We start from the raw sequence: 70,649 nt of genomic DNA, 5'->3' as shown, positions 1-70,649 counted from the left end.
CAGATTAATTCTGTTTCACTAAATTTAACGAACGTCAGGGTAATTTTGGAAATACCGCCGAAATATGGCGATAACTGTTTGCCTGCCTGTATGGACGTTTGGTAAATTGCCGAAGTAAAAATTTCAGTAATTTTAACACTATCACTGATATTCCACACTGACTTGCGCCGGTACTGTACATGTCCGACGCAATTGTTTTCGTTATCTTCCAGCTGGAACGTGACCTTATCTTGGAAAATTGTTTTCAGCTTTTCAACGCCTGTCCAAAATACTAATATTTTCGAAGATCACATTAAATGGGCGTAACTCCAATCAGTTGACGTCGATTGGGGAGAAAAGTCCGAGTGAAAAAAAGATGTCATAAGTGACAAGAAACTATCTCAGTGATAAGACAACTGTCACCAGAGACAAACAGGAAGGGCAATAAGGAACACGCACTAAAGACAATATTCTCTCGTACCCGAGGGCAGCAGTGATGTGATGGTTCTTCAGAAAGCCCAAGTGGTATCTCGCTGAAAAAGCATTACTTCAGTGAAAGAAGAAATCAACATTCACGTGTTTCAGATTGGTTTATTTTTACTTCCTTGGTGATAATTCCAGTAACTGTCAAAGGCAATACATGTATACATAAATACTTCAATACATGTATGTATAAACAACAAAATGCACTTCTATAGGAACCGGTCATAATTTATGGCTAGGTGGTATGACGATACTTTCTATGGAGAAGCATGCACACACCTTGCATTGGTAAGCATAATAGCATAATTTTTAAATATTATTGTGCACTAAATTGTTGACCCCGACAACCACTACCCCCCACCCCCGACCCCCAAACCCACTAACAAAATTGGTGTCAACCCCTAAATATTACCATCAGATATACCCACTAGCCAGACATTATGAAGTGTCCCACACACTGATTTTACTTGCATTAATGTTAACAGAATCATTAGAAAACAATGTTCCATAATTTAGTGATCTACACAGCAATCCACCTGTCACCCCTCTGAATACCTGGCTTGTTGCCTCAGTTGGCCCATGCCATTGTATCCCTTTTGTGTAGATTGATACTCATACTGTTGACCACTGGATTGTAAGGTAAAGACTATCTTAAACAGCTGGAATATTGCTGAGTGCTATCTTAAACAAAATCTACTGATCCACAACAAAAGCAAAAGCAATAGATATGGTGTGAACCAGGTCAGTAGACCTGACCACCCGATCCCATTACTTGCCTTTTATGACAAGCATCATGCCCTAGGTAGCTGAAGACCATTCTTCACTATTATCGATCATGAGAAAAACATGCCACAAAATGCTGCAATCAATGCTGACTGGTTAGCCCTGGCCAAATCCCCTTTCCAACCACTCTGCTAGTACAGAAAGGTGGAAGACACCTTCACCATCCTTGATCTCGACCTGCCATCCTCCTTGACCATCTCAACAAGCAGCACCTGCACATCCAGTTCAGAATGGAAATAGAAGACCAACAGAAACTACCTTTCCTAGATGTATCCTTGCACAACTCCCCCAACAAGATTACCTTCTCCGTCTACAGAAAACCCACCCACACCAACCAGTATATTCACTATCTCTCTAACCATCACCCCCAGATCAAACGTGCAATTCTCTCCACCCTGACCAGACGAGCCAAATCTATCTGTGATTCTGACCATCTCCAAACTGAAATAGACCATCTAAGAACTACGTTCGTCAACCCCAATGGCTATCCAAAACAACTTGTAGACAGAACCATACCATCAACCCTGCAACAGCAAGAACAACGCCAACCAAAACCTGAACCATCCCCAGTCAGAATTAACATTCCCTACCAAGGTCAGATTAGTCACCACATCAGCTTAGGAAAACTGCCGGTATAGATTTGACCTTCAAGTCTGACAAAACACTCAAGATCATTCTGAAGGCCAAAGGCAGATGTACACCAACCAAGACCACTCACAAGCCCAGGGGCTGCATCAACAAGCTTATGTGTGACTGTGGCAGTAGCTATGTAGGAGAGACATCTCGCCCCATAGACATCAGGCTGAAAGAGCACAGAACCTCAGTAGAAAAATCAGATCTAAAGTCAGCCCTTTCTGAACACATTGTCAACAATCTGTCACTCTCCATTGACTGGTAAGCTACTACAATCATAGCGTCGAACGTCCATGATTGGCGACGATGCAAACTCTCAGAAGCCATCAACATCAAGAGATTAGCCCCACAGATGGACAGAGACCAAAGGGTTTACCTACCAAATGCCTGGGAAATCAATTAGACACGAAGCTTCACCAATCATCTGCCATATCCACCGTTACAGCATCATCCCACCCTTAGTATCTTAGCTTTTGTAAATTGTTAGTCTATCATCCCCCCACCATTGCACACCTATCAATACATTGGCTTCTCCTGATTAATCCATTGTAACAACACCATACCAGCTTTTCTATATTTTAATCCTCTTTTTCATCTGCTATGTTTCAATTGCATATACATGCTTAAATCACCTCTCTGGCTTCATGTACATTACTAGTATATATATCCTGTTTAACAGTTAACATCCACCTGATGAAGGGGCAAGGAATAGCCCAGGAACATTGTGAAAACAATAAAGAAGAAGTTGACATCCATAACATTTGTGGTATATTAGAATACCGACTTCTAAATGCCTCTCAAGAACCTTATCTGATCCTCATGGAATAAAAAAAATAAATAAATGTGATGTTATTAAAAGAAATGAGATGGATTTCAGTTTCCTTTCTTTCTTTATAAAGAGATTTAGGGGAATATCTGGACAACTAAGTCCTGCAACTTTGGATGACCTTGAAGCTGAATTCTTGGACTGAAGAGATTGATACAGAAGTCGTGGATCAGAGAAGGCTGATACAGTAATGGGTTTTGACTGGAAAATTACTTGATCCTGTAACTAGCCGCAAGAAGGTTGGGTTGCTTGCTAAGGTGACATTGGGTATACTTATATTTTTCCATTCAAATACAGACTATGAAAGGATTTTTATCCCCTGCAACAACAAACTTGCAGGGGATATAGAAATGAGTTCCGTCCATCTGTCCATCCACAATACTTTGTCCGAAGCATATCTCCTAAATTATTAGTGACAACTTAACCAAACTTGGTGTAAAGCATGATCCTTAGATGTACCTTCTGGGGTTAGACCCGGACATGAAATGTATTTTTTCCATTTCCATGGAAACATGGCTTAGGCTGTGATTATGAGGGCAGTCATCTTGTCCAGAGCAGATGTCCTAGACTATTCATGCTAGTTTCATCAAACTTTGTACATATGTGAAGCATGAAACATGACACAGGCTTTGACTATGACTGATGATGAGGATGTCATCTATCTAAAGCAGATCTTCCAAACTATACATGCTAGCTTCATCAAAGTTATAAGTATGTCAAGACAATTTATCTTACCGAACACATGAATGTCGCTTTCCGATTGGCTAAGCGCTACTCTATATTTTCAATGTACCCCGCTTACAGGCAATGAACTATTTTCAATGTACACCGCAGGGAATTCCAAACTCTTCTGGTGCTTCATGGTATTACTTCTTTGTCTCGATTAACATTGAATCACGCATCAAGCATGAAAATTACCGATGTTTCACGATTGAAAATCGATGAAAGCGAGATCACTAAATCTGTTTACCTTGTGTCGTCTGCAAAATGGCGATTTGCCGCATTCAATAGAAGTGCTTCAAACAGTTCAAAATTAAAATTCAGGTGTTCAGTAAGATAAATACCTTGTTCACTGGTTCCTTGGGGTCCATGGGCTCACGTTCCCTCAAGCAAGGTTTATGCTTATGTTCATAAACACACCTCGAGGGTACATGAGCCCACGGTCCCCTCGCGACCAGTGAACAACTTATAATACACCTGGCAGTCATCTATATCACTAGAAGACATGGTGACTCCCACAAAAGAAACTAAAATAACCAGTGCTGTATCTCCATGGAAGAAAACAACCCCCAGGACTCAACAGGGAACGGGTGATTTAAGAACATTCTATGCCCAGTAAGTGCTTGGAGCAAACACTGGAACTGACAATCATCCTCAAAGGTTGAAGGCTGCTTCAATGATTATCAGCCAAGGGTACATTGCCATTAAAGCATTTAAACAGACGTTTGCAGGAATTGCAGAGCAGTCTGCTGTCTGTTGCACAATGTCTTGCAGCAAAGGATCAGCAAATACCATTCCTTAAGGAAGTGAGGTTGAAACTACAAAAAGACATTGATAATGTACAGATTGGGGAACTGCAGGATGAAATAGATGACAATATGTTTTTTCAGGAATCATCTGTTGTGAAAGACATAGATTAAAAATCTGGAAATAAAGCATCTGTTGACTGGAATCCTTCTCATGAGACTTTGGCTCCTTAACTTGTACTGCAAGATGGTAGACATTTAACTGTACCACTGTATTTCATTTCATCATTATTAGGCAGTAAGGATAACATTATCTGCAATAGAAATCTGCTTTTGAGTCTTCATAATGCTTGTGTATGTGAATCACCATTTCAGAAAAAGATATAAACAAGCATTTGTCTAAAAGTCGACCTGCTGCAAGCAGCTATTTGCCCTGCAGGAGCAACTACATGAAGATGTGTTTCCTGAAGAATATAGTGTTGTGAAACGCTGCAAGCAGCTATTTTTCCCTGCAGGAGCAACTACATGATGATGTGTTTCCTGAAGAATATAGTGTTGTGAAACACTGCAAGCAGCTATTTTTCCCTGCAGGAGCAACTACATGATGATGTGTTTCCTGAAGAATATAGTGTTGTGAAACGCTGCAAGCAGCTATTTTTCCCTGTAGGAGCAACTACATGATGATGTGTTTCCTGAAGAATATAGTGTTGTGAAACGCTGCAAGCAGCTATTTTTCCCTGCAGGAGCAACTACATGATGATGTGTTTCCTGAAGAATATAGTGTTGTGAAACGCTGCAAGCAGCTATTTTTCCCTGCAGCATCATCATTCCCTACATGATGATGTGTTTCCTGAAGAATATTCTGTTGTGAAACGCTGCAAGCAGCTATTTTTCCCTGCAGCATCATCATTCCCTACATGATGATGTGTTTCCTGAAGAATATTCTGTTGTGAAAGACATGGTTGTGTCTTTTCTTTATGTGAATAATATCCCCAAATGATGTATAAAACGAGAAGAGAAAACATGCTTCTGGCCTGACCACTTGAGAGGCCTAGCACCAACAACGCAATTGAAAAGGGACATGCGCCTGATCTGAATGGGCAGAATACACAAGCACTTCCTTTCTGAGAGTGTGTGTTGAGTCGAAAAGTCAATTTTCATTTCTGTCTATTCATTAAATATGTTAAATAAACAGCTCACCCAAAGTAATGTGCGGCATTGTAGTCCAAACTAGAAACTCAAACTCCTTTTTTGGTGCCTCATTCACATAACGCGAGGGCAGAGGGAAGAGGGCATTTGGTGGGGTGAAGGGGGAGTTCCTATCCTTGGAAGTGGTGTGTGTTTGAGCAAACGTTCATGCATTTATGTGAAATTGAGTTGATTCTTGCTGAATGTTCATGGACTTCGACCAAAACATACACCACGCGGATAATTTGTGATGCTCATAAATACCACTGTGTCACTTCGTGCAATTAGATAGCTTGAGTGCACGTGGCCTGCTTAGGTAGAACTCGTTGAAACTGCAGTGTCAAGCTGTAGTATCCTGCCTGCTTGTATCGCTACTTGTTAAATCAAGTGTATTGGGTAGTAATTTATTATTTTTGCGGCTGGTTAGCTGGATGTAATTAGTTACCTTCCGTTTTTACTTGCTTTTCTACAGTGCAGTTGAAACTGGGTGTGTGCGAGTTATCAGTACCCATAATCAGCTACTGTTTACTGTTCAACTGTAGTTAGTTATATTGCTAGTGTCTTATTATGTATGCAGTTGGTTAGCTGGAAGTAATTAGTTACGCTTGCGTTGCAGTTGCCTTTCTTTAGGTTAGTTGAAACTGGGTGTGTACCATCTATTATTGCCATAGTACTCAATGATATAGTCAATTTTCATTTCTGTCTATTCATTAAATATGTTAAATAAACAGCTAGTTTCACATAGTCAATACTTTGTACAGAAAAATACACACACACACGCCTCCCCACCCAAAGTAATGTGCGGCATTGTAGTCCAAACTAGAAACTCAAACTCCTTTTTTGGTGCCTCATTCACATAACGCGAGGGCAGAGGGAAGAGGGCGTTTGGTGGGGTGAAGGGGGAGTTCCTATCATTGGAAGTGGTGTGTGTTTGAGCGAACGTTCATGCATTTATGTGAAATTGAGTTGATTCTTGCTGAATGTTCATGGACTTCGACCAAAACACACACCACTTTGCGGATAATTTGTGATGCTCATAAATACCACTGTGTCACTTCGTGCAATTAGATAGCTTGAGTGCACGTGGCCTGCTTAGGTAGAACTCGTTGAAACTGCAGTGTCAAGCTGTAGTATCCTGCCTGCTTGTATCGCTACTTGTTAAATCAAGTGTATTGGGTAGTAATTTATTATTTTTGCGGCTGGTTAGCTGGATGTAATTAGTTACCTTCCGTTTTTACTTGCTTTTCTACAGTGCAGTTGAAACTGGGTGTGTGCGAGTTATCAGTACCCATAATCAGCTACTGTTTACTGTTCTATAGTTAGTGCTAGTGTCTTATTATGTATGCAGTTGGTTAGCTGGAAGTAATTAGTTACGCTTGCGTTGCAGTTGCCTTTCTTTAGGTTAGTTGAAACTGGGTGTGTACCATCTATTATTGCCATAGTACTCAATGATATAGTACCTAGTGTTTTAGTACTTTCCAGCTCGTTAGCTGGGAGTATATAGTTAGGTTCATGTTGTAGTGTTTCTCTTGCTTAGTATCATTTAGTACTTTGATGAATTGACCATAGAACTATTTGTTGTTTTACTTGTCTTTGTGTTTATTTACGTTCATTTGTCACACAGGTACTGATCGATTGCAAGGTTGCTGTTCATTCAATTACAACTTAGTGACGATTTGTTGTGAGTGTTGGATTGAAATCTGATTTCGGATCCAAACTGGAAGCATGTTATTAGGTTAGTTGTTATCTCAGTTATTTGTCTTTATTACTTAATTGTATTACCTGGGGTGTCATAACATATTGGTCGGTTACATACTGACTATCAGTTTGTTGTACTCACTATACTAGTGACTATATGGGTTAGGGGAAGTTATTTTGGTGGGTACCTTGTTCGTATCACGTAGTATTTAATTGAAATATGATCATAATAGCCATTCAAATGATAATGTATCAACATCAGGTTTATGAAAGTTGTATACGTTTGGCATTGTCCATGAATGCTAATGTTAATACGGTTAGTAGCATTCATGGACAATGAATTAGTTGTTAGGTTAGTTGTTATCTCAGTTATTTGTCTTTATTACTTAATTGTATTACCTGGGGTGTCATAACATATTGGTTGGTTAGATACTGACTATCAGTTTGTTGTACTCACAATACTAGTGACTATATGGGTTAGGGGAAGTTATTTTGGTGGGTACCTTGTTCGTATGACGTAGTATTTAATTGAAACATGATTTTTAAGCCATTCAAATCATAATGTATCAGCACATGACTAGCTTGGCGAATGCAAACAACTTTGTGAATTGTTCTTCGTCAAACTTGTTGATATGACAGTCATTAACATTCAACTCACTGATTTAACATATTTAGTTTTAATTGTCATTTAGTTTTTATTCTTGATTTGTGTAACTAACACGTAAGCATTAAGAATGCCACAAAAGAAATACTGGAAGGAAGTCTCAGGCTAAGACAGTGAAAGATCAAATGCATCCTACTACAGATGACATAGTAATAGATGATCCAAGAGACATGAACATGTCTGTCGATGGCGACTGCAATGTTATAGCCATGGACCTCGTAGATAGCGACAGTGATGGACAGAATCCAATGTTCTATCAGATAAAGCTGAGAGGTCGTTTTCATCAGGGGGGTGAGTGCTTTATGCCAAACTCGGGGCGTCAGTGCACTTGCTGTGCACTCATGTTTCTGTACAATGCCCAGATTAAACCATTAGATAACTGAACAGTGGATGATCTAAACAAAGTCCTTGTTGATGGAGATGAGTTGTATGGGCACATTCAAACATCTTCCACCATATCTGCAACACATTGGTAGATCAATGAACTGCCAGAATATATCTCTGCTTCGGATGATAGCACTTTCAGACAAATCAGGCATGAACCAAACACTGGGTTGTTATGGCCCACAGAAGACATGAGCAATTTTGGAGGTTTTGTTGGTCTTGAAGTTGCTTTAGAAAAAAGGTTAATTGACCATAGCTCATGTTTTGTGATGTTGTATTTGCCCTTGTACAACGTGGAGGCTCATGCTTTGTTTTGGATTCACATTCTAGGAATGAGGAGGGTACATTGGCATGTGATGGCACGAGTGCCCTCATTTCGTACAGCTCTGTTCATCAGGTTTATGAAAGTTGTATACGTTTGGCATTGTCCATGAATGCTAATGTTAATACGGTTAGTAGCATTCATGGACAATGAATTATTAGGTTAGTTGTTATCTCAGTTATTTGTCTTTATTACTTAATTGTATTACCTGGGGTGTCATAACATATTGGTCAGTTAGATACTGACTATCAGTTTGTTGTACTCACTATACTAGTGACTATATGGGTTAGGGGAAGTTATTTTGGTGGGTACCTTGTTTGTATCACGTAGTATTTAATTGAAATATGATCATAATAGCCATTCAAATCATAATGTATCAGCACATGACTAGCTTGGCGAATGCAAACAACTTTGTGAATTGTTCTTCGTCAAACATGTTGATATGACAGTCATTAACATTCAACTCACTGATTTAACATATTTAGCTTTAATTGTCATTTAGTTTTCATTGTTGATTTGTGTAATTAACACGTAATCATTAAGAATGCCACGAAAGTAATACTGGAAGAAGTCTCAGCAACACATCGGTTGATCAATGAACTGCCGGAATATATCTCCGCTTCAGATGATAGCACTTTTAGATTAATCAGGCATGAACCAAACACTGGGTTGTTATGGCCTGCAGAAGACATGAGCAATTTTGGAGGTTTTGTTGGTCTTGAAGTTGCTTTAGAAAAAAGGTTAATTGACCATAGCTCATGTTTTCAGAACTTTTGTGATGCTGTATTTGCCCTTGTACAATGTGGAGGATCATACTTTTTGATTCACATTCAAGGAATGAGGAGGGTACATTGGCATGTGATGGCACAAGTGTCCTCATTTCGTACAGCTCTGTTCATCAGGTTTATGAAAATTGTATACGTTTGGCATTGTCCATGAATGCTAATGTTAATGGAATGTTTGAAGTGACACTTGTGTCCATTCATCGTGACTATGAGATGGAAACTGCAATTCCAACAATGATTGAAAACCTGTCAAACCTTCAAGATGCAAATAAAAGTGAATCTGCTGAAATGATCTTCTCAGACGGCAAAAACTGTGAAACATCAGACAGAGAAAGCATTGTTGATAAAAATGTGATAGGTGTGAAACAAACACAAAGGAAACAGTATGTTAAAAAAATTTCAGAAGCATAGTTCTAGAAGACAAAAGAGAAGGGAAGCCCAAATGTCCAAGTAACGGAGAAGTGAAATAGCCAAGGCAAAATACAAATCAAAATGAGTAATATCGCTCCAAATTAAGAAGGAAAAGTGTGGACAAGTATGCCCAGGATGAGAAATTCAGAGAGAGAGAGTGTAAAAGACTACAATGTCAAAATGTACACTACCAACGAGAATTTTCAGGAAACTATGAAAAAGGCATCAGCTGAAAAATATCAGAAAAGCGTTCATTTTAGAGAAGCTAAGAAATATACCAGCACTGTGAAGTATGTTCCAAATACCCAGTTCAGAGAAGCAGTGAAAAGTGCAAGTACTGCAAAATATCAATATGACATTTAAAGCATGATGAAGGGTACAAATTTTTGAAACCAATTGAGGGACACCTCCCTGTTGGTAGTCAGTTCAAAAAGACCTTTTTGCGATGATCAGGGAATTGGGAATATCTACTTGGTTTTGTTCATTTTCATCTGCTTAGCACAGGGGGAATGAGATCATTGATTGTATCCTGCGTGAAACATCTGTTACCTTGATTGGAATTCCAAATGTTCATTACTCAGGGGAAATACAGTAACAGCTGCCAGAATGTTTGATCAAAGGTTCCATGCTTTCCTCAGAGATGTAATGTCTCCAGCGGCTCCAGTCGGAAAAGTCAGTGACTACTTCTATAGTGTGAAGTTCCAGCAAAGAGGTTCACCACACACTCATTGCCTTTTCTGGATAGAAAATGCACCTAAAATCGTAATGACTCTGATGAAACTGTCGTAAACTTTGTTAACAGATACGTTTCATGTGAACTACCCGAGGATGATGAAGAACTTCACAGAATAGTTGAGAGTGTACTCACAGCAAATGACATACAAAGACCTGTCGAAAAGGTGGTAAAACCTATTGTTTCAATCTTTCTAGACCTTGATCATGCAAAATGTTCATTTCTCACTCTGAATCAAACAATGAAACGAAAACTGTTGACAGTTTGCCTTAGGATGACAAAGGCAATCCAGATATGTGTTTCCTTGATGAAATATTGAAGCCAAAAATGTCGTCAAAATCAGCAGACAGGATATTGAACTGAATTTGGAAGGTAATAAATGAGGACAATCAACATGATTCAGCTGAGTCACTGTTTCAGGCAACAGGTGTTACACAAGATTTAGAAACTGCATGTGCTGAACTTGGTAAAAGAACTAGCATTTTATTGCAGAGGTGACCGAGTGATGTATGGATTAATCAGTATAATCCTGCTCTATAGAAATGTTGGAATACCAACATGGACATTCAGTATGTCATTGATGTATATTCATGTGGAGTCTATATCATATCCTCCATCAGCAAAGCCGAACGGGAAATGCCCAGACAAAGAAAGAAGCATGCAAAGATGATAACATTAATGCAAAGCAAGCACTTAAAATGCTTGGCCACACTGATCTCCCTCAAAGAGAAGTAAGTGCACAAAAAACTGCGTACAGAGTATGCAACATGCATTTAAAAGAGAGCTCTCAACTGGTGCAGTTTATACCTGTGGGCATGAACACAGCTCGTCTAAGCTTGCCACTTGAGACACTCAAGCAAAAATGTTCTTCTGGAGAATTTGAAGAAGACATGTGGGCAACAAGTATAACTGATCCTTATAATCACAGACCATCGGGCGAACATATCGAAAAGCTGTGTTTAGCTGAATTTTGCTCTGAGTACAGGACAGTTTCACAATCAGAAATGTCTCGTGTCAGCAGTGACAAACGCAGAACTCCTGTACTCACTCTGCAAAAAAATCTTGGGTTCATGCAAAAGAGAACTAACAGCAAACCAGCAGTTATCTGTTATTCAAGATTCTCCAAAACAAAAGATTCAGGGAAATATCATCACTCTCTGTTGCAACTATTTCTGCCACACAGAGTAAATGCACAACTGAAACCACCTGCTTTTGATTCATATGAAAGTTTCTATGATGAGGGATGTGTGAAAATCAGTACTACCTTGCAGTTGGTGAAGACTGTTGTTGATGAAAACAATAAACTGTTTGAAAAGGACGCAGATGAAATAGACAGAGCTGAAGAAATTCTTGGGAGAGTTGGTTCTCTAGAAGACGCATGGTCCCAAATTTGTCCTGAAACTGAGAGGAAAGGCAAGAGTGTGAAGACCTGCGCCAAAACATTCATGACCAAGGAGATTATGACAGCACTATCCCAGACTTGCTGGGCAATGACAACAGATCTCATGAAAGTACAACTGTTTCTTTGTCACTATCCAGAACTGATGCTCAAAAGATTCTACAGTTGCACAATGCAGAGCAAAAGAGCAGAGTGCCATCTTCTAAGTGATACATCAATGGGCTCTTGAAAAAAGAAATGGTTTGGAACAGGAACCAAAACCTTTCTATCTGTGTGTTCATGGCCCTGGTGGTACAGGCAAGTCTCTATTCATCAAAGCAATAAACTATGAATGCAACAGACTTCTGGCTAAATGCAGAGATAATCCAGATAATATTTCTGTGTTACTTACTGCACCAACGGGGGTAGCCACTTTCAACATTGATGCTCAGACTATCCACAGTGCATTCTCAATTGGTATTGATGCACACTTGCCATATATTCCTCTCAGTGAAGACGAGATCAACACCATTCGTCACAAGTATCAGAGCATTCAATAGTTGATCATTGATGAAATATGAATGGTGGACCACAAATTATTGTCATACATACATGGCCGACTCAAACAAACATGGCAGACTCAAATGACGTACCATTTGGCAATGTTTCCATACTTGCCTTTGGTGACTTCTACCAGCTTCCACCTGTTAAAGGTTGGCCACTCTTTACTGAAAACAGACTTGACAATTGGAATGACATTTTTGTTAAAGCTGAGCTAACACAAATTTTGTGCCAACGAAATCTCAGGTTTGCAGAAATGTTGAACAGACTTTGAGTTCATGATCATCAAAGCCCATTACAGCCAGGGGACATTGAAACGCTTAAGGGTCGAGAAACTGGAGAAGAAATGGGTTGTATACACAACTTTCCAATAAATAACCAAGTTGACGAGTTCAATGAAGAAATCTTGAATGCCAAGTGCCCGAACGTTATTACCATTGAGGGTGAAGATGTTTTGAAACAACCTCAGACAAATGTTAAGCTAAGAAGGAAAATGTATGGCTCATTTGCCATGCCCCAAAAGATCAAAATGGGTATTGGTGCAAGAGTAATGCTGACGAGAAATGTTGATACAGCTGATGGGCTAGTAAATGGTGTGTTTGGTACTGTTTGCCATCTGCTAATGAGAGAAAATGAAGAAAAAATAATCACAATTTTCATTAAATTTGATAATTGTAAGGTTGGTGCAGAGCTGAGGAAAAAAAACGCATTTTCCAATGGATGTTTCAGTCAACAGTACACCAGTTGAGATGCAGGAAGAGACAGCAAGAAATGGTGCTGGCATTCGACGGAAATTTTCGATAAAACTTGCATGGGCATGTACTGTGTACAAAACACAGGGTCTGATGTTTGATCAGATTTCAGTATCGTTCGATGGAATCAGAACCCCAGGATGGGCATATGTTGCTCTCAGTGGTGTCACCTCATTAGAAGGTTTGATCGTGCAAAACTTTCTGCAATTCAAACAAAACATTCTGCAATGATCAAGTCATGAATGCATTGACAAACAAGAAAAGGTCTGATGCAGAGGTTTGACTGACCAACCAAGTTCTGATTTCACAGTTACGTTACTCAACATACAAGGGGTGGACGCCACATTTGCATTGTTTGAAAAATGAAAAAAGATTCATGAAAGGTGATGTTATGTGCCTTACAGAATACATGGATACCATCTACAAATATGCCCAAAGATGTTTTCCATCTTACACATTTTTTCACCAAAAAAGGGAGTGCTTATATGTTGCTAGAATTTACTGCCGCTTCTTTCAGTTATCTCTGAAAAAAAAAGCGATAATCCGAGGGTCCCTTCCTTTCTGTGGCGTAATTGTGACGAAAGTATTGACATTTACGTAACCATAATGTGAAGCAAAAATGTTCTCCATTTAATTATCTACAGTACCTTCAAACATCAAATCCATTGAGTTTACGCAGAACTGTGACATGTTTAAAAACCTTGAAAACTGCATTTTTACAAAATTGACTAACTTCCGAAGGTGATAACCATTCAAGATATCAACATGTCGAGAGCAATCTAAGTAGCCCATGGTGTGACCTTTAGAACGATGTATTAAACACTAGGGTACTATTTGCTGTTCAGGAGGAGGCCATCTTGAAACACAGGCACAGTCAAAACTTGCGAAAATGTGAAAAATCCCAAAGCTTATGTTTATGTTGTTATTGTGACGCAAGTATTGATAACCATAATGTGAAGCAAAAATTTAATTATCTACAGTTTGGTGCCTTATACAATGAAATCCCAAGTGTTCTCGCAGAGTTATGACACTTTTATGAACACTATGTCTTGAAAAATTTGACCTACTTCCAAGGGCGATAACTGTAAAACTTGTTAATAATAATATCAGTGTGTCATATTGATAAATATTTGATGCAGCATACAAATCTGTGCAGCTTTATTCATAAAAAAGTGCTCTGTGGCCATGCTTTTCTTCTCTCATCACATGATTAACATCATATTGGTGATTGAAGCAACAGTTTTTTTTGGCAAAAGGTAACTTTACTTTGAGAAAGGATTGCATTTGTTAAGATTGTATGTCAGTATTTATGTTCTGCTTTTTAAACCACTGACACTTATCTTTGATAAACTCATACTAAATGATCATACATCATAACAATATTTGTTTCCTTTGTTTGAATATTGTTCTTTCCCTGTAAAAAAATAAAGAACAACAAACAAGCATTTAATTTTGTTTTTTTTTTCATCCACCAAATTTGGTCATTTTTTGAGAATGACCCATACATGTGGCAAATATAGAGAGTTACTGTATACTTATGAGAGATTATTGTTTCACATTCAGAACTCCATGATAAATGTTTCCTTGTGTTGGAAATAAATGGTGTTGGAAGACCCCCCACAATACACTTGTTATTTGACATGTGAACCAATAATCATTTACTTTTTATATTTATGCAGAGGCCACACGAAACCGGGTGATCAAGAACGCTACGGATAAAGAGACAGAACCTAGGATCCAGCTGTGGTTTAGATATGCAGTGGACAGGCATGGAAGGAAGCAGACGTGATTGCTATGGAAAGCTCTGCAACATTGGGATAACTGACAAGAGAACATAGATTAATCTTGTGAAAATAATATTTAATAGTATATAAACTTTATTTCTTACATATGTGCACATATTTTAACTGTTCATTACATGTACCATCATCAACTAAAACAAAGCATGAACAACTAAAAATGCATCTACTGAGGTGAAAAGGCAGTGACATACTGACCATTATTTCATGGACTTAGGGTAATTACTGGTTACAGTTTAGATATTTGTTTTATTTAAAATGTGATGGTCGGTTGGAGTGTTTGTATTTACACATGTTAATATCTGACTTTTTAAAACCATATTTACATCATTTTGTTTATCTCAATAGCAAAATATATTAATTTAGTTTGGTAAATTCAAGTTTTCTCATGGTCCAGTATTCCAGTTCTTTCCAGACATGGTTAACCACTGTACATTGTTGTAAAAGATTAATAGCTCATTCGTTCGATGTCAGTTTTGCATAAGTGACATGCTAATCATATGAGATTCTACACCTGACTATTGTTCACTTCCTAATAATATCAAGCCATGTCCGCTTGTACATTTTTGGCGAGCAGTTTACAGTAATTCTTCTCATATATCATACTCACTGTCCTCTGATTTTGTTATGGCTGTTTTTCTGTGTCTAGATGGTAAAATCATGACTGTCAATTTTTTTTCCATTTTGCAAATCATTATTCATTGATCTGATAACATCATACCATCACCCTTTTCACAAAAATCTGGGCTAATGTACTAGGGGAGGCATTTCTGTCCTAGAGGTTCCTTATGATTATAATAGTTGAGGAATACATCAAGTTCTCTTTAAAAGAGTTGTGTAGTGAGAGGCCTGTGCTCAGTCATACTTTTACTTCAGGAGCCTTTATGATTTTCTGAGACCATTTTCAACAGTGGAGAATGATTCTTTTGTTGAACTGTACGAGTACTAGAACCAAAATACAAAGTGCCAGGGAGGACATGTTTTATTGGAAAGGTTGTTCCTGTATTGTACAAGGTAGGCAAGATGGAAGTGGAGAAAGGTCTGAGAAAAGCATTGCTATAAGCAAGAGACGGGAGGACAACAAGGGCCAGAAAGAGCGACATAACAGTCCCATGTCACTACATTTCATATAATTGTAAGTTAGTCATAAATGCATTTATTCTATATTTGAGGTGATGTGACATAAGAGAATAAGGCCAGACCATTTTTATTTCTTGTTTTTATTTCTTTTTTCAGGAACAAGGAAAAAAACAAAACTTAATTTTCCCTGCTCAAAAAATAAAATTCTAATGTTTTTATTGGCTAAAAATGAAAACTCACAAGAAAATACTTTTAGGTTGTTTCTTGACTTCCATATTCACTTCATAAACTGCCAAAAGTAAAACGCCTTGTGTAGTTACAAGGGAATATGACTTTGATTGGAAATTTTTCCCCAACCTGCCTTCAGGTTTTCAGAGGACAAAAATCGGTATAGCAAGAAATAAGATTTTGTCTTGCATACTGAAGAATACAAAAACAGAAATATTTGGAGATAGTGGTTATACTACTGTTTAATTTTTTAAAGTTAAGTTGGTTGATGTAAATCGTCATGATCATAAAGCATCTTTACTACTTAACAATTGTTTTCCATGGAGTCAGTGGACGATAAGCTGATTGCTGATTCCTTAAGAATATTTTTTATTTGATGTGTTTTTGTGACGGAGTACATCGGTTATATTACTAGTGACGTATTCACAGTTTATACCCGACAGACTTGCTGCCAGTTGCTGGTAAAGACCACATCTTTATTTTTACTTTGAAACTGGTGACATTTGGAAGTGGTATTTCCACACTTACCAAGTTTACCCTGAAAAGAATGATACATTTTATTTCATGTGGTGTATTATGACACCCCTACAAGGTTCATGCCAAAAGGTTGTCATTTCAGCAAGGACAATAGGTGGCTTTAGTGACAGAAGTCATATCTATCATACTCCATCACTAGCCAAAATATACGAAGGGTCACTGAAGACTTGCACAGGCATTGTAAGAAGAAATGACACGATTGCACAAGATGTGAATACCTTAAGCAGCAAGCCAAAGATTTCCTGGATCTAATCAAAATGCAGTGGCCTCATGAAGTCAGCACTAACAGGACACTGAATGAAAGAAGCAGAAACAAGGTCAAGTTTGTACCTTTAGTCAAAGACACAATGCTATCAGCAGACTGAGGTCCATAACAAGAAGAAATAGTAACAAGGCAGCAGTTACTTTACACCAATAAGATGACGTCATTGATGGAAGATCTTCAACAAAGCTTCACTGACATGGGTGATTTTATACAAGTTTAACACACAAGGAAATGCAAAGGAGGGTCTCTACACACTTGAAATGGTGAAGATCATAAGTAAGCAAGGAGGGACCGTTCCAATGACCTTGACACCAGAAGTAACAAGTTGGATCAATCTCTTGTTAGCCAAGTGAAACATAGCTACTGTCCACCATCAAAAAAAAAAAGTGTTTTTGCATATATGGTTCCCTTTGCCATATTTGAGGGTCTGGCATTCTGCAAGAAATCAGAGGACAATGTGATGTAGAGGAGGAAAGACTAAGTATGTTCTATCAACAAAAGACAGGAAACAAATTGGGACGTTATCATAGATTCTAAGTCTCCTAGACCATGAACTGGTTTTGCGATAGAGTACATACTGAGATGAACAATCATTACAAAACAAAATATGTTACACTATAGTTGACAATACATGAATAATAACATATGATTGATAATTTAACTCACTATCAGGGACAACGCAGCTCATTTACTAGTAAATCAAACTGGCACATGACCATTGGTAGAGGCATGGTATACTGTGAAGCCTCGTTAGTCTGGACGCAGAAAATCCGGATGTCTTGCCTCCCGGACATTTCAGCTTGTTACCAATTAATGCCTATATAATTTGCCTTGATAATCTGGAAATTCGGTATCTGGAACCAAACAGCAAATAGCTGTAACCAATCAGAAAAATAAACAATAAGTTGCTTCACAGTCCAGACACTGTAAATCATGTTCACAAACCATAACAGCGCCTCCCGGCCATGTTTACGTAACTGGCCTCAGTCATTGGGAACAATAAACACTCGGTAACACTCGGTGACGCTGAGTTGACATGATGAACTCTTGTCAGCTTTTGAGAAATGTCAATTAAGAGTTGTTATTTTACTTAGATATTAAAAGTTCCGGACTGAAGCAGCTCCTGGTAAATCAGGGAGACCATGATGTTTTGGACAAGATTTTAACCCAGAAGTCTAAGTGAGATACCAAAATAACTCAAAGGCGTGGATGACCAGTGAGCTCTTTTGTGATTGGCTAAAGTATTTTGACAGGCAGGTGCGGTCACATGGACTTTAAGTGATTTTGCTATTAGACAATGCTGCAAGTCATAAATGTGCTTCGCTCACCTTGCAAAATGTGACCATACATTTCTTGACACCAAATCTCAATAATTCGCACATTCAAGGCATACTACAAGAGATCGCTTGTCAGACATTACATCTGGAAAGTCTGGTGACAGTCGGAGATGAGATGTCACTTGGGAAAATCATTGATGTCATGCATTCAATGAAGAGGGTAAATTGAACACAAACAACCTCTTCCATACTTGGAAAATCTGGTGATATACATGCCCATGTACATGTATTTTCAGAATGAGACAATGAGATCTCACTCGGAAACTTTATTGATGTGATGTGATGAATGTGATGAGAAAGCTTAAACAAAGATAAAAAACCATGAAAGACTGTGCAATGTCTTTGCTTTATATATTGTTACGCTTGCTATTGATCATTTTATAAGCTTTACATACATTAAATGCTTATTTGTTTTATCCAGAGTCATTTCTCTTTTGTAATAGTAAAGGGAAGCAACTCTTGCTGAAACATGGGTCTTGATTCAGTAGTCCAGATGATCTGCGATCCAGACGACTTTGCTGAAAAACACAACCATCCAGATTAACGAGGCTTCACTGTAGATGTCTGTAGGTTTGTCTGCAATGAATCATTTATATCCTTTTCTATTTGACAGGTTCTTCAAAACTCGTGAAACAACCCTGGTCGAAAAGCAAGAAAGCTGCCATTCTCAAACATTTCGAAAGTAACATCATTTTGAAGAATCTTCCCATAAAACGGGAGATTGACCAGTGCCTATCACAAGAACCATGGCTCAGTGAGCATACATGGTGAAAGCTCAAAGACTTTGTTAAGAAGTCAGTTCATTAACACATATACATGTGATCACATGGGAAGAGTTGACACAAAAATGTACACTGACATATGTGAAGAGTTAGCTCTTAAGAGCTTCAATTATGGTTGGGAATGTTCAACTTCCTGGCAAAGTTTATTCGAAACACTTCTACCATCATCCATTAAACCAACTGTTGTGGAAAAAGGAATGGCAATGAATGATTGACTGTGAGATGGGTTTCAGGAAAGCTACGAACGCAATTACCTCTGAAAGAATGTTCATCCAATATGACCCATAACTGCCTATTTGACAGCTCTATTTGGGATTACACTTTGTCAGTAAAGTACAGATTCTAGTACTGTTTTGATGCGAGTCCCATCCAGGATTCTAACCCACACCCTCAGAATCAGACACCTCATTGCCACTGAGAAAGCGTAATCCCAAATATATTTGTTACTTCTGGCCACTTTCTGAATGGCATTGTGTATTCACCGGTATCAGTGAGGTGAATAGGAAAAGAAGAGATGGGTTCAAAACAGAGATGGGTGCAGCATACCAAACACAGAGGAAACTGACAACAACCATAAACCTATTTCGGTGATGATCTAGCAAAGAAAATTATGGACATCTCCAACAGTACCGTAAGCAACTAGGGCTCAAGATGACTCCTAAGTTCACAAAGAAGAAATGCCATGCTGAGTACTTCAATATGTAGCAGCAATAATCAGGTTCATAATGCACAATTGTATGTATCAGGTGGTAACTGTGGCACAGGTGCAGAGGAGCCAACCATTCTGACATTTTTGTAATCAAAACAAACTTTGACAACAGATTACAGTATTACTATTATGTGGATAATTATTACGGAAACTAGTCAATAAACCAAACATATTTTGGTACACAAACTTCTCGCTGTATGCAGCTCATTTGCATGACAATTTTCCAGCAGTGCCCCACAAAACATCGGTGCATAAAAAGAGGAGAGCCAAACTTCTGCATCACATTCTCAGAGTGTATCTGGTAATGTTAAAAAAAATATAAAAAATCAACTAAAATTTTGAATAAGGCGTTATGCCTCCACATTGAAGTTTGCACAGGTTGTGAATCTTTTCATCCAAGTGTCCTTATGCATGAACTCTGTTAGAGGATTGCTCGCAAAGTATATTTACCTGCTTCTCAGACCTGAAACTATCTTACAAAGTCGAGTCATGTTGTATTTGATAATTCTATTTTTACGAATTTTGACCAAAGTGGGACCATGAGTGGATATATAGACTTTTCTGTTGTTTTGTAAGTATGTGTCGACATTAATTGTGCTTTCTTTGCATTGGAGATAAGGTTGGACCAAGAAAACAAGACATGTCCCTAGAAGCACCAAGTACATCTCTTTTCAGAAGTCCACTTTCATCAAGATGCTCAACACCAGACAGTGTTCGATTGGAAGTATTTGATTTAGACTCGGTAAGCAGCAGAAGGGAAGGGTCAACCTGCGAGTTGGATCGTGTAAGTACTTGCCTAATTATGAGCTTTGACAGTGATGACAATCCGGTTTTCTCCCACGCGCACACAGCAACCTGCCCATTTGTCAGATTATCTTGTCGATATGAATTATGAACTTGATGATATAATGACTTGTTCCAAAGTATGGCACTTGTGACCTTAATTGACGTTCACCCTCACCTGTCTGAATCTTACAAGTATCAACTATTACTGGACAAACTTAGGAAAAACACAAGACAGCTTGCCAAGGCCTTTACATTTCACCCTAATCCTTATACAAGAGCTATGCATGAGTTGCAACGCACATATGGTAGTGCAGGTGATCTGATTCAGAAATGAGATAAGTGCCTTGCTTAACAGTCCACCAATGAAGTTTACAATGCCTTTGAGAATTTTGCCTTACGTATACAGTCATTAGTTGGGATGTTGAAATCTATGCAGGGTGTAGCAGAACTGTATTGTGCATCACATGTGTCAACTTTGATTACCAAGCTTCCCCATGGTATGTGTGATAACTTTACAGAGAGCTGTATCAAACAGGGACTGTATGATTCTGGTTCTGTTGCATCATACAGTTTGACCCATCTTGACCAGTCCTTGCAGCTGAAATCAAGGATCCAGAGACTATCTCATCAAGCAGTGCCTAAAAGCAACTCCAGTAAGTTTGATAAGCGGATATCTCGACGTACAGTTATCTCCAGCCAGCACAACAAGGAAGCTTAAGTTATGCTTCAACATTCTACATTCAACAAAATGGTTCAAATGGTAGGCAGCAGAGTCAACAGATGAAACCAAAGTACAAGGGATACTGTCCTGAATGTGTATTAGCTGATCATTTTCTGAATACTTTTCCAGAGTTTAAGAAGCTTTCTGATATGGAAGCTGAATCTTGGATGAGAGATGGAAAACATAAACCAGAGGACTGTAATCTAAAGAAACCATGTCAACTCTGCAACGAGTTGCATCTGACTGCCCTGCATGATGCATACAGAAATATGACGGTACAGAAGATACTGCTATTAAAGACATTTTCCCAGTCTGCACAAGTATATCTTTATCAGCCATCCAAGCCCTTTAATACCATGTTCAAAGTTGTTAACGTTACATTGTGTGGACAAGGTGGCTAAAGTATGAATGCATATGCGATCCTTGATGATGGATCCCAAAGAACTATAGTCCTTGAATCTGCTGTGAAGTCTCTCGTTCTTGAGGAGACACCAGATACCATTTTGCTTACAACAATTAGGTGTGAGCCATATTTGTGCAGTGGATAGTCTGTGAACCTTCAGGTATCTGCAAAGGATACTCCAGAAACAAGATACAATGTTGCCTTCACATCAAGTAACTTGTCTTTATCTGAAAATACATACCCAGTGGCTGAACTTCGGAAACAGTGGGCACATACATCAGAGATGTACCATAGCCCAGTATTGACAATGCTGAACCAGTAATTTTGATTTTTTCAGACTTGGTTGAATTGATAGTACCCCAAGAACCATTCAGAAGTGGACCGAGTGGTTCTCCAACTGCTGTGCATACCAGACTGGGTTGGTCACTTCAGGGACCCCGAAATGTACAGAAAAAAGTTGAGGCACCAGCAGTATTATTGACAGAGATGGAATCTACTGGTCTCATGTGTGATGATCAGGCATTGTGGAAAATGGATGTAATGCCTTATCTGAAGAAGGATGTGACCGGTTCCAAACTGGATAATCTTGCCTTGCATATTCTAGAAACTGACACTGAGAGATTGAATGTGAATGGTATTTACAGCCATGTAACTTCATTGTTAAGATTTGATGATACAGTATTTGAGGACTCAAAGGAAGATATGATCATGGCACTTCAACGTGGAAAACAGATTCTAGATTCATCGAAACTCAGACAAACATTTTGGTCTGTTGGAGTCCACAGCATGATAATGTCTCTCAGGTCAGTCCATGTTTGTTCAGAATTAGCAAATCTGGACGGCATTGTGAGGTGTGATCCTGTCAAACTACCCAGAGTAATATCCACAGTACGAACAATGTAGGCCAAGTTGGAGTGTGCGAGTTTTACGCCACACTCGACAATATTCTAGCTACGAGTCTGTAAATATTCAAGTCTGGACCAGACAATCCAGTGATCAGTAGCACGAAAATCAATCTATACAACAGGGATGGGGTGATGTGTTAACCAAGTCAGCAAGCCTGACTATCGGATCTTGTTAGTCGCCTCTTACAACAAACATGGGTAACTGAATATCAGTTCAAACCCTGATCTTGGATCATGGATCAAGTAGGAAGTAGTACATGTACGACATTGACATAAGCAGATGATAAGAAACATGTAAACATGTCATGCCTTTAGGCTTTGTAAACAATGGCAGACTAGGTATGAACCCAAAACAAACAATTCTACAATGTTATACAAAAACTAAATGCTCATCTATAGCTCTGACCAATCTCATCCAAATTCAAGAACAATACTTCAATTAACTTTTAGAAAATGGAAGCACAAACTGTATGCACCTTTTTTTTTGCCAGTCTATCTTGTGCCATGTGATAAATGACTTCTAGAAGTCAATATGGAAAACATCCTTGAACTTGCGATTCCTGTCACTGTGACAGTAACTGGGGTGTTAGGTTGTACAAATCTTTCAGTAGCCCTATCATGATGGTAACTATGCTGTTGAATAAAATAATCTTACCTCACACATGAATGTCAATTTTTGATTAGCTGAGCACAGTTGTATTATTTACAACAACACTTTCAATCGAGTTACATTTGAATGCTGAACTGTAGGAATAACTGAGTCACGTTAAGGTGTACAGAAATTACCAATGATAGAAAATGCAAATAGATGGAAGGGAAACAAGCCTAAATTTGTTTTTCTTGTCATCTGCTAGATTCTATGTTATCTGAAAACCTAGCAGTATTGGCTAATTGCCTAACTCTGGTACTCCATATTACAATGTGATACCCATGTTTCAAACAGTTCAAAATTAACATTGAGGCATTCGGTAAGATAAATATGTTGTTAATGGGGCCCATGGGGGTGATGTACCCCTTGTGACTATTGAACCACTTATAATAGTAAATACCTACTCTAAATGTCTACCATGTAAGTCCTGCTGGTTGCGAAGTAATTCTGTAATGGTCAATCTCATGAATCTTAAGAATAATGAGATCTGTGAATCTTTTTTTCACATACATCACATGTCCTTGACCCCCCATCCCCATCACACAGGTCAGCCTGCTTCTGGTCAGTTCTCCCTTGCCCATGGCTACCGATTGTTTGGTCAGTTTTCTGGGTCCAGTTTCCTGCATTTGTTATGTGACTACTTGCAGGAAAATTTTATGTCATTGTGAGTTTCTGAGCAACCAACTCACCTTGAGCATGCAGATACCTAAGGAATTCATTTTCCACCTTGTTTGATGCAGGTCTATGTATCTTCTGATGTTCAATCAAGGACAGAGAATCACTGAAATCCTTCTTACAGGTGTAACAGTGAAATGTGCCCCTTTTGCCCCTGCTTTCACCTTGTGGATGCCTCCAATTTGTTCGCTGCCGAAAAACACTAGTCACTTGATGTGCTTCACCAGCATCTGTTCCCTCAGTCACCATATGGTTGGCTTCATGAGAGGACAGTGAAGCTGCCGCACTAAACCTCTCACCACATTGCAAACAGGGAAATGACTTCATAGACGACAGATCAGGTGCATGTGAGACAGTTTCATGTGACCTCAGTGCATGAGCTGTTTTAAATATTTCTGGGCATTCATTACTTCGAAACGGTTTGATGTCAACAGGATCAGTCATGTGTCCCTTGGAATAATTTTCAATGGTGGTTCCACCACAAATTCGGGACTCCACTGAACTAAGTGGTTCATGTGTTATCATGTGGTTGTTTAAACTCACAACATCGTTAAAGAGTTTGCCACACTGTTGACAGACACAGGGTTTAATATCCATAGGTTTTTGTGCTGACTGACTAGTGGTTGATTCATGATTTTCAGAGTGCTTTTTCAGTGTCAACTTATCTTTAAAACGTTCCCCACAGATTTTACAAGGAAAGATTTCAGCAATGGAGTGATCACGCATGTGTTTGTTCAGTGACTTGAGATAGACAAAAGCACGATCACACACAGTACATCTGACTGGCTCACCTCTTGGTTTGCCTTTTGATTTGGTCACCGGTAGTTCTGATGCCCTTCTTGGTAGTGGATCTGATGTCCGTGACAGCTGTTCTGGTGTCCGTGACAGCAGTTCTTGTGCCCGTGACAGCGGTTCTGGTGTCCATGACAGCGGTTCTGGTGTCCGTGACAGCTGTTCTGGTGTCCGTGACAGCGGTTCTGGTGTCCGTGACAGCAGTTCTGGTGTCCATGACAGCTGTTCTGGTGTCCGTGACAGCGGTTCTGGTGTCCGTGACAGCAGTTCTGGTGTCCATGACAGTGGTTCTGATGTCTTTTGCATCAGCAGTCCTGGTGATCGTGGCAGAGATTCTTGTATCCGTGACAGTAGTTCTGGTGCCCGTGACCGCAGTTCTGGTGTCTCTGACAGTGGTTCTGATTCCCTTTTTGGTAGTGGTTCTAGTGTTCGAGACAATGGTTCTGGTGTCCATGACAGGAATTCTGGTGTCTGTGACAGTTGTTCTGGTGCCCGTGACCGCAGTTCTGGTGTCCATGACAGCTGTTCTGATTCCCTTTTTGGTAGTGGTTCTGGTGTTCGAGACAATGGTTCTGGTGCCCATGACAGGAATTCTGGTGTTTGTGACAGTTGTTCTGGTGCCCGTGACCGCAGTTCTGGTGTCCATGACAGTTGTTCTGGTGTCCCTGACAGCGGTTCTGATTCCCTTTTTGGTAGTGGTTCTGGTGTTCGAGACAATGGTTCTGGTGCCCGTGACAGCAGTTCTGGTGTCTGTGACAGCTGTTCTGGTGTCTGTGAAAGTGGTTCTGGTGCCTGTGACACTGGTTCTGGTGTCCATGTCAGTGGTTCTGATGTCATTTGCTTCAGCAGTCCTGGTGACCTTGGCAGTGGTTCTATAGTTTCTGCCATCAGTGTTCTTTGGGTATTTTCTGATGGTGTATAATTTGGCGCATTCTCCGGAGAACTCAAAGGTATTTCTTTAAGCTTCTTTGGTGGATTCAAATGTTTTTTCATATGCTTACGTAATGACTTGAGTAAGACAAAAGCCTTCTTGCAGACTGTACATTTGAATGGTTTCAGTCTCTTCTGCTGGGTCGATTCTGTATTCGAATGTAATTTCATGTGAGTGTTTAGAAACTGTACATTGTCACTGACAAGTCCACAGGCTGGACATTTGAACACTGTTCCCTTCAAATTGGACACAGTTTGTGTTTTTCGCTTTCTAAAGAGTTTAGAGCGAAGCTTACTTATTACAGCTAAACTTTTGCTTGTCCTATTGCTGTTTTGAACATCTGAGACAGGAGGTGGGGAATCTAAGACAAGATTAGGACCAACACCTGAAGACATTTCCAAGTCTTCATGCTCTGTCTTCACTGGAATACACTCATCTAGCATGCGAGTGTTCTCTTGAGAAGATTCTCCAGTTACTACAGGAACCAAAGCCATACATTTCAAACCACTCTCTTCACTGCCGCTGACTGAGCTGAGAGATGCAGCCTCTGGATGTAGAGACATGTGTGAACGGAAATGTTTCAAATAGGAAAACTCTTTGAGACAAAATGGACACTTTAAACATGTCTTTTTCTTTCCGTTCTGGATCTTCTCTGGTATGCCCTGACCGTTATCAAGTTTAACCTGACCCGATGTGAGCAGCAGACTATCATAATGTATCTCCATATGCCTGTTCAATGTTTTTAGATGCTGGAAAGCTTTGCTGCACAAATGACAGGAGTAGGGCTTCTCTCCTGAGTGGGTTCGCATGTGGATCCTTAGACTGCCCTGCAGTAAGAACGCTTTGGAACAGATGGAACACACATGATTCTTCCTTCCAGAGTGTATAATCATGTGCTTCCTCAGAGATGTTGGACGAGGAAAGCACTTCCCACATTCTGGACAATTATGTAGTCTCTCTTTCGTATGCTGCTGGCGTTTATGTGCACCCATGCTACTGGCTGATGTGAACCTTTTCTCACAAAATGGGCATTTAAATGGTTTTTCTCCCGTGTGTGACAACATATGTTTTGTCAAACTGACTGACACTGGGAAAGATTTTTCACAGATCGAACACTTGTATGGTCGCTCAGTGCTATGTTGAGTAGCCATGTGTCTTTTCAGTTCAGCCTTGAATACATACTCCTTGTCACACTGATCACATTTAAAGGTCTTAGCTTCATGATTTCGCATATGTCTCTTCAAGGTAACTACTGAGGCAAAATTTTTGTGACAAACACCACATTCATATGGCTTAACCTCTGCATGCTTTTCCATGTGCATCTTCCAGCTGTCTATCTGTGTGAAAGCCTTACCACACACCTGACAGTTGTAGGGCTTCACTCCAGTGTGACCACTCATGTGCCTCTTCAGTTGATCATGACGCAGAAAACTCTCCCCACACACAGTACACTGATATGGTCGTTCTCCAGTATGAATCCGCTTATGCATCTTCAGGGTGTTGGAGTGAGTGAATGTCCGCAGACAGACATCGCATTTGAATGGCTTTTCACCAGTATGGAGTCTCATATGTGTCGTCAGATTCACATAATATCCAAACATTTTATGGCAGACTGAGCACTTGAATGGCTTCTCCCCAGTGTGTGTACGCATGTGTGTTGTCAGGTTGATCAACTGATTGAACGTCTTCTTACACACATCACACTCAAATCTCTTCCCCGCTTGACCTGCATGTTTATATTTACCAGACATTGTCTGACCACTGTCCCCCCATGCATTCCTACCAGATGTGCTAGTCTTGGATTCAGATGTGCTCCCATCAGAATCATCTAAAATGAAGTCAGGATCAGAACTGGTGTTGTCCGTTTCATCACTGTCTTGAGTGTAGTCGATGTCCAAGTTATCTACCTCGACATCAGATTCTCCTTCTTCTTCTGGAGACTCCATCCTAACCACTCACTTTTCTACACATTCATTTATGGCAGAATTGTCTTTAAACATTATTGAATCATGTTGCTGGGAAGTTTCCTGATTACACAATTCAGTGATCAGGGAACTCTTGAATACATCACAACATTTGAAAATGAAAACATTTCCATTACAATTCCACCATTTTCATCTGAAAAGGCTCCCTTGAAAGCTCTCATGCCCATAAACATCTCATCTTCATGATTGATCTTTGTCTTCATTGAAGAGACAGCATTAATTCCATGTTCTGAAACAAAAATCATTGCATAATTATAAGGCACTATGGTTTAAAGTTAAATATAACGAAAGTCTAAGATGTGTGCATGTGATATATTGAGTCACTTCAGACTAACCTGAGATACAGTGCATGAAATAGTCACTAGCAAGCTAGCTTAGCTAGTAAATAATCCAGACCAGTAAATCTCCAGTCGCTTTTGAATTTTCATGGGGTCATTTTGTACATATATCACTCTCCAACTTGTTCAGTGATAATACTTTTATATATAATGCAAGATTATGGCTTGAGGAAAAAGTTCATCATATCATTACTAGTGTGTCTACATTCAGTTGTCAGACTGGTGAATTATTCTGTGTTCTGCAACGTTCAGGTATAGTTATCCTGACTGGTTTGCAAAATTTGGAAACGGTTTCACACACTGCTGACACAACAAACAGAAACACTGATAACTGGAATTTCGTTGAAAGGAAAACTTATTAATGATTATAGATATGAAAATAGTGTCACCAATAATCTCATCATAATATAAAATTTTGTGACAGATTTCAGACAGATCAAGTTTCAATTTACTCACACAAGAAACAGTTATGTTGTTATTCGTGGACATTCGACCTTCTTCCTAGCTCCTTCCTGCTTACATCATAGACTGACTGAAACATGACATAGACTGACTGTCTGAAACATGATAATCAAGGATGTATGGAGTGTTCTGTATATTCTCGAAATGTGAATTTCCATGATTATAACTTTGCATATTCGAGTGAGTGGAATCTTAACCACTTGATATCAACATCATAAGTTGCAGGAAAAGAGACTTGTATGTAAGCTCATCATAAAAACAAATGTTGCTTAATCGGTTTTGTATCTACACAAATTTCAGCTATATCATTAATGTATCCAAATGTGACATGCAAACACTTTATTCATGAAGTACATATAGCTGTCTATGGGCAGTTTTGTTTATCCTAACTTTTTACTGCTTTGGCACCATTTCAGATCTTGTAATCCATGCAGTTAGCATGTTTGTTCTTATGTTGATTGGAATTTGTTCTGGTGTACCAAATCACCTTGTAAAATACACTACTTATGGGCTGTTTGTTTATATTATAATAACATCTGAAACAATAATCACGTTTTCTGCTTGATGGGTTAAAGCATAACGAATGATCAGCGAAACTGATTCTCATTTCAGATGTTTTCAATACAAATATATATACTGTACATATTTTCAGTTAATTTGTTTTACCAGTGTCCCATAACCCAATGTTATGGCTGGCTGATATGCTTTATCTGAATATTTCAATAATTGATGTGTATTTTTTCTCTTGCCACCATCTACTCAAAGAGAGAGCATCTTCGGTTGCTTTACTTTATTCAGACTTAGCCAGTAGGGTTCTAACCCATTTGACAAAGAATTATTTCAGATAAAATGCAAATGGGTACTTTTCTCCTCAGTAAACAACATTTTCCTTCGTGAAAGCACTGCCACTGCTTTTTACAACTAATGACTCAGATTTCTGTAGTAGATTCTGTGTCTTGACACAGATAAATTATAAAGAGATCAAGGAATCTATGTTACATGATGCTTCAGTTTATTCTTAGACTTCAATCAGTGCCATTTTTACCTACATGCTAAAACAATTTGACTTACTTTAGATCAAATACGCATACCTTTGAAGAACTAATTTAACTGGAATGCGAAAGAAATGTCATATTTACAAGTGAATAAAAGGACATTTCAAAATGTATGCTTCATCAGGTCACACCAGAGACCATATAATATCTATTATATGGTCTCTGGTCACCTACATTAGAAATTTTGTGTTATTCATGATCACATAGTAATAGAGAATCTTGCTTTTCAAATATACACGTGCATTAAGTTATTATCCACTGGTGTGAGTTTCTCATACAAAATCTCACTCATGTTGTTTGCATATCATATGAATGTTGAATACTTTCAGGGTTTCAAAAGTCTCATCGTCTAACACCTCGGAAAGTCAGTTTTCATTTTGGGCAATCAAATAATGGTATCTTACTTGTCAGTGGGCTACTACATAATTTCCACTTATGGTTTCAAACTGCAAATAGACTTGGATTTCATTTCATATCTGCTCACAATGTAGCTATTAAGTTTCACAATGATAATAACGTGGAGTTATCATTCTCAGGAAACATTCAACTAAACATTAACATCAAATACCATATTGATTTATTCTTTCAAAGTTTCATAATTACATCATCATGATTATGTCATAACAAACAGGGCAAGTAGAAAATTAGTCAGGACAAGTTACTTTCTTAAAATCACTTTCCCTGTGGCAAGTGGGATGTAAGAAATTTATTTTGAACCCCTGACTTTGATCAATGTTGTGGTAATATCACGTGTCTACATCATATGAAAGTAAGAAGTGATGAAGATCTTTGATGTAAACACTGGTGAGCCAAACAAAAGAGAACAACAATGGAAATATAAGTGAAAGCCTAAAGCTATAAATGTGTGGGAGCATTGTTTGCAAATATTCATGATTACCTACACAATGTCCTTTGTAAGTAAACAAAAACAAAATGTTTGATTGGCATTTTCATACTTGATGAATAATAACCTAATGATACGTTTCGGGATTGCCTCACATATCTGCCAAATTCTGTTGAAAGATATCAAATGGTATCTGAGGTGTGTTCCAGAAACAGGGGCCATTCTTCCCTCTTGGAGACTAAGTCCGAAACATTTACATGGAAATCAGGAAAAACAAAAATGAAAACAATCTGTAAATGGCAAAAGGCACCACTTTGGGGTCTGCCATACATATCTCCCAAGTTTTGTTGAAGGATATGAAGAAGTTTTCGAGCTGCGCCTCCAGAAACGAAGCCCATCCCTCTCTTTTGTGGCCGAATCGTTTACAAATTACATGGAAACCCAGAAAATGATACATCATCAAAATCTGTAAATAGCAAAATACTGAACGTTTTTTGAGTTATGCTCTGGAAAACAAAGCCCCCAACTTTCCCATTAGACTAAGACCAAAATGTTTCTATTAAAACCATGAGCAATAAAAATGCCAAAAGTCTTGTAAGTAACAAAAGGCACAACCTTAGGTTTAGTTTCTCATAACTACCAATTTGGTCTAGAAATACTGAACAGTTTTTGAGTTATGCTTTAGAAACAAATGACAGACAGAGGGATGGACGGACAGACAAATGAGGCGTCGACTATATCTCCGTTGGGGATATGTAACCGCATCCTCAACAATACTTGCAGCCGACTTGAATAATTCCTCTGTGGTTTCCTCTTTTACCAAATCATCTTTGCCAAATAATTGGTATTATAGTGTTCTCTATGAATGAATATTACTTTTGCTCTTACCAGTCAACTAGTAGAATATTTATCAGAAATGTTACTTCATCATATTATGTGAAAAATGTAATATGGAAGTTGAAAAAAAAGCTATGCATTTATGGCATATATATTTAACCATTTTAAATAAACTGGGGCATTTTGACACTGGGGCATTTTGACACAGGGGCGATTTGACTGGCACCCCCTGCTAGCCCATGACTAGTAAATATCCAGTTGGGTTAGTAAATCTGTCCTGAGTGGCTAGTAAAATTCTATGGAATCATTTTGTAAATATACCACTCTCTCTTACTTGTTACAACACACTTTTAAATCATGTAAGAAATGATAATGGCCTGATAATAATGTATTAATGATGAAACACTTGCCATGCCGACAGTTTCTTTTCTCAGCTATTTTTAAAATTTGGCTTAGTTTCTACATTTAAATTCTGGCCCAGTGAATTTATACAGAGGGCTCGTAACTTTCAGGCATCGCAAAATTTGCACGCCCGACCGCCAGCAAAATGTGGAAACTGTGTCACACAGTATCAAATAGATAAATATGAAAACTATATCGCCCTTACACACACATATACTACAATTAGGTCATCTGGTTGTGCCTGAAATAATCTCTCAGAACTGAAGTGTCATGGTCTTTGGTCAAACTCATGAAACTGGTGGGGAACGAGTGTTATCCGTTTTCACGCAATTTTAGACCTTGTTGCTACAGTGATCGTTCATCGAAACGGGAATACTGCACTATACCGTTTGATTGTGTAAACATGCGCATAACAACCTGACATACCTGTGAAATGGACCAAATCAAACCGACAATACCATTCAAAGACATCAGCCAAACGCCAACGAGGCATCATTTCGCCAAAATTTTCAGCTAAGGGAGGTAACTCTACTTTACCACCAGTTTACCACATTTCATTCGGAATTTCTCGGAGTATTCCGATGATGGTGTTCACAGCGCCAGCGGCAACCGCACAGATTTTTTTCGCAAAAGAGGACACCTTTGCACACCCCCACATTCCTGTTTCTTTTCCTCTTAACATTCTTCTTTTTTTTATTTGGAGTGAGTAAGTGTGTGTGTGTGTGTGTGTGTGTGTGTGTGTGTGTGTGTGTGAGAGAGAGAGAGAGAGAGAGAGAGATTTACGTTCCCTCCAAGTTTGTAGAAACAGATCAACGAGTACTGTTTTAACATTATTTAAATCTGGGGTTATTTTACCGTCAATATGTGCTAATTGAATCCAGAGTCACTACGGAGTAGAGTAACAACACACTCCTGTCTCTCCTTGGTTGCTACAGTGAATACTGAGTAGTACAGAACTGAGTTGTTAGATAAGTTAAGAATGTTCTCAAGCACTTTTGCATAGGTGTTATTATATATACTATACTATGTCCATGGTTACAAAACTGGTGGTATTTCGAAATGGCTTGATCAAGTGAGTGAGTTAATATTTAACGTCACATCGGCAATATCTCAGCCATATCGTGACGAGACAATTTAATACTGAAATGAAATGTATGTCTACTATAAAAACCTGTCAACGAAGGACCAAGACAGACTGATGGTGTTCAAATGACTTTCTAATAATGGTTTTCTATGAACTGACAAGCATGTGATGCAAAACAATATGGTGCTTGGTCTGATATGTTTGATATGTATATGTATATATTTTACTGGACTTGATAATGTTCACATGCAAATGTGATCTGGCAAATGTATGTCGATACAGCTTAATTAATAAGCTTTATGCAGCCAACTATAAATTGTTTTGTTTATGAGGTCCGTCTTTTGGTAGGTCTGTCTTATGGGATGATATCCTTGGAACTGGAAGATCCCGAGTCGATTCCATACATGAGAGCAACGTGTGAATTGAGTGAGTGAGTTTAGTTTTAATTCGCACTCAACAATATTCCGGCTATATGATGGCGGTCTGTAAATAATCGAGTCTGGACCAGACATTCCGGTGATCAACAACATCAGCATCGATCTGCGCAATTGGGAACCGATGATGTGTCAACCAAGTCAGCGAGCCTGACCACCCGATCCCGTTAGTCGCCTCTTACGACAAGCACAATCGCTTTTTATGAAAAAACAAAACAAATAAAGACACTCGCTCACATGTGTGATGGAAAAACTTACCAGGAATGACAAGGCATTCACTGAGGTGGCATTTCGCGTTTGCGACAGAGCAGTTATCATTTGAAAATGTACTCACCCCATTTGAAATGACAGGATACTCGATCCTGAAATAGACTTTTCAAGAAAAGTAGGGGAACCTGAACTTTGAAGTCAGGTAGCAAGGAAACCCATTGACGAACGTTACAATGACATTCATCTTGTGTATCCAGGATCATTTCACTTTATCACCACACGCAAACACAATGCATGGGAAGCACGTGCACAACGTGGGAGCCTCCTACACTTGCAAGGGGTGTCATTATGAATCTTGACGTTTTTCAGGCAGTTCCATAAATCACTGTAGACCACTTTTTTTTCAGATAATTTTCTTGCATCTGTGCATGGTCAGGGTTTTCAGGCTCAAATCACACACTTCTGACTGAAATTTGTAAACCTGAAATTTTCATGACGTCATACTCCAGTCACCTAACAAGGGGGATAACTGAACAAACAGCTTTGCTTTGAATGAGATGCACTCTCAAAACATCCGTTATTATTGTATCAACATTGATTCAATCCCATATATCTCCCAATTTCGACAGTCGTACATTGGAAGTACAGTTCCCCTACTTTTTTAAGAGTATATGATAAAAAAACAACAGACACATAACTGTTAAACGGAGTTCAATTCAGTACATATAGCTGGCTTAGTGTTTTCACAGGACGACATATGTGTGGATGATTTCAGTGACAACAGTTGCATTTCGGATCCCAATAATTGCGACATGGGAGAATGATCGAATCAGTTTTCTCGAGCACTGTACTTCTAAGATTGTGTCACATATATACTTACAAATAGCCACATATGTGACGCCTCACAGCCCTTCATTGTTCTTCTTAAGCAAACTGTATGACTCGATTTTCAAAAATCAGTATTTTTGCCGTCATTGCGGTAATGACATTTGGATATAAGTTGTAAAGTCACGATAGATTTTATCTGGAAAAAACTTCTGATGCAATATACCAAGCATACAAACCAAAGTAGTTTGCAAGACAGAAAAATATTTGTTCTTTAGAGCAGAAACAGAAAATAACCTTATTCATAGATGAGGATTGACTGATTGATTCGGGGCACGAAATGAAAACTGCAATGTATACGTAGTACTAACTTACATAATGTATGCAAAAAGATTCGTTAACGTATGTGGTGCCCTTAAGTGCACAACAAACGTATTTCTCGATATTTTTGCCTTTGAACAGTTTAAGTAATTTTTTCCGATGTTCAATTTTGTGCACGGAAATATGTCACTTCCTCTTTATATTTTGTACTGCTCTGAAGTTTTGATGCTCTTGTAAACAAACTGATATTGATGAATTCCTTAAAAGCGGCATTTCAAAACATTGTCTGCTGTATACACCTCTTTCCTGTAGGATTGGACAAACGATTAAGATAAGCGTTATTAGAAACCAGTTTTATCCAATGAGATCGCTTCTTACAAATCAGAAAATACTCTTGGCAAGAGCACTGTTGATGTTCAGTGCTTTCGAACGACACCCGCCATCAAACGAATCACCTCACATGATATTCATACGGAGCTCCAAAAACATTTGCCCACAGGAACCCGATATCGCACTGTAGGTTAAACATAGACCATAGATATACACTCACGTCATATATATTAATAAATAAATAAATAAATATTATGTCATATATATTTATTAATATTTATTTATTTATTAATATATATGACGTGAGTGTATATCTATGGTCTATGTTTAACCTATCATTTTTACGTAATCGGAAAATTACCATTAAAAGATTTCTCAGATAATATCTTTGGTCGTCTTTTTAAATGCGATATGTGCATTTGACCATGTTGTATCCCGTCACCGAGCGGAACGCCACTGATACTGGGAAAAAGACGACCAAAGATATTATCTGAGAAATCTTTTAATAGTAATTTTCCGATTACATAAAAATGAAAACATAATAGGGTGAAGGGATATCTAGCTGGTTCGCATCGTGGCGCTTAGCAGGAGGATATAATGACATGTTACAAATGAAAACGAATTATGCCCTTACACCGATAATCTCCCACTTCTTGAAAGTGTTTGTGCAAACAACAAAACAATTTCAATCAGGCCCATTATTAACAGTACCTGTGGATCGCTTACGTGGCATTAGAAAACAGTAGGAAGCAATCACCGTACGTGATTATAACTTTTAAAAAAAATTCTTATTGTGTGTAAATAGGTAGGTACGGAATTTAATAATGACTAAGAGCAAAATAATTTGAAATAATGAAAACTGTATACTTCAATATGCATTTTATTGATCATCTATAACAACGTGGCTGTAATCGTGGAGAACTTCCTTACAGGGTACTGATGACCTGGAAAATACTTTCGTGAAATTGTCTCTCACAGATAAGACGACGCCTTTCTACAGAGTGTTTAATTTGGTCCTCAAATTCGTTTTATACACGGCAATATACGGTATATTTCGTGAGTGGTGGTTGCACCTCTGTAGGCAGTCAATAGCTTCGAAGGATTATTCTTAATAATGATAAATCTGTTGGACCCTCACTGCAGTAATAAACCGTTAAACAATACCAGAAGTGCCACAGTTTTGAAACCTGTGAAAGTGATAACCTGATTGTAGGTGACATGCCTAGAAATATGTCTACGCTTAACACTGCATCCATCAGTATATCCAACATATTATGACCATAGTCGATTAATGAACAACCCACCACCAACAACGAAGTCGCGTCTGTCGATTCAGTTACACGTTGACTTAACGTTATCTTAATAGCTATTAACTTAATAGTCATATCAGAATGTCATAATTCGCCTGGGCACATTAGAAAGCGCAGAAGGTGTATTTTTGTGTCTTTACGTCAACATGACTGTTAAATCGCGTTGCGTCATTTTTTTTGACTTGCAAGTAATGGTGTTCCGGCCAACTGTCGCTGTTCTAAGACTTAACTTCTTCATAGGCAGTAAAAAGTGAAAAATAGTTACGATTTGTCCAATAAAATGCCATGGAAATATTTCCGTGGTTTAACAAAACTTATAAAGATAATGCTCTGAGAGCATGTTGGATGTCCTGAATATCATGGTCCCTACAAACACATCTGATGAACATTGTATGGTTTCTGGCGACCAACACACGGCAAGAACTAACCGTTGTTGACGGATGAAATTATTTTCACCAAGATTCCTCGGTGTCGGAAAGACACTGTAAATAACGACCTCCCCAGTGACCCAACACGCCCTGATAAGGATCACCACAGTCCACGCCAAGCTTCGGTGTCTCTGGGCTGCAACGCCAACACAGTTTGCAGCAACATGACCACCGCCGGCCTCTTGGCGGTACTTCTGCTGACCATTGCTCCGTCCGCAGTGGACGGTAACTGCACAGCAGGTATATACGAATGTGACTGGTATCCTTGGGCGTCCTGGGGAGGCTGCACCGAGACGTGTGGCGGAAACGGTATCCAAACAAGGAACAGGGGTATCTGCTGCGAAGCTGATCTGGAGTATGCAGACTGCGTCAAGAAATGTAATGTGCCCTACTTAGATGGGCAAATGAGTCAAGCATGTGGGGCAACTTGCTTCAATGGTGGAACTTTCGATGGCACGATCTGCCAGTGCGACGTTGGTTTTAACGGAAAGTGTTGCGAATATGGTTTGTATATTTAACGTACATGAATGAGTGAGAGAATGAGTTTAGTTTTACGCCACACTCACCAATATTAGGGCCATATGAGTGTGATCTGTACGCACGAGCATCGACCTACGCATGTGTCAACCAAGTCATCAAACCTGTTCACCAGGTCCTTATTACGAAAAGCATGGGTTACTGAAGATCAACCCTAAACCGGAGGTTCACGGGGCGATTAACATGCATATCTGGGGCTCCTTTTACGAAACAACCTTTACCCCTTCTTTATCACTGCACTAAGGTTACCTTTTTGGCTCGCGATCACCCCAGTGCTGTGTGAAAGGAGGCCCTAGGCTACAACTGATTTTAAGCATGGGGGAGACTAACGATCGGGTGGTCAGGTCCACCAGCATGCTAAACACGTCACAATGTCCGAACTACGTAGTTCGATTCTCCTAATGTCAATCATAGGCTGGTGTTGTGGAGACACGAAAAAATGATAGACTGTCTCCATACAGTTTGAATGTTGCTTGGTGCAATTACAAAACAGGCGATATGCTTGTATGTATATTGTAATAAAGGAAACATTTTGCTGTAACTGTGGCACTAATCGATTTTGCCAATCAGGGTGTTGGAATCAAGTGCGAATATGCAATTATGTACTGATATTGCCACAGGTGTATGTACTTACCCTCTAGTATTGGGGCAAATTAAAGAAATGAAACTGTTACGTTGTATCGTACGTATGGATCTGTTAAAAACATGTCTCAAATTAATCGTGAAAATGCTTTTGAATCAGGTTTTTCTTCCACAAACCACATGTCACTATGAAATGATACCATAGATTTAACCAGGACACTTTTTTCATAATTCGAGTAAAATAAGTACGTATTTATCTTATCTCGTCAAGATTCATATTAGTAGAATTGGGCAGAGTTGCTTTCGACTATTGATTATTGGTTCGCGTCCCAGGTCCACTCGATTGTGCTGGGTATGTTAGCGCCATTATACGTGCACGTGGATTTCACTAGAGGTGTATTAGTCTAGGACTTGCATCACTTCGGTTGGCACCCTCAGCTGCTCTTCGTTTTACACATCCTCGATATCTCCAAGGTATACTTTCCGATATTTCTCCACTATACCCTAGATGCATTTACGGTGCCGTCCGATAATGTTATTACCTCCCTTTGCTGGCGCCGCATTCTGACAGCAGCCCGTCAGCCAAGCCTTCGTTACAACCGCGCTTACCAGTGTCAACAAAGTTAGCGATCGCAACTTTGTAACTCAACATTTGGAAAATCATACAGACAAACTGACACGTTAAAAACTTTGATAAATATGTGCAAGAACTCCTTCTACCTCCCTCACGGTACCTCTTCATGGTTTGTGTTGCCAAGTTTTATCGTGTAGATAATTTGAGAAGCGAAAGTGAGTTGTGATTGGTACGCTCAACTTCCCAGCGCAGACACCTGATTGGATAAAAAGCCAGCCAGGGGAAGTAAAAACATCATCGTCCCGAGCCATAGATGCATTCAGGGTAGAGATTTATCGAAGCGTATACCCTGGAGATATCGAGGATGAGTTTAAGTTGTGCTGGTTCTGCTGATCCCATTGCAGTTCCGTGTTTCTCAAGTCACACAAGGAGCCTCAAATCCATGTGCTGTGCACAGTTGCATCCCGAAGAGATAGATACCTGTGCTTAAAAGCTTAAATCCTGGATTCCTCCTGATGGTTCGTAAGCTCCATTGTCATATAAAAATGCTTCTGTCTTTTGGCACAAGAAAGAAAGTTTTGAGTTATAAATAAAGAGTCTGTTTATCTGTTTTCGGTTTTTCCACAGTGATAACCTCATCAACAACATCGACAACTGAAACTCCAGTTCCGGAAAGAGGTAATATGTATTGTATTATTTATACGGTGGGGTTGTCCTAGCTGTTAATGTATTTCATATAGCAATATGGTCCGGATATGCCCCAACAGAGCGTGCTTGTCACGTTGATACCAGATGAAAGAATAATTTCAGAATTATTTCCCTGAAATTGAACTTGATATGAAGAGCGGTAATTTTCCAATGTTAGTTCAATGCAAATGTAAACTCTGACAGCTACTGACAACCAGTGTGTCTTTAGAATAGAATAGACGCAGCTTGCCTTTTCAAGAATTTGTCACATCAACCGAACTACTGATACAACAGACATATAACATATTTATAAAAAATAACTATCTCCACATGTTGTTTACAAGAGATATAGTACTTATATATATGGGCTATGTTAGTTTTCACAACTGGAACTTTGTCGCGGCGGCCTGAAGGGAGTACGTTGTACTCCTAGTTGGGTTTGATACAGCTGATACAGTACGATCTGCCACTCATGTCTTGATGGAAAACATACAAATTTAACCCCAGCGATTTTACTTGCAGTGTTAACAATTTTGTCAATTGTAGATGAAGTGAGAGAGACCCGTACCAACAATGGATGGCAAATGTAAAGCACTGTGAATAGAAGCCACAATAAATAATTGCTGGGTTAAAATTAAAGGATCTGAGTTTTACCGCATCAGTTTGCTCCCTGCTTGGTAAGAATAGATCCAACCGGCACGTTTATCGTAAGGCCCGTCCGGAATAATGGTTGATGGAAAGCGACTGCGCCGTCAAACAACATTCTCTCATGCCCCGTTGCAGGTTTTGGGTCTGTTTCTATCTTCACACTCACGTGGCACTAAGCTAGTCGGAATGTGTGGCACTTACGGCCATCCTTGCGCTAAGAGAACTTCCAAACCCTAGGCCCGGGAGAACAACACATTCTAGGAATACCTTGGATGTTGAGGTATTTAACAGAATATGCTCCAATACTGTCAAAATATATGACTTTTTCTTCACAGTATGCCAGGATCGCTTTTGGCGTACTGGTATCATCAAAGACGACCATGTTGTTTCCTCATCGAATGCTCCAGGGAAAACAGCAGTAATGGCCAACTCTGATTGTAAAAGTACGTAAAAACAGTGTGCAAAATAGCTGCTGACACGTTAGTCCGTGACTAGTCCGTGACTAGGAAAATCCAGTCAGTATCAGTCATTGGCACGACTGGCTGGTGAAGTTTCATGGGGCCGTTTTGTAAATATATCACTCTCTATGTCTTATTAAGTTATAATAAATCGTGCAAGAGTATGGCCTGATAAATCTCTTCATCATATTAGCAGCTAACTGATGAAACCCGTGTCATACGGACAATATCTATTTCTTATCTATTTTGGTAATCTCTTGCTTCGTTTCTAAATGTTACATTCAAATTGCGGGCTAGGGAACTTTTTGTGGGCTATTAACTCTCAGGCATAGAGCTCCCGCATAGCTACCAAAATTTGAAAACTCTTTCGCACCCTGCTTACAAAGGATAGACGCAAGCTCATATTTTATTAAGCCAACGTTCATTTCATTAAGACGTATCGTACCAAACGAGCGTAGTTTCAGATGGTGAGATTGTAATTTAATTTTAGTTGACTTTACATGGAATTATTAAAACTCTTTTGACCCAGTTTGAATCTATTTTAAAAATTCACGAATTACATTTTTCTTGTGAACACCTGTTATCACCATTGATTTAAAACACAGCCACATATTGGATTCCCAAGAAGGTACGTGGCCCTTTATTTCAGAGACTCATGAGAAAACGATACACACAACACCGCCCCTACACTCCCCATCACTGCCACCAGCAGATCTTTCGATTTTTCCTTCACCATTATCATCGATCCATGCTTATAAAACACAAAATTCATGTTTCCAGACAAGCCGTGCGGGTGGTGTCCAGACCCAAATCTCCCCATCCAAGACCAGTACATTGAGGTGACCTTTGAAAAAGCTTGGGTAATCCAGGCCATTGAAATACAGCCACCAGAGGGCACTGACCCGAACTCCGTTGTCCGCAACTACATGACAAACTATACCTTCCAATACCAGCCCGTAGGAGGGACAAAGCTCGTCACATATGGCACAGAACACTCAGGACCTATAGTAAGAATGTTTGATACACGTCTAAAGGGCAACATGTTGGTCACATTAGGCACAGAGCATTATTTCCTTCTAGTTAGCATAACATAATCCAAATTAGACAAAGCTCGTCACACATGGGGGCCGAACATGTGGCCCTCTGTCTGGAATGTTTTCGTATCGATCCAAATAGTGAACTCTTGCCTTTTTGTTAAAGTGAATTAAAATGTGTAGTCACATCGGAAGTATTTCAGCCATGTCGTGACAAAGAAAGTTGAACATTTATGAATGAATAAAACGTACCTGTCTGCAAAGGGCAATAAATAAGTGAGCGACTTTAGTTTAGTTTTACGCCACACTCAGCAATATTCCAACTAGATGCTAGCGGTCTGTAAATAATCGAGTGTGGACCAGACAATCCTGTGATCAATAGAATGAGCATCGATCTGCGCAATTCTGAACTGATGGCATGTGGCAACCAAGTCAGCGCGCCTGATCACCCTATCACCCGACAAGCATAGTCGACTTTTATGGCAAGCATGGGTTGCTGAAGGCCTATTCTACCCCGGACCCGGTAGGGTCGCAAAGGGCAATAAAACAACTAGAATATAACAGTTATAAATGTAAAACAAGAATGAAAATCTAAAACGCCGTAGCTATAAAAGACAATACAATGTGAAAAGCAGTCTGTAAATTGCCAAGACCTGACGGTAGATCACCGTGCTAGGAACCATAGGGACTTACCTCTGGTTAGAATGGTTTCTGCAAGATCAAGATTGGACAAAGCTTGACACAAGGACAAATTTTCAAGGCATTATTTTCAACGTACACCGCTGGGTTTTCCGAACTCTTCTGGTGCTTCATGGTAGTACTTCTTTGCCTCGAATAACATTGAATCCCGCATCGAGCACGGAAATTATCGATGTTTTGCGATTGAAAATCGATAGAAGGGAGATAGCTCTAAATCTGTTTACCTTGTGTCGTCTGTAAAATGGCGATTCGCATCGCATTCAACAGAAGTCCTTCAAACAGTTAAAAATTATAATTCAGGTGTTCGGTAAGATAGATGCGGGCTCGAGAAACATCTTCAGCAACCCATGCTGGTCATAAGAGGCGAGTAATGGGATCGGATGGTATCCATCGTATCCCGTCCCGAGAAGGTCTACCCGGGGTAGAATAGGCCTTCAGCAACCCATGCTTGCCATAAAAGGCGACTATGCTTGTCGTGAGAGGCGATTAACGGGATAGGGTGGTCAGGCTCGCTGACTTGGTTGATACATCTCATCGGTTCGGAATTGCGCAGATCGATTCTCATGTTGTTGATCACTGGATTGTCTGGTCCAGACTCGATTATTTACAGACCCTCGCCATATAGCGGGAATATTGCTGAGTGTTGCGTAAAACTAAACACACTCATTCACTCATAGTATCCCAAATGACGTGGAACGGTGTTCATGCTGTCAGTCACTGGATTGTCTTTTCGAGACCCGAACTGACATACAGCTGAAACCTATTGCCGAGTACAACGTTAAACAAGGAACAAACATGCAGCAAAGTGCAGTCTGGGTCACCACTTAGAATATCTAGTGATGATCAAAAATAAAACAGATATGAAAGACAGCATTCTGGACCAAAAGTAAAAATATATTTTTGAGTTTAGCAAGAAGCTAGATTTGAGCATCCATTGTACGGCATAGTACTCAGGAAAGTTTCATAACCTCGGGACTGTTCAGTGACCCTCACTGCACCCTCCTCCACCTTCGCATCCCTAAAACATCCTCCTCGTAATGGGATGAGCAGAATGTATACGCACTGACCCTCACATCTTAAGTGATAGAGCTTTCAAATGGCAGGGTGTCCTTTCATGTCATTTTCAAATGATAAGGGCTTTTGGTAAACATGCCTAAATGTTTGAAATGCTGTTATAATGATGGTGAGAGTGAAATGTCGTATAAAAATTATGATTTATCCTTTGTCTGACAGTACATGCTTGGTGTGCGTGGTAACAGCGTTACCGTTGTGTCAACGTTGACTGAGATACAGCGTCCGGTGTCAGAACGCATCCGGATATCAGTGGTCGACGCGGAAAATCACGCCTGCTTTAGGTTTGAAATCTTCGGCTGTGAAAGTATGTATGACGTATTGTGTTATCACATATAATTCAGTAGCTCAGTTAGTTCAGATCATTTATTTAAGTTACCTGTTCGTAATTGTAACGTTGCTGAAATACATATATATGCATAAGTGATTATAATATTCATTTATTTACTGCATAAACTGAACGTCTCATGCCAAATTACATCTCAGATGTCATGTCATTTACCAAATGCACATTACTGCAGTGTATTACTGAGGTTATTTCTACAAATGAGTACTCGTTCTTCAAAAGATACTTAGAGATAACGAAAGGGTGGCCTGAAATTCACCAAAAGCCTGACTCATCGTGCCTTTCTCTATCAAATTCTTAAAAAAAACTCGCTGCTTAGGATATATTTTCCATCGCGGAGTTTCAGTATATGCATCAACAGCTGCACCAAGAAGTCAAAAACAGATTCACTTTCAGGTGTTTGTTTATAAGAATACACACCAAGTTGATACAATCGCCAAGGGAAGGATCCGACTTACCATTTTCGGTTCTTGTTTGTATTTCTAATACAGTGATGAAAGAAATATTATTCTCGAATTGAAAATGCTCAAAAGTATTGTGTATGCAAGCAACTTCCAATTTCTTGAACATTTTACAAATAGCTTTAAACACACTGAGTCCTGTTCATCCTTTTTCAGATCTATGTAAATGCCAAAATGGTGGGTCGTGTATATCTAAGAACACGTGCTTGTGCCCGCCCCCGTACTACGGTCCTGATTGCACTTACATACGTACGTACCCTTTCAATCTCTGTGCAATGAACAAAGTGTAGCAACATCTAATATCTTACCTTTCGCAGAGTTCCAGATAAGGCTTATTTACGTATTTTACTCAATAAAAATCAAATTTACACAGTTATTCAGCGAATAACATTTCTATGCACAGCGCTAGGAGACCCGAACTTAATGGGTACTTCGTGGTAGAAATTACTGAATCACGAACGATGTACGGGAATTACCAATGTTTTGCAAATACAACTCGATGGAAGGGAGATAACTCTAAATCTGTTTTACCTGTCTGCAAAATGTTGCGATGGTCACAAAAAGTTTTATACCCGTGCCTAAAACAATTCAAAAATAGCTTTGAGGTGTCCGGTAAGATAAATGCCATGTTCACGCGTACACTCGACAAACATAATCAAATACAGAGGATACATCAACCCACGTTTCCTTCGAGGCTACTGAACAACGAATAATACAAGTGAACATGGTGTGACTTTATAATATGTATTATAAATTGCAACATATATATGTCCTATTCGATATATAATATATTTGTGAGGAGTATTGGCATTAACGGATAAATTGTATGATGTGCATTATTTCAATGGCTCATGTGTACATTTACAATTTCAGATTTGCCTGAAATCGGAGGTATGTGACAAAATCGTGTACCTTTCTCGTGTTCGAGTGTGGCAGAAGTCAACAAATATCGACACGGTGCAATACTTTCCCATTCGTCTAAGACGCCGTTTTATTTTGTTTTGTACGGTTGCATCCCCTATTTCTTAAGGACACAATGATAATATCTTAGCTACGGTTAGAGTATGATCAATGGTTGTACAGCACGACAACCGTGCTCGTATATCAATTCTTGTTTATTGTTCCGTTGAGGCGACATCACAAGGCTTCGCTCGTTGTGCTTGTGTTCACAACAAAACATGCATGCACACGCATTCCAAACTGTGAAAGGCGTGGACAGGCTATAGATCGCAAACAACTGAAGGTATATTACCATACTCGGGACTGGTGATTTTTGATAGCTCGAACAAGTGCTTGGTCTAACATATTTGCGATTCTCATGACCTCACAGATGGTTTTGGCGCGAACAAACTGTGAAATGTAAAGACTGCGAAGAGCTAGTTCAGTCCACATGTTTTCTGGCATATATCTTCCCTGGCATACCAGTAAATTGAGGTTTAGAATTGATTTTTAGTAACCCATGCTCCTGTTAAGTGGGCTAACGGGATCGTATGGACAAGCTCACCGACTTAGTTGACACATGTCATCGTGTCCCAATGGCGTCGATCATTTTGCTGATCACTGGATTGTTTGATCTAGACTTTATTATTTACAGACCTCCGTCATATAGCTGGGATATTGCTGAGTGTGGCGTTAAACTAAACTTTCTTACTCTCTCATGTATGTTAAATACTTAGTAATACCATTTTCTGATTTACTCACTCACTCCAGGGACCAAACCATACGCCCCTTAGTAACGAAATCAGACCCGACCTGTATGCCAGTAAATGCTAAAACTCGTAATCATTGTTACCACAGGATGCCTGAAGCCTCTTGGAATGTGGAACCACAACATCACAGATGACCAACTGATTGTGTCCTCTGCGGCCCCAGATCACGGGAAGGAGAAGGCTAGATACATCTGCTGCGCGGGTAGGTACTAGAATAACTTCTTTGTGTGTTTTTTAAAAAGTTGGGGAGTACACGATTGACTAACTTTAAATTTTATGGATAACAACTTCTTTATTACGGTAGTACGACGTTTCGGTACAGATTCTTGCACCGTTGTCAAGCACCGTTGTCAGCTGTCCTTGCTTGACAACTATGCAAGAATCTGTAATAAAGAAGTTGTTATCCATACAATTTAAAGTTTGTCAATCTTGTAGGTACTAGAATGTGGGGCGTTCCAGGCTGGAATAATGTCCCAGTGTTGTAGAAAGATGCGACTTGATGAATGAAGTCATCACACTAGGTGGCTTGGCTGTTCACCCTTCTCACTCTGAAGATGGTGTAGTGGCCTGGTGGATGAAGCGTTCGCTCGTCACTCAGCAGACCCGCGCTCGATTTCTAACATAGGTTAATTTCTGGTACGCCGCCTAATTACTAGTATGTCACAGATAATAAATTAAAACTTTCATGCTATCGTAAAAAAAGTATTAACAAGAACAACACCATATAAAATGGGCTCTAGGTTGCTAACAACTGAAGGTAGATCACCATACTTGAGACCATGCAGATTTAGAATATTGTTCATACCTGCATGAACCCAAGCTGGATTTACATCGTCCCTTCAGCTGTTGACAGTTTCGACAACGTCAGCCATTAATGTATTAGAAAATTAATGAATAAATGTTTATAATGTGTCTGCGAGAACAAAGCATGTTATGACCGCGTAATATTTCAATAAATGCAAGCAAATATTTACATCATTTCTTTAACACAATGGAATGCTTTATTACCTTTTTTCTTTCAGGCGAAACGAATGGCGCCTGGTGTCCTGCTGCGAACGACACCAAGCCTTATTACGAGGTGCGACTTTCCAAGCCCCATATAGTGGCCATGCTGATGTTTGAACAGCCTAATGTACAACACTACTGGGAGTTGCCAGATACCTTCATGAAGACCTTCACCTTGCAATATCACAACGTCTACAATGACGTCATGGAAACCTACGTGAAGGTAGGATCGACCTTTTGAGAAATGTATACCCAAATATCGATAAAACGAACCACTTCACTGTGCATGTACTTTAATATGAGATCCACATATGTTTTATTCTGAGTGTGCGGTATATTGAATTATATGTCTGAGTTTACCTTTCTCCTTAAGTCGTGATGCATATGTAAAGGATACTTCCATCGCAACAATCTTTAATGACATATTCGTCTTAGAAGACTTTCTAACTTAACTGCTGTTCGCGAGTAGGTTTTTTCAAGTGGTCGAATCCACGTATTCTCTTCCCTGGCACACGGGTACATAATGTAGTGAGTGAGTTTAGTTTTACGTCGCACTCAGCAACATTCCAGCTATATGGCGGCGGTGTGGAAATAATCTAGTCTGGACCAAACAATCCAGTGATCAACAACATGAGCATTGGGAACCGATGACATGTGTCAACCAAGTCAGCGAGTCTGACCACCCGATCCCGTTAGTCGCCTCGTACGACAAGCATAGTCGCCTTTTATAGCAAGCATTGGTTGTTGAAGGCCTGTTCTACCCTGGGACCATCACGTGTCGGATACATAATGTAAGATGTATATAACCAACGCTTAGTCCCTCAAAGTAGGCAGTTGTAATTAAAATGCATAATTCCATTAAAACCGAAAATATCCGCAATGAGATAGGGAAGCTGAGAAAATGTAGACTTCCTTAAAGGATTGTTGCACCACTGGACTGGACTTAAGGTTAAGCATCTGGGTCAAAGTATGTGAGCCAGTGAGTGAGCCAGTGAATGAGTGAATGAGTTAAGATTTTAAGTCACATCGGCAATGCTTCTTCCACATCGTGACTACAATTAGGCATGAATTCATGAGAAATTTATGTAATTTATAAAAAAAACTGTCAACGAGGGTCAGCAACATTAATAGATTATCACAGATCTGTTAAATCTAGAGAAACTAGAAAATTAAAATCAATCAGCTAACAATTACCGATACGAGATAAAAGAGTGATCGCAAGCCACGGACATTAGGTCACCTTACAAGGGATGGCGGAGACGTACAATACCTCTGTTTCATGCATGGCTCCTCAGCTGGATTTATACCACATCTTCAGCTTCTAGCGATTATATATAATGTTTGCCATTGATTTAAAAACTGCAAATATTCTAACATTGGTAAAAATGAATATTCTGTGATTAAAGTGGGTTACCAGTCTGAAGGGGACAATAATTGGACAACCCCCGTCAGGGGTACCGCTACGTCAAATCCCAGTACATTATGCTGATGAGTATTTCATTGTTTTTATAGGGAGCCGATGCCATCTACAACTCAACAGTCAGCTACTCCCCCATTCTGGATCCGTATTTGCTGACCGATGTTATACGTATTTACCCAGTCACTTGGGAAAAGGCTCCATGCTTCAGAATGGAGATAATCGGATGTGACCCAGATGGTGAATATATTTTCAGTGCAAACGGAGGCGGCAAACCCTTTACATAACATAGTCTTTTCAACGATTTTGACCTTATCACAATTATGTACTCATTGATCATTGTAAGTGATGATTCAAAGCTTTGACAAAAAGGAGACATTCTTTCCAAATACATTCCAAGGCAAGTCAATTATTCACTTGAACATGGGTTGTATAGGAATAGATGTTTAAAGTACTAAAGACATACTTTTTTGTCACTGACGCATCAAATTTGGTAATGGCATTTTTTAATAGTTCCACTGAAACATTACTCCCGTTTGTCATACAGTTCCGCTGATATTCTATTGTCGGGCAGAATCTTTCTGCATTGCACTCACTATGACAATAAATGGGCGGTTTCCTATATTTTGGGTAGGTAGATCCTATATTTTAGGTTGTACAGAAATGCTATTTGAGAATTATTGACTATGCCTGATTATCGATATGGGCGAAGTTTAGCTTTCTGCTGTTCCGGTTTAGAATTTCCAATTCATGTTCACAATAGGACAGAACAGCAAAACGAGGCACAGCCTAACACACACACACACGCACGCACACACACACACACACACACACACACACACACACACACACACACACACACGCACCACATACACACGCACCACATACACACACACTCCACACCACACAGAGGGGTGGTCGTAAGAGAAGGCACACTCATATCACTTCTTTCCAAAACAACAATTAAAATGAACACACTTATTACTCCAAAAGCTAATCGATAGGATCAATAGCAGGGGTAATGTAAAAACGTAATACTGGAAATGCTTGGATATTAAAGTTCTGATGAACCTTGTGGGGTGACTTCACAAATTTTGAAGTTTGAACAACATTGGTAAATTCGTAGTTTTGAGATAAATTATTTATAAGCCGCAGCTAATTATATAACATAAATAATAAATTGTAAGAAGGTTTGTTATTTCGTCCATAAATATTTGAAAAGATGGAACGTTTGTAGCAGTGATATTGAAAATAATTGCGTAAAATGTCGTAATTCAAATCGCGTAGCTACTCATGTTAAACTTCAAGATTAACTTCGTGCATGAGCGATGAACTGGCAACATGCGACGTAATCTGCAGAAGATTTCTAGATAAACGAAGGGGGAAACCACTCGTCAGCTATGGCAGGGTTAACCATAAAATGTGTACAACCCTTAACTGACATGTTGTCATGTTTGCGAAGTTGTAAACAAATCAGTTAGGTCAGCGGTTGGGTACCGTCTGAGGGACGGCGTCAACGTCAGCCGAGTTGTAATTCCGCTAGAGTCCTTGACCAGCAGCGATTTTGACATTTGATATCTTACATAACACTGTCATCTTGTCTGCTTGTCAGGTGGTTCACAGTATAGTTTCTTTCTTAAAAGTGTTTCTACCATGGAATTTGTTCCAAGTTTTTCGATATTTTACGAGTAATCATCATGATTAGGGAATGTTACACCGTGGGTACTCATATGTCATATTAGGTCGAGGTGGTATGAATTATCATATACATGCAAATTATTAAATACTTATGAAATATCAACCATTATCACATAATTGCGCAAAAGCATTTTCCATGCATTGCTAGCATTACTGTTGTGTTCAAATATCAACATGGTCAATATTACTCTTACGGTTGGTGTGATATTGTTGGACTATTTACAATTAGCAACTAAGGCGAGACAGTGAGTGAGTTAAGATACAACGTCACATCGACAATATTTCAGCCACAGTGTGACGAGAACATAACTGACATGGGAAATGATTACGCGTAGAACGTAAAACTGTCGTCAAAGGACAGTAAAACAACTAGGTTATCACAATTACAACTGGAACTAGTAAACTAGACAGAAACTAAGACGAAAGTGTTCGATATCATCAACGGAAGTCACGAAAATTTGCATTATTTCGTCAGCACAGGGGTCTTTGTGTAGGAATTGTTTCTGTTGCGGTTATACGATTCAGTCAGGTGGACGGCTGTTTCCTTGGAAGGATCTACTCAAACATGAAAAGCGCCCCCCCCCAAAAAAAAAACCCAAAAAACAACAACAAACAAACAAAAACAACAAACAAACAAACAAAAACAAAACCAAAAAAACACACAAAAAGAACAACAACAAAAAACCCAACCCCCCCCCCCCCAAAAAAAAAAAAAAAAAAAACCCCAAAAAAACCCCCCACAACAAACTAACAAACAACAGCCACTCTTCCACTCTTCAGTGTTCATTGAGAGGCAATTTAGAAGTTGTATAGCTGACGGAAACCCAAGGTCTATGATAGTCAACGTCTTACACCGTTATCAAGAATGTGACGTTAGTAACTTAAATGAAACGTCACCCTCATTGCACTAAAGAATTAGACCACCCATGTAACTTGGTTTTCCTTCACACTTCAATGTTTTTTGTATGTCTTGTTTCAGAGGGTCCGGCAGGAGCTTTTCGTCCCGAATCAGGTATACTTGGCAGGAAGAGAAGAGACATTAAATACAGTCTGAAAGGACCACCTGCAAACAGACACTTGAACATGTGAAAAGCATCTGGCAAAGACGAGATGCTCTTTCAACATTTCATCAATATTGTTTGGGGCAACAATATGAAATAAATCTTTACAGAATTTGGAATGTGTTAAATCCTTTTTGCAAGAGGCTGATCACGAGTGATTTTGCGTAGGTACCGTCAAACGTTTGCACAAGAATATGCTATATTTGTCTTCCTTTTCAAACTTAGCATTGTGGTCGATACTTATCTCTCGCACTAATGCCGTTGACACAAGCACGGATACGCAGGAAAACAAAAATACTCTGATCAAATTGTGTGCATAGAAATTCAACATGTAGGTTATAATCCACTAAAATAAACAAACATTACAATTAACCTACGTTAAAGCGACCCTCCCAAGGATGAAACGCCAATGAATGCCGTCAGTCACGACATGTGGCCCAGAACAATAGCTACCCAGGCAATTACCACCCAGAACAGTTTACCAACATTTATTAAATTTGACAAATCTTGAACACTTTAGGTAATCAGTCTTGATTGTTTGCACTTGTTATTGACACTGTCTATATTGCTTTCTGGACCTAGAAATATTCATGATTTCTACTTTTCCTAGTACAGTCTGTGTGCTTACCTTACGAAAACATTCATATCAAAATATGTACATTTAAGACAGCTGAAATAAATTGATTTCCTAAACATCTGACCTTCTTAGCACCTCAGTCTTACGTTTTCTTCGTGTTTTCAATGCATTCTCCGAATAACGTTACTACACGGTCACATGCTAACATGCTAGTTTTCAAAATTTAGCTTTATTTAATCAGTGCATTTTTAATTGTCTCAAATGTTTTAGTAAATATGTCTTAAGCTCACAAGTTTTCATCATGGTTGTACGTACGCCGTGTGAGCTGTGTTTTGATTGATCAATCTCAAAAGTTACCTGACGCGACCTCCCATTAGGTTTGTTTAGACTCTGTGGTGGAGTGTAACGAAAATTACTGAGGATATGTTTACTCAGGCTGGCATTATTTCAGAAAAAAATCAGATTCGGGATTCCAATGCCGAAACTCGAAAAATAAAAGTCAAACATTAGGCTGAAATATGGAAAAATGTAGGTTTGGGTGTTCATGTTGTAAAGATACCCAGGTTTACTTACGACCCCTAGTACCTTAGAAGGTGTGAGATAATGTATATTGACACTGTTGGTCATAGTTCCGAATCTGAACAAAATATTCAGATTCAGGATTTGAATAGATACATGGATACATAGATGCATACATATAGTATTCCCAGAAATTATTGAGAATCATGTTGCGTCATGTAACTCATCACGTTTATTAACTTCTGGCGTTTTACTTACATAAACATGTTAAAACATCATCCTTTTACAGTCTCAGTCTTGTTTTAGTACTTTGTTAGACCTCCTCGCTCAGCAATGCATGCCTGAATACGCCTAGGCACACTACCCATCAAAGTTTGTAGGTAATCGTGTGACAGGGTATCCCAATATTGGACCACCTCGGCCTTCATATCTTCAATATTTCTCAGTCCCTTTTGGTTTATTCTGTCCTTCATGACTCCCCACACATTCTCAATTGGGTTTAGGTCTGGGCTGTAAATGGGCCAGTCTAAAACTTGAACATTTTCGCCCGACAACCACTGTTTTGTGTAGCGCGCAGTGTGTTTTGGGTCATTATTATGCTGGAAAATCCAATCATCTTCATACAATGTTTGTGCTGTCGGAAGAAGGTGACCATTTGGAATGTCAACGTATCTTTCTTTTGTCAAGTTTCCCGTGAAAACACACAATGGCGTCACTCTGCGAGCCGATATGCCACCCCACATGTGAAACTTCGGGCTATGTTTTGGTCGCTGGTAGATAGGTTTGATAGTATCTTTGGTCCAAATTTTCACACAATTAGGGAAAAGCCAAACAGAACTTTCATCCGAAAAGAAGACCGACACCAGTTTAAACGTTTTTCCTTTTGTGCATCTTTCATCAACGGCGAGGGAATTCCACGTTTTTTCACCCAATTAAGTCTCTGTAATTCCTGCCTAACTGTTTCATTGCATACCTGAGGACTTCCTCTGCTAGTCATTTCATTTCTGATGTTCTCAACACTTTTCAATTTGCCCCTACTCACAATCTGCCCAAGTCTTCGGCGATCCACAACACTGAATTTCCTAGGTCGACCTCCCCCTGCTTTGTGCTCTATCCCGGTTCCTGTTTGAATATTCTTCAAAGTTCTGTATACTGTAGACAGAGGAATACCATGTCTACAAGCTAACACTTTAGCATCAGCCTCACCCCTTTCAAAATCATCTAGAATGAGCTTTCTTTTCTCTCTTGCTGTAAATTCTGCCATGTCAACACAGGAAGCCGTCTGCTCGGACAAGGGAGATAACTCTTGACGTAATGAGCAGCCTTCTAAGCCTTCAAGAGTTGTCTCCCTTATTTAGTATGCTTAGTGCATAGTGAAAGCCCTTTTTCTAATCTTAGCATCATTAGAAAAAAAACAAAGATTTTCTCAATAATTTCTGGGAACACTGTATATACATACATAGATACCTACATAGATACCTAGATACATACATAGACACCTACATAGGTACATGGATACATACATGGATACATAGATACCTACATAGATACATCGATACATACATAGGTACAGAGACACATACATCGATACATACATAGAAATTTACACTTACCAATATTTTAAACGCAGTAGTTTTGTCATTTTAAATTTCGGCTACATTTTCCTACAATCATAAGAGGCTGGTGGGATGGAAATAATGTATGCAGTTAGCAAAAGTAATGTAAGTCCCCTTGGTCCCTAGTATGGTGATTTTTTTATATTATGTATTGTCCAAATTGTGCTGTTAGTTTTAACTTCATATGCTAGCTTTAACTTCGAGTTGTGATACTCTAGTTATTTTACCGTACACTGACGACAGGTTTTGTAATATTTACACATTCTTTATAATGATGTTTGTTCTTGTCACGATATGGCTGAAATATTGCCGATGTGACGTTAAATGATAACTCACTCACTCACTCTTTCAGACAGCGCATCTAAAGCTATGTTCTGCTTTTTTTTATCTAGAAACTTTACTACACCGATATATTGTCTACTGAAAGCCTTTGATGTTATGATTTCACCGATTTTGCTTTATGGCTGTGAGAAATGGGCAGTGAAAAGGTTATAAAGAAATTGAAATTTCTTACGTTAACTATTGGTTTACGCTACTCTACTTCAAATTATTGCTATATGGGGAAGTGGGGAGGGACACAGTAGCCGCTAAAAAGGTAGCCTGTTACTGGTATAAGCTTCATTCTGTTAGAACTACACCAAAACTATCAAAACCTATTTATAATTATGCACTTATCAAAGGTGCTATACAAAACGGATATGATATTTGGACCAAATATATAAAAGGTATACTTGATAAAATTAATATAGTCTATATATTTTTCATAACCCCGTAAATGTTTCATGCCGGTGGTTAACTTCCCAGGTGGAATCAATGCTAAAATCAATTTTATCAAAGTTGAAAAGCTGAGATAGAAAATGGCCCTGAACGTTTTTATTACAAACACATTAAACATCTCCCGATTCTAGAAAATTATCTTCTCCTGCCGTCGTATAATTATAATATTAACCATTTTAAAATACAGCACCTGTAACCATAACCTTCCTGTTGAAGATGGCCGTTGGCATGGCATTGATCGTAAAAATAGTACCTGCAACCTTGGTAAATCACCTGCATTATATATTCAGATGTGAAGCTTTTACTGAAAAAAGAAAGAATACATTCCTGTTAAATACTTTGCTTTTACTAATCTAATAAGTTACAAAAACATATTCCCGATGCAAAACCTTGCACAATAAAGAAACTAGCAAAATACCTAAACCTAGTTGATACCAGTGTGAAATAAATTGAATGATTATACTATTAACTAGTTTGTATTTATATTGTAAAACTATGCTTGCAATTTCTGCCATCTTGCCTTCATGCACATGTATTGTATATGTTTCTCTTGTACCACCAACAGTGGGTCTTTTATGAGCGTTTGAGTCAATGTAAAAAACAAAGGCGACGATTGCATGTGGGTAGCAATCGGAGCCGCTTTGATTCCAACAAACGTTCATTTGGACAGACCTTCAAGACATCTCGATGACAACGGGCTCAACAGGGATGGCACAGATGAACCCATCCCAGATCACAAAAATAGCAAACCAGAACGATTTAGCCATCAACGTGTTCGGACACGACCAGTTGAAACACTTAACGAAAAACATGCACCTGGAGGATTGCAGCGGCGTGCTTAGACAGCAGCCCGAATGAACACGCCCAATGATAACAACATCTTAAAATTCCTCAAATACCAGTGCCTTACATCATTTACGCCGACTTTCAAGCCGTCATCAAAACCTTGGATATCGTTGGGCCATCTCCCTGGAAAAATGTACAATGAAGTACAATGCTTCCAATACTTTAGTCGCTTATATCATTGAACGTAAATGGTGTCACAGTACTGGAGTCAAAATCCCAGAAAATAAAAACGATATTTTTCTGCGTATTTCCAAACCAGCAAGGAGGAACTATTTCGCGATCATCCTCCAGGAAGTCTTATACTGTTATAAAATAAGCCTTGTACGAGGACTTGGTCCAAAACTATCAGTTATTATACTCAACTGCTGTCCACAGATATGTTTGTCGGTGATCTGCTTGTTACAGTATTTGCACCCTGAACACCAGTACAGGCATTGTAAGAGATTGAGATCGTCCATTCGCAGATATGACTGAAATTGACATTGTATCACAAATTAAAGATCAAAGAGTAATTTGTGTACAAATAATTTCAACCCCCTAAAAAGGAATGAAACTGTGCCAACAAACAAGTATCTGTTTTCTTTCTTTTCATTTAATCCGCCAAAATCAATCAGGGCAGGTTACAGTTTACTATGTCAGTATTTTACGACTGACGTATTTTTGACGTTCATTGTTACGTTGACTACTGTGAACCCAAATTATCTTCTTGTTAACTGGCCATGTAGTCATGCGAGAAACTAAACATGGTAGGTTTCAGTTTAGTCAAGTATTATACAATACTGTCAACATGAGTAGTATCGATAGTTGGATCACGAGACCAAGTAGCCATAGTTATTTCACCCTAGTTTTGCAACCACAGAATCATTAGTTCAATCACATTCCCGTTGAATATTAACCTCTGTGCTAATCCGATCTGCAGCTAACATGTTATCATGAGACGAATGAGTGAGTGAGTTAATATTTAACGTCACATCGGCAATATCTCAGCCATATCGTGACGAGAACATTTAATACTGAAATGACATATATGTCTGCTATAAAAACCTGTCAACGAAGGACAGTAAAACAACTAGAATATCACAATTAGTATTAAAACTAGCATGGATGGTTAAAACTGATATCAATATATGGACAATACAATATAAAAACGGGCTACAGATCGCCAACAACCGAAGGTAGATCACCACACTAGGTACCGTAGGGACGTACAGTACCTTAGCTACCTGCATGGACCCTAGTTAGATTTACACCATCCCTTTAGCTGCCGGCGAGTGTAAGAAATTCTAACCAAAATTACAATAACAAAAATACTACGCTTAAAAATCTTGGTATGTTTTGAACGTTTTGGGGCTTACTTACCCTCTCAGGAGGACAATAATTTTATATTGTTTCAAGCACTATTGAGGGTACAGCCACTAACAGTCTCAGTTACTAATCTAGACTACCAATATTAACAAAATTATATCTGTTTACAATTCATACAACACATCCAATTCTTTTAAAAACGCAAAAATTAAATGAGAACTGATATTAGTAAAAAGGTCCTTAATACTACGTGATATAAAATAGATATCCCTTGTGATGGCATATTCAATACAATTGTTATGGTGCATATATTTCACGCATAATAACTATAATATTCAAAATGTATAAGAATTCACAGAAATACGTATATTGCAATTTTGTGTTCTTACAATCGAGACGCCCGAGGCGAGCCACCTCCTCGTGGTGGGTGCTGGGTAACGCTAAGAGCTCGCCAACATTCCCGTAGTGGACCCGGGGCCATATTTGGTCCACCAACCCGTTTGTCGTGGGTTGTGGTTCTGTGTCGGTGGAGGACGGTAGTCTGGGGGTTGAGGGCACTGGGGACCTGTGACCGTGTTCCCTTTGCTCAACACACCCCTTCGACCCATACTTCACCTAGACGGGAGGGTGAATGGGCCCGGTTCAACCAATCGGCTGGTTGAATGGGCCCGGTTCAACCAATCGGCTGGTCATGCCAAGCCCTGTGCATAGATTATAAACATATTTATCATTGCACAAGTATGATTTGTAATTGATTTTGATTGATTTTGGTCTTGGCTTTAACTAAAACATGTTTGATTTTGAATTATGTTGTTTTGAACATTGCCTAGAGTCTTATGCCCAGAAGGCGATGGTTCATGGGCCAATCTGGTGGAGAAATTATTTATAATTCTTCTGCTGAAGTATATCATCCATGTATCCTTGGTGCTGCAAGCTGGAGGCCCGCTTGCTTTAGCATTGTCCTTGTCTCGAAAATGATCCCGTTGACGACCTCAGACCGTCCAAACAACTTGATTACTGGCCACGTTTCCTTGTCATTCAGACCAAAGATAACACACCTTTGAAGTTGAACCCGTTTGCTGTGTCTGAGGGAATCCAAGGCATTGCTGGCGAAGTAAAGAACATTAGAAGATTACGTTCTGGTGCGCTGTTGATTCAGTGCGCCAGAAAGCAACAGTTAACCAACCGTTTGAATATTGACAGTTTTGTTGGTACCCCGGTTACCGTCACGGCCCACAAAACACTTAACACCAGTAAGGGAATAGTGCAAGATCGAGATCGCTTGCGGGCAGACATGTCTGACCTAGATGAGAGATCAGGGTGCGCTATATGTCAAACGCTTCTCAACCCGTAAAAACAAAACAACCATAAAACCAACACTTATCTGTTTTCCTTCTCTTCACCTACTACTCCAAAGTCACTTGAGGCAGCGTACTGTAATCTCGATGTTGATACATACATTCCGAATCCGCTGAGGTGCTTCCAGTGCCACAAATTTGGTCATGGTGGACATACGTGCACATTGTCCGTTGTGCGTGCTCACTGTGGTGAAAAAACAAACAGAAGATTGTGACAGTCATGTCAAAAAGTGCACAAACTGCGCAGGGGATCACCCATCTTTCTCTAAAGAATATCCTGTGTGGAAACAACAAATGACCATTAACAGAATAAAGTTTACATAAAACATCAGTTTTGCAGATGCAATAAAATGGTCCAGAGCTCAGTACAAAGAGAAAGTATGCTTCCGTTGCAAGACCAAACCCAGAAGCAGTATCCACAACCTGTCACCTGCCATATCTAGACAAACTGCAGAATCACTTCCTAGTACATCTCAAATTCAATGAGCAACATCCCCTGATCATGACATATCTTCACAGTCGTCATCGAGGTCTCAACCCAGTAAAACAAAAACTAAAAAGCCAGATTCCTTGAAACGCTAAGCTGCAGAGACCCAAAAGGTTCAGAGAATAAAATCCAAATTTTCAACAAATATGGATCACTCGAAGACATGGACGTGTCTGGAAACGTCCGCTCTAGAGCACACAGCCTGTCGCTCACCAAAAAAGTACGGGGTAGATCCCCAATAAATCCCCCCAAGAGATAGGTTATCAGAATAATATTATTCAGTGGAATTGCCGAGGACTAAGGACTTATTTTAATGAATTGCAGCTTTTAACCCAGGATTTTACACCGTCAGCAATCTGTGTACAGGAAATATTCAAAACACACACATGCTCTTGACCTCCGTCATTTCAATGCGTATCATTATTTTTCACCCCCAGATAACAGGACACGTGAAGGATCATCAATGTTGGTACGGCCAAATATTATACATAGTTCAATAACGCTTAAAACAGATCTTCAAACCGTAGCTGTGCGACTTACATTATAAGTTGCATTTATGCTTTGTTCATTGTATATTCCACCTTCCTCCACTGCCCAGTTAACAGATCTACAAGCTCTTTACCATGAACGTCCTAAACCCTGTATAATCATGGGCCATTTAAATGGCCACAACCCACTCTGGGGTGGTACTGCTACGAACACCAAAGGTAAATTATTTGAGGATTTTCTTTCAAATAATGATCTCTGTATTTACAATGACGGGTCACATACATATTTACATCCTGGCACAGAAACATATTCAGCTCTGGATTTATCAGTTACTGACTCTAATTCGAATGATTGGTTCACGATGACCTGTGTGGGAGCAACCATTTCCCTACAATACTAAAACCTGTGAACCCATCTGTACCTGCTTCATCACGATGGAATTTTAAAAAGACCAACTCGACTTTATGAATCTCTTTGTACTGTCAAACCTAATCCCGAAGGTTTTGTTACTGTTTCTGATGCTATTAAATGTTTTAGATGTACTCATTGACATTGCTGACAAGTGTATCCCAAGGTCTTCTGCAGTTCCACACATAAGAAAACCATGGCTTACTGATGAATACAAACAGGCTAGGAAGGCAAGGGAAAAAGCTGAACATTATTTCCGTCGCCATCCTATGGTGCATAATTTCAACTTAATTCAAAATTTTAAATGCTAAAGCGCAGCGTACATTTAACGCCAAACAAAATTATGTATCCAAAATAAATTCTCGGACACCAATGTCCAAGGTATGGAACATGGTCCAAAAAAAAAGATAAAGGCACTAAATCTAGCATCCAACATCTTAAATATGGAGATCAATTACTTACAGATAAATCACATATTGCAAGTAAACTGGGTGAAACTCTGGCTAAACACTCTTCCTCTTCTAATTACATGCCTAAATTCCAACAAAACCAAAGACAATAAGAAAAGAAAACTATTAATTTTAATTCAGATAATGGGGAAGATTATAATGAGCTATTTTCTATTCATACTGCTCTTGACCAAGTTCATGATACTGCTACAAGAGCTGATAACATACATTATCTACTCCTGAAGCATTTGCCAGAATCCTGCCTCGAAACTCTAATAAATATCTTTGATGATATTTGGACATCGGGTAACTTTCCTCCCTCATGACGTGACGCCATAGTAGTACCAATACCTAAACGGATCCGTCCAATTATGGTCCTATTGCACTAACCAGCTGTGTTTGCAAGGCCATGGGACGCATGATAAATAATCGACACCGTACTTGGAAACAAATACCTCATAACAGATATATAATGTGGTTTCCGTGAAAACAGAAGTACTGTCGATCACTTAGTGCGTTTGGAATCATTTGGAATCATTTGTGAAAAACGCGCTGTGTCTATCTTTTTATCTGGAAAAAGGATGTGACACAACCTGGAAATGTGGGATTTTGAGAGATTTATATGATTTCGGTTTGCGAGGTCGTTTGCCTGAATTTATAGCCAATTTTTTAAATAACAGACAATATCAAGTCCGCGTGGGTTCTACCCTGTCTGATCATTACTATCAGGATCAGAGTGTTCCACAAGGCAGTATTTTGTCTGTCACACTTTTTAGTATAAAGATAAATAGTTTATCAAAAGTTTAAAACGATTCAATTGATGGATCGTTATTTGTGGACGATTTTAATATTTCTTGTCGTGGTAAAAATATGCATACTATTGAACGGCAACTGCAGCTGTGTTTAAACAAAATAGATATATGGTGTCTTGAAAACGGCTTTAAATTTTCTGAATCACAAATTTATTGTATACATTATACATTGTATAGAAAAATTAAGCCACAAATGGACCTAGAACTATCTCAAGATGGTACTCCCGTCAAAGTTGTAAAGGAGGCCACGTTCTTGGGTCTAATCTTTGACTCACATTAAGTCCCTTAAAACTAAATGCCTGAAGGCTTTTGTTGAAAGTTGTTTCTAACTCAAAGTGGGGAGGGGATCAAGCGACCTTCTTACACCTATATCGATCAGTGGTCCGTTCAAAACTTATGATTATGGCTCCATCGTCTATGGTGGAGCTTGTTAAAGCAACTTTAAACTTCTTGATTCTGTCCATCACCAAAGTTTCAAACTTTGCCTTGGGTCTTTCCGAACTTCACCTATTGACAGTCTTTACGTTGAGGCTGATGAACCATCTCTTACACAACGTCGTATAAAAGTATACTTACAATGCATTACTAAATTATACTCTAATGAATCTAATCCTGTATATAAATGTGTGTTGAATCCACTTTATGAGGATTTGTACGATAAGAAACCTTCTCTTGTTCCGCCTCTAGGACATAGAATTAAACCCTTTCTTTTTCCGGCCGGTATTGAGCTGGAAAACATAGCTCCACCCCGTCTTCTTTCTTCTTATCCTTGGCCGATGGTTAGGCCACAAGCCGACCTAACACTAACTACATTTAAAAAATCAGAAACTAAGACTAAGAAACTAATGAATTACAATATATGCAAGAATATAATCAATTCAAAAGTAAATATAGCAACTATAAATCTATATACACAGATGGGTCCAAGGACGGTGGCGCAGTGGCTTGTGCCACTGTCATTGGATCCAAAACAATATCTTCTAGAATTCCATATAACAGCTCTTTTTTACTGCAGAAGCTAACGCTATATTAACATCTCTTAAATATATTCAAAGACACCCTAAAAATAAACAGTATATAATCTATTCAGACTCTCTTTCTTGCCTTCAGGCTATTACAAAATTGTCTTGCAAAAATCCACTTTTAATTGAAATTATTGAAATGTATAATGATCTTGCTACTGGCCAATGCGACATCGTCTTTTGTTGGTTACCAAGCTAAGTAGGCATTTCAGGGAATACACTGGCTGATCTGACTCCACTTCCTATTCCATACTCTGGTTACAAAGCGAGCATTATAACCTACATCCGTGATCTGATGCAGAAGAAGTGGGACACCCAAGTGGGTATAAATAAATGAAATTACATGAAATAAGACCCTATATTGGTTACACCTACTCGGGCTGTCAGTCCAGAGGATTGAAGAGGTTATTTTACGACGATGTCGTATTGGCCATACAAGATATACCCATAACTACCTGTTAAAAGGTGAGGATCCTCCATTTTGTATCCCTTGTGATGACAGAGTCATGGTCAAGCATATCCTGCTTGACTGTGTTGAATTCTCCATCATAAGGGATGTTGCTTCTCATTTAGTTATTGGTTTTTTAAACGAAATTGATTTTTTGGTTGAATTTTGAGTAATATGTGCTGTAAATTGATGTATTTTAAAGATTGGTAGCTTAGATAAGTAACTTGAATTGTTAATGGCTCTACCCTCAAAGGGAGTTGAAGTAATGTAAAATTATTGTCCTCCTGAGAGGGTACCTAAGTCCCAAAACGTTTGATGTAAATTTAAGCCTATCAGGTTTTTAATCGCAGTATTCATGTTATTTTAATTTTTGCTAACTTTTCGTACAATCGCCATCAGCTGATGGGATGGTGTAAATGGGGCCCATGCAGGTAGCAAAGGTACTGAAAGTCCCCATGGTCAGTAGTGTGGTGATCTACCTTCCGTTGTTGGCAATCTATAGTCTGTTTTTATATTGTATTGTCTCAATGGTGATATTAGTCTTATATTTCCATTCTAGTTTTAATTCAAATTCTAGCTGTTTTACTGTCCTTTCTCGACAGGTTTTCATAATACTTTTATATTCCCGTCGCGATATGGCTGAAATATTGCCGATGTGACGTTAAATATTAGCTCACTCACTCATATTTGACGAATATCTATTACAACAGACACGTATTGCTTTACATGCAAAACATGCCTACGGTTATGGACAACTCGAAGATATTCCTACATACTATTCACATAAACATCTTGCTTCTACTTTAACGTATATAAAAATATGCAGACCTCGGTTTTTGAAATGGCTAATGCATAACTGCATAGTCAGCCTCATGATATGGATTGTCGATCATTCCAAATTATTACGGACAAAACAATGTATGTCGCCAATATCACATGCTCTCTGCGTAACTCCTACATCAAAGAGTCTATTGTCAAGCTGGATTTGATTACTGCCAGCTATTCAATACACGCATAGGATTTGGTGTATACGTTGACAGACGCTTTAGAATTTTATTTTGCGCGGAAAGCCTTGAAATCGTACATTTGATGATCGTACATACTGGCAGTAATAGGTGACCTCGTCAAGGTGGGTAGTCATGCATCAACTGCCGTTTGTTTCCCGATTGTAGTATGTCGCATGACTACATTGTCCTTCACACATGATGGTTACCACATTATGAAATACGTTTACGTGAAAACATATTTCCATCAGCTGATGAAAGTCAACAATATAACGTGAACTCTAAGTTATTGACACACCTCGCCTCGATGTACATTACCAAGTCAACTGTATTGGTCCACGAGATATCATGGTGATCCAGCTGTGATCAGTGTTTCAAATGAAGGACACCTTTGGCTTGCCCAGATCTATGTATCTATTTTTCGTAATACGAATACTAATATCAGTCAGAGATAAGTGTTTTTTGTTTTGCTTCCTTTTTTTCAGTTTCGTTTTTATTTCTTTTTGTCTTAAGACAAATGCGTTTACCTCCCTGTCAGAACCACATTCGCTCTGTATCGCTAGGACGTTACACATTCTAGTGTAGTGTTTCATACTCCAAACTTTACATCCAACCCTTTTTGTAATGCCACAGTAAAATCGGATGACATTCTAGACTGGGTCATGAATCTCCGAACTCTCTGGGGCAACGTCTGTACATACTGAGTTGTATATTGCTACCAATTGACAATTTCCCGTTTTTAGGGCCCTACGCTTTGAATAATGTGCCAGGTTCCAGTAATTGTGAAAGCAGATCCTATTATGCCTATCATCCGGGGCTTAGTAATATATATGATTTTTCAGGACTGATACCTTTACCTTTTAATTTATGCCACAACATTTATTAGATCCAGATTAAACGTGCACGCCGTATATCCTTTTTTGGCAATAAGCAGAGTCAATTAATTATTTTCCCACTAGCACAGAAATGTCGTGTGTGTGTGTGTGTGTGTGTAAGTGTGTGTGTGTGTGTGAGAGAGTGTGTGTGTGTGTGTGTGTGTGTGTGTGTGTGTGTTTGTGTACGCGCTCGTGCGTGTGTGTCAAATAGTTTTAATATTACAGACAATTACTGTAAAATTACAGTTAATTTTAATCTACGACAGTATAATGATTATGACGCCTTTTCTCCACAGAGAGATTGGATATTCAGAATCTTTTTGATCACCTTCCAATGCCATGTGTTATCATCGGCGACCTTTTGTGGAGCTTTAAAGATCCTGTTCAGTTGTTTTCGAATGTACTAAATGACGCTGCTAACAAGACAACTGCACAGTCCTCTGCAACACCACATATTCGTAAACCATGATTTAATAATGAATGTAAACAGGTAAAAAGGTGCAGGAAGAAAGCGAAAGAAATATTTTTGCTAACATTGCACAGTCCATGGTTTAAACATTAGTTAAAATTTAAATGACAAGGCTCGGCAGAAACAGAATATGCGTCAGTTTTGGAGGAATAATATTTCCAAAATAAATTCACGCACACCAATCTCAAAGATGTGGAACATGGTCCACCAAAAAGCAAAGGTTCTAAATGTAGTGTACACCACCTGGATCACAAGGGATACAAAATGGAGGATCCTCACCTTTTAAAAGGTATGGATGAGTATATCTAGAATGGCCAATACGACAGCTTCTTAAAATAACCTCTTCAAATCTGAACTGACAGCCCAAGTAGGTGTAAGCAATATACGGTTTTATTTCATGTAATTTATTTGTACCTACTTGGGTGTCCCACTTCTTCTGCATCAGATCACGGATTTAAGTTCTAATGCTAGCTTTGTAATCAGAGTAAGGAATAAGAATTGGTGTCACGTATTTGATGAGTGCTGCCTTGGCAGAACGATCGGCCATTGCATTACCGGAAATGCCTACTTGGCTGGGTAACCAACAGAAGACGATGTTGTATTGGCCAGTAGCAAGATTATTATACAATTCAATAATTTCTATTAAAAGTGGATGCTTACATGATAATTTTTTAATCGTCTGAAGACAAGAAAGAGTCTGAATAGATTATATATTGTTTACGTTTAGGGTGTCTTTGAATAAATTTAAAAATCTAGAAGATCTTGTTCTGACTCCAATGACAGTGGCACAAGCCTCTGCAGCATCGTCCTTGGACCCATCTGTAAATAAGGGTTTATAATTGCTATGTTTATGTTTCAATTGATTATATTCTTGTTTATACTAAAATCCATTTGTTTCTGATTTTTTAAATGTAGTTAATGTAGTCTACTGGTGGCCTAACCAACTGCCAAAGAGGAGAAGAAAGAAGATGGGATGGAGCTATCCAGCTCAATGCCGGCCGAAGAAAGGAAGGGTTTAATTCTGTGAATTCATAGACTATGGAGCCATAATCAAGTTTTGAGCGGACGTGTGATCTATATAAGTGAAGGAGGGTAGGCTGATCACTGTTTCACTGAATTAGAAACAACCTTTAATAAATCGAGTGCCTTCAAGCATTTGGCTTTTAGGGATTTAATATGGGGCAAAAATGTCAAATGTGAATAAAAAATAAGTCCCAAGAACTTAGCCTCCTTGACAACTTTGATAGGGATACCACTTAGAAATAGTTCAGGGTCTTTATGGGGTTTATTTTTACGACAGAAGTAAATATTTTGAAGCCATTTTCAAGACACCATTTATCTGTTTTGTTTAAACACAGCTGCAGTTGACGTTCAATAATATGCATATTTTTTCCACGACGAGAAATATTAACATCATCCACAAATAATGACCCATCAATTGAATCGTTTAAAACTTTTGATAAACTATTTATCTTTATACTAAAAAGTGTGACTGACACAATACTGCCTTGCAGAACACCCTGATCCTGATTCTAATGATCAGACAGGGTAGAACCCACGCGGGCTTGAAATTGTCTGTTATTTAAAAAATTTGCAATAAATTCAGGCAAACGACCTCGCAAACCGAAATCATGTAATTCTCTCAAAATGCCATATTTCCAGCCTGTGTCATATGCCTTCTCAAGATAAAAAAGATAGACACAGCATGTTGCTTTTTAATCAGCGCGTTTTTCACAAATGATTCTAAACGCACAATGTGTTCGACAGTACTTCTGCTTTTACGGAAACCACATTGTATATCAGTTTCCAAGTACCTAACAAGTCGATTATTCTTCATGCATTCCATGGTCTTGCAAACACAGCGAGTTAATGAAATCGGACGATAATTGGATGGATCCGTATGATCACGTTCAGCTTTGGGTATTGGTACTACTATAGCATCTCGCCATGAAGCAGGAAATTTCACGTAAGTCCAAATATCATCAAAATTGATAACAGCGTCTCTAAACAGGATTCTGGTAAATGCTTCAGGAGTTGATAATGTATGTTATCAGCTCCTGTAGCAGTGTCATGAGCTTGATCAAGCATGGAGTTCATGAATAGAGAACGTTTCATTATAATCTTCCCAATTATCAGAACTGAAATTAATAGTTTTCTTTTCTTGTTGTTTTTGATATTGCTGAAATTTAGGTATATAATTAGAAGAGGAAGAGTTTCGCCCAGTTTATTCGCAATATCTGATTTATCAGTAAGTAATTGATCTCCATGTTTAAGATGATGGACAGTAGATTTAATACCTTTACCTGTAATTTTCTGGACCATGTTCCATACCTTGGACGTGGGTGTCCGACGATTTGTTTTGGATACATAATTTTGCCAAGATTGGAGTTTGTTCTGTTGAAAAGTACGTCGCGCTTTAAAATTTAAAATTTAAAATTTATTTAAATTATGCACCATAGGATGGTGTTTTGCTTTTTTCCTTGCCTTCCTAGCTTGTTTGCATTTATCACTGAACCATGTTTTTCGAAGATGTGGAAGTGCAGAGGACTTTGGTATACACTCATCAGCTATGGAATTCAGTTCATCAGGAAAGCATTTAATAGCATCAGGAACGTCAATAAAGCATTCAGGTTTAAGTTTTGCAGCACACAGTGTTTCATATAAAGCCCAGTTAGCCTTTTTAAAATTCCGCCTTGATGATGGAGGCACATCAGATGGAGTTACATATTTTTGTGTAGTAGTAAAATGGTCACTTCCACAGAGGTCATCGCGGACTGACCATTCGAATTCATAAAGTAGTTCTGAACTTGTGAGTGACAAGTCGAGAGCAGAATATGTCCCTGTACCAGGATTGAAGATCAGTTTTGGCAAACGTCAAAGACAGCGAAATATAAAGACAGCATAGCGTAAACGCTACATGTAAAATAACCCTTACTGTAACAGCCTGCATGTTAGTAATAAGTGAAACAGGACTTTGAATAACGTTTTGTCTGATTAGAATACATGATCCACCAGGGGCCCTATCACCTGGAGGTGAAAAACAATGATATGCATTGAAATGACGAAGGTCAAATGTATCTGTTTGTTTTAAATATGTCTCTTGGAGACATATCGCTGAAGGTGTAAAATCTTTGACAAATAGCTGTAATTCATGTAAATTAGTCCTCAATCCTCTGCAGTTCCACTGTACAATATTATTGGAATAAACTATCTTTTGGGGGGATTTGTTGGGGATCTACCCCGCACTTTTTTGGAGGGCGACAAGCTATGTGCCCTAGAATGGACGTTTTCAGAAACGTCCATGTCTTCAAGAAATCCATATTTATTGAACAATTGAATTTTATTTTGTGACCCTTTCGGAGCTCTGCCACTTTGTTGTTTTGAAGCATCAGGCTTTGGCTTAGGTTTACTTTTCATAGTTTGGTGACTATCAGCTGTTGAATGAGACTGAGTGTGACTGCGATGATGATGATTTGTGACCAGAAGAACACTTGGACGTACTGGGAAGTGATTCCTCAGTCTGAGATGATATAACAGGGTACAAAAGCTGTGGAGAGTCGCAGTTTACCTAAGGCAAGGTAGTTTGGCAGTCTGTGGTTGATGTTGTTATTTTACAGCTACACTCAGATGATGCCTTTGCTACTGTAGCAAAAGTTTCTTGAAGATCAGATCTCTTCACCAGATTTTTTTGCTTCAGAAAAAGAGATATTTTGAGTAAATTGTATTTGTTGACCTCCATTTGCTATTTCCAAATTGCACACTGTTTGTAAAATGAGGAATGGTCGCCTGAGCAGTTGGTGCATTTTTTAAAATCACTGTCACAATCGTCTTTTGCGTGTGTCTTCTTACCACAGAGAGCACAGACAACAGACAATGTGCAAGTACTTAAACCGTGTCCACACTTCTGGCATTTAAAACACCTGAGCGGGTTGGGGATGTAAGTACACCTTGAATGGTACAGTAGCCTGCCTTCACTGATTTGGGAGCATTTGGACATGAAAAAGTAAATAGATACGTATTGGTTTTGATGGTTTCATTGTTTCTCCGAGTGGAAAAGCGCTTGACGTAGGGTACACCTTGATCCTTCATTTCAGATACTATATCAAGGTCCGACATATCATCAGAGAATCGATCTCGATCTCTAACGATACCTTTGCTTGAGTTCAAGGTTTTGTGTGCAGAGACTCTGACCGGAATGCCCACAAAAGATTTGATGTTCATCAGATTGGTTGCTTGCTGTTTTTCCTCCGCACTCTACTAGCAGGCCACCCGAGCGTAAGCGTCTTATGTTCTTCACATCCCCAGCAATACCTTGAATACCCTTGGATACAGCAAATGGGTTCAACTTTAACGGTGTCTTGTCAGGTGTCTCAATCACAATGAAACGCGACCAATACTCAATCGATGCAGACGGTCTATGGTCAGTATCAACAGGGTCAATATCAAGTGGACGTTTTGTTTTTAGGGGGAATTTCATAAGCCATGGTTAGTGTAATACGGTTCATCATCCGAGCTCCCCACCCACCACTGAGTATCACAAGGACAAATCTAAAGTAAGTGGGCCTCCAGCTTACAGCACCAAGGATACTCGGATGACATACTCCAGCAGAAGAATTAAAACATTAATAACTCCACCACATTGGCCCATGAGCCACCGCCTTCTGGGCATTCGACTCTAGGCAAAAACATGAATTAGTAAAACTGAAATTCCGAAGATGCAAAAATCGGCCAAGACCTAACAATATACATCTCACAATTCTCAAACTTTTGTGCAACATTATATATAGTAATGCTCAGGGATTGGCGTGACCAGCCGATTGGTTGAACCGGGCCCATTCAACCACACGTCTAGGTGAAGTCAGGACTGACGTGGTGTATTGAGCAATAGGAACACTGGTCCAGCTCCCATGCCCTCAACCACCAGGATCCCCTACTCCACCGACACGGGGCGAACGGGTAAACGTGTAGTTGGACCAAATATCCCCCCCCCCCCCCCCCCGGGTCCACGACGGTGGTGAACGGCTCTTGGCGTTACCCAGCACCCACCAGGAGGAGGTGGCCGTTCACGGGTGCCGTGAAGAGTTGGAACTGACCCAAGTCAAGGTAGTTTGGCATCCCGTGGATGATTTTGTTATTTTAGAGCGGCATTCAGGTGATGGTTTTGCTACTCTAGCGTAACATTCTGGAAGGTCAAATCTCTTCACCAGTTGTTTTGCCTCAGAAAAAGAGATATGTTGGGTAAACATTATTTTGTTTATTGCCATTTGCTCTTTCTAGATTGGACACTGTTTCAAAGAAGACGAATGGTCGCCTGAGCAGTTTGAGCATTTTTTTCACATCGCTGTCACAATCTTCTGTTGTGTGTGTCTTCTCAACACTGTGACCACATACAGCAGACAATGTACAGGTAGAAGCACCGGGTCCATATTTTTGGCATTTAAAACACATGAGCATGTTGGGGATGTAGGTGTCAACTTGAATGTTGAATTACTTCACTGATTTGTGAGCATTTGGAGAAGAGACATAAAGCAGATAGGTGTTTGTTGGAAAGTTGCATTATTTCTCCGGGGTTGAAAAACACTTTACATAAAGCACACCTTGATTTTAGGGGGCTCGGGGGATGGGTACATAAGCCATGATCAATGTAACATTGTTAATCATCAGAACTCCCCACCCATCACGGAGTATCACAAGGACAATCCTAAAAACAAGAGGATGTCCAGCTTGCAGCACCAAAAATACCCGGATGTTATACTCGAGCAGAAAAAGTAACAGTTTAATCATTCCACCAGATTGGCCCAGGAGCCACCGCCTTCTGGGCATACTACTCTTGGCAAGAACATAGAAGTGAAATTACGAAGGTTAAAAAATTCGCCAAGACTTAAAAGTATATAATTTCCATTTTTTACACATTACATAATTAAACACTCAGGGCTTGGCGTGACCAGCCGATTGGTTGAACCGGGCCCATTCAACCTCCCGTCTAGGTGAAGTAAGGGTCGAAGTGGTGTATTGAGCAAAGGGAACGTGGTTACAGGCTCCCAGTGCCCTCAACTCCCAGACTCCCAACCTCCACCGACACAGATCCGAAACCCGCGGCAAACAGGTTGGTTGACCAAATATGCCCCCGGGTCCACAACGGGGGTGTTGGCGAGCTCTTATCCACGGGTGGCCAGTTAATGGTGAAGATTATGATGAACATTTCTCACTGCATGAGTTACATACCGCCCTCTTGAGCAAGCTCCTGATTCAGCAACAGGGGCTGGTGACGTCCTGATGAATTTCCCATATATTCATCGCGTAATGCCATTGAAGTCTTCGTTCGAACCCCTGGCCGAGATCATATCCGTCTAATCACAAAACAGTCTCTTTTACATGGAATGAATGGTAACTTGGTATTTTGATACCAATAAGCTATAAATGAGAAATATTCGATGTGTTTTCAGGAAAAATCGTAGTACCATTTATCATTTGATACGTTTAGAAATATATGTTAAAAATGCAAAAGTAAATAAACAACATGCAGTATCGAGAAAGCACGCGATACCATTACGATGCGTGGCATTTATATGACTTTGGTTTAAGGGGTCGTTAACGTCTTATTGTATCACTTTTTAACCGACGGAAAAATTCAAGGTTAAAAACCCTGTCTGGGTTCCACAAGGCAGCGTTTTCCCTGTCACATTGTTTA

The 70,649-nt window shown here is 39.2% G+C and overlaps 2 protein-coding genes across 2 annotated transcripts; one reads left to right on the top strand and one right to left on the bottom strand.

The window, feature by feature from the left end:
* Positions 1-21,096: 21,096 nt before the first annotated feature.
* On the bottom strand, positions 21,097-32,060 carry LOC137276397 (zinc finger protein 665-like). Its single transcript, XM_067808222.1, has 4 exons — positions 31,991-32,060; positions 28,425-28,500; positions 24,714-27,859; positions 21,097-21,167 (listed from the first exon to the last, which is right to left on the bottom strand). The coding sequence occupies exons 3-4, from the start codon at positions 27,589-27,591 to the stop codon at positions 21,097-21,099; spliced, it is 2,949 nt and encodes a 982-aa protein (XP_067664323.1). The 5' UTR covers positions 27,592-27,859; positions 28,425-28,500; positions 31,991-32,060.
* A 4,541-nt stretch (positions 32,061-36,601) lies between these two features.
* LOC137298155 (coagulation factor V-like) lies at positions 36,602-51,190 on the top strand. The gene is made up of 11 exons (XM_067830282.1): positions 36,602-37,014; positions 38,831-38,881; positions 39,874-39,981; positions 40,777-41,003; positions 42,963-43,107; positions 43,764-43,856; positions 44,481-44,498; positions 45,405-45,518; positions 46,339-46,544; positions 47,834-47,978; positions 50,416-51,190. Exons 1-11 carry the CDS (start codon positions 36,675-36,677, stop codon positions 50,523-50,525), a joined length of 1,557 nt encoding a protein of 518 aa, XP_067686383.1. The 5' UTR covers positions 36,602-36,674; the 3' UTR covers positions 50,526-51,190.
* The last annotated feature ends 19,459 nt before the right edge of the window (positions 51,191-70,649 follow it).

The sequence above is a fragment of the Haliotis asinina genome, chromosome 1, assembly GCF_037392515.1.
Source record: "Haliotis asinina isolate JCU_RB_2024 chromosome 1, JCU_Hal_asi_v2, whole genome shotgun sequence".
In the NCBI taxonomy this organism is placed as follows: domain Eukaryota; kingdom Metazoa; phylum Mollusca; class Gastropoda; order Lepetellida; family Haliotidae; genus Haliotis; species Haliotis asinina.
The sequence above is the reverse complement of the archived record's forward strand: the minus strand, read 5'-3'. Positions and strand labels throughout refer to the sequence as shown.

Bases quoted from the DNA above. Each gene is read 5' to 3' on its own strand.
- LOC137276397 (XM_067808222.1), bottom strand. From the start codon at position 27,591: ATGGAGTCTCCAGAAGAAGAAGGAGAATCTGATGTCGAGGTAGATAAC. The intron at 21,168-24,713 runs GTGAGCCAGTCA...CCTTGATTTCAG, and splicing joins ATCAAAAGGCAAACCAAGAG to CTGCAAGGACTGGTCAAGAT.
- LOC137298155 (XM_067830282.1), top strand. From the start codon at position 36,675: ATGACCACCGCCGGCCTCTTGGCGGTACTTCTGCTGACCATTGCTCCG. The intron at 37,015-38,830 runs GTTTGTATATTT...GTTTTTCCACAG, and splicing joins CGGAAAGTGTTGCGAATATG to TGATAACCTCATCAACAACA. The intron at 47,979-50,415 runs GTGAATATATTT...GTCTTGTTTCAG, and splicing joins AATCGGATGTGACCCAGATG to AGGGTCCGGCAGGAGCTTTT.